Below are 72,089 nucleotides of genomic sequence, written 5' to 3' on the forward strand. Positions count from 1 at the left end.
AATTTCATACCTTGATTAGTGATTCGTGATCGTTTGAGATATCTTTTAATTACACTAAGCTTTTCGTGCTGATAACGTGTTATAATTCAGTAGGCTTATAACTACCTTTAATGGTTATAAGAACAAAGAGAGAAAAAGAGAGAAGAAGGAGAGAAGAAATATTGATATTGATATTTCAAGAGAAATGGTGCACCTTAAATGGTTACCATACATGTCTATTTATAGTATAAAATATTACTATGCAAGAAATATAATAATAATAATAAAATTAACATCCAATCTAGATATTTTATAACACAATCTAGATATTTTATAACATATATATAATTCATTTATTTTATCAACTTATCGCTAGAATTTCAAATCAAATAAAATAAATGTACCCAATTTAACAATTAATAAGAATAAAAATAACATATACCATGTACTCGTAGTACACATACACATCAATAATATGGATGACATAAAAGAGAAAACCCAACCGTAACTACTGAGACTCGAACCCTGACTTACTCGGATACAAACAACACCACAAACCATCAAACTAACATGACTTATATTATTACCATATGTGGTAGGATCAAGGGGGAAATAACTAATCGGGGCGAAGCAAAACATTTTTTTTTTTCATTTTTTGAAAATACTTTGTTCACGAACATTATAGATTGGATGAAAATATGAACATTTAATAAAGACACTTTGTGATAAATGTTTTATTTTGGCAGGAAAATGCTTGAAGAAGTAATATATAACAATTATCGTATTTTTCGAGCGTATGTTGAGGTTTTAGATATTATGGTTTAGATATTATGGTTTATAGGGTTTAAATATTATGATTTAGAAATTTAGGGTTTAGGGTTTACATTTAGGGTTTAGATTTAGGATTTAGATTGAGTTTTTAACACGAATAATTTAGAGTTTAGGGTTTAGGGTATAAGGTTTATGGTTTGGGGTTTTGGGTTTAAGGACTAAACCCAAAATACCAAACCCTGGGGTTTTGGGTTTAAGGACTAAACCCAAAACACTAAACCCTAAACTCTAAATCGGGCTAAATTTTACTTCACAAAACATGAAGAAAAAAACGTTAACATTCTTCACGATCAATATTATCTTGAATGTTATTTTTGTCGATCGTTTTCTCGCATAAATAATAACATTTATCACGAAGTGTCTTGTAAGACCCTAATATTTATTGTACGTAGTGTATTAATGATGTACGTTTAGTGGGCAAAGCATTGTGTAATTAAACAAAGTTCAGAATCTGCCCAGACCAGGGTGCGCGCCGCACACCATAAGGTGAGAGCGCCGCGCACAGTCCCTGCGACAGAATTCTGCTTTTTGCCTTTTTGAGTTAAGCGAAGGGTATTTTGGTCTTTTCACTTGAGGCCGGATGTGTAGCCATATTACCAGTTTTGGATCTAGTTTTGGATCATATTTCAAGTCCACAAACACTCTCATTTCATTCTTAGAGAGAGAGAGATTTCTTGATAGAGATTTGGTGATTCGGGAAAGAAGGAGCTTGGATTGATCAAAAGCTCAAGTGTTAAAGTTGTTCATCTCCTCCTTGGCTACGTTTTGATAGTGTTGGTAAGTTCTAACTCCGAATTTCAATTGTTAGATTTGAATTTCCAAGTTAGGGTTTTGACTTGTGTGTTCTTGAGTAAACCCACTAGTTGATAATTGGGTGTTTGAGCTACTAATGATGTTGATAGCTTTTGTTGGTGGGTTTTGGGTTGGATGATGAAATTGATTAGTTGATAATCATTTTTGGGTATTAATATCACTAGTTAATTTAGGTTAAAAGTGATTAATTGTGGATACTTGCAAATGGGTGTTTTGACTTGAGATTGGGTCAAAATGGGTTTTGTGCAAATTGATGCAAATAAGATGTTTAGATGAGGAAACCTTAAGTAAAATAGGTTGTTGGAACATAATCACTAGTCGATTGTGATTATGGGTGTTTCGGGTGATATTTGACTTAGTCAAATTGGAAGTAAGTACTATTGGGTAAATATTGCACTTATTGGTGTTTTGTGTATAAGCTAGTGTATTTAGCTTATTTGGTTGTAAATTACTTAGGTGATTTGCATCGGACGATTTGAAGCTCAAGTAGGATTGCTTTTCAAGTAATCGAGGTGAGTGGAATATTTATACGCTTATGTATATAATTTGGTTGCTTGTGTGCGATGTGGTAAGTGACATCCGTTAGGAATCACTTTCGTGGGCCACAATTGAGTTGGGAAATATAGTGAGTGATATCCGTGTGGATAGCTCTTCGTTGGCTATATTCTTTTGGTGTATGTGACGAGTGATAAACGTTTGACCTATCGCTCTTTGTCGGCCACGTGTGTATGTGTGTGTTTGGAATGTGGTGAGTGATATCCGAAAGGAATGACTCTTTGTCGACCACGATTGGAGGTGAGCATGTGACGAGGGATTAATGTTTGACCTATCGCTCTTCGTCGGTCACATGTGGGTGTTGGTTATGTGACGAGTGGTTAATGTTTGACCTATCACTCTTCGTCGGTCACATGAGTGTGTTTGGTTATGTGACGAGTGGTTAATGTTTGATCTATCACTCTCGTCGGTCACATGAATGTGTTTGGTTATGTGGCGAGTGATTAACGTTGACCTATCGCTCTTCGTTGGCTATATATATGTGTTGGGTAAGTGGTGAGTGTTATCCGTTTGGGGATCCGCTCTTCGTTGGCCACTTATCGTAGGATGGTAAGCGGTTTCACTTTTCGTCGGCCATCCTTGTGATTAAGGTAAGTGTTAATGTTTCGGTTGCACTTTTTGTTGGCCTCATGGTGCGAAGTGGAGAGTAGTTAATGATTTTGACCTACTACTCTTCGTCAGCCACGTACGCGTGCGATGGGTGGTGAGTAGTTAACGTATTTGACCTACTACACTTCGTCGGCATCCATCGAGTCGAATGTCGACATTGGGTTTATTGGGATGTGTAAGTTTTTAGCATTGTAAGTATTTGTTTTTGGCATATATTATTATTGAGATCTCTATGCTAATGATGTTACATTGTTGTACGTACGATTAATCATTTATTCGTTTGCGGTTTGCTAATGTTATTGTGTTGTTGTGTAGGTGTATGCAAGTAATTGGATTATGTATGTATGCGTATAAGTATTGCATTCACTAAGCATTAGCTTACCCTCTCGTTGTTTACATTTTTAGGTTCGAAGGCGGACGTGGCAAGGGTATGCTCGGGAATTAGATGATTTTCCCTTTTGATTCTTGCTTGGATTACTTTTGGACTCGACTTAGGATTGGGTAGTTTATCCCCAAACATCATGCTCGTAGTCTTGTTTGGAAACTAAACTCATTGGTCGAATTTGTATTTTGTACTTAAAGGGGTAATTTGGGCATATGTGGGCCCGGCGTCGTAAAACTCTTTTTGTTATGGAAATGTGATATTTTTAACTATTATAAGATGTTGTGAAAACCGTTTGATCTAAATGTGTCGGGAAGTTGAAGATCTTTTCGCGTGAAATGGAAAAAGTGGACAGCGGGCTGCTAGGCCCTGTGCGCGCCGCGCACAGGTGGGTGTGCGCACCGCGCACCCCTCCTGGTCAGCCCTGCTTTAAATTTTTTTTTATGCTGCAATATTGGAAGGATAACGGGTGGGTTGTTACAAGTGGTATCAGAGCATTGTCTAAGGGATTTAGGTGACTTGAGATAGGCGCCTAGACTTAGACTTTTTGTGTGTGCTATTATGCGGGACTTGTAGGATTACGGGTCGGTTCGGGTTTTAGCTAGTGCCTTAGATTATAGGTGAACTAGCTATGTATTGATTATGTGTTACTAATCATATTGTTTTGTGTTGAACATCTAGCGAGATGGTTGTTGTATTCATGAGCTCGGCATGGCGTGTGAGCGTAATAATGCTTCGCGACCACTATTACGGTTGCAAGCCAAGTCAAGTAAGTGATGTACAACTAGTATTGAACTAGATGGGATGTGCGAACGGTGGCGTATTTACTTGATTGTGATTATTGTTCGCGACGGTGTATATAATTTATTCGTGTTGCGTTCCTAACCTAGTTCATTTCTTAGAATAAAGACGGGGAACGGACATGATAATGTTGATCAAGGAGAGGACTCCGAGTTCACGACTAAGGTAGAGGCCATCTACGAACGTCAAAAGGCGGAGTTTCTAGAGAACGTTAAAAAGATGTTCTTAGATACGATTGACGAGCAAGTAGTCAATCTAGTCAAGGAACAAGTTAAGGTTGTTCTCCGCGAAGATAATATTGGAAGGCGAGACTTCTACTACAAAAACTTCAAGGATGCTCAACCTCCCATTTTTGATGGAGAACGAGATCCGCTAAAGAGCAATCGTTGGATCTCCGATATGGAGGGGGCCTTTCGTACTAGTGAGTGCCCTCTCGATAAGAAGACGAGGTATGGTAGTAGTATGCTAAGGGGTGACGCCAAGCTGTGGTGGGATGCGAAAATCCAACTTTATGGTGAGGAACAATGTATGGAGTTCACATGGGACGAGTTTAAGACGGAATTTTTCAAGGAGTATCGAACTTCTGCCAATCTTTCTAGGCTTAAGGACGAGTTGCGTGCTTTGAGGCAAGGGTCGATGGATTTAAACACCCTCAAATCCGTTTTCTTATCCAAGACCCAATTTTTCCCGGAGTACGTCGGTAATGACAAAATTTTGGAGGAAGACTTCTACCGAATCTTGAACGATAGTTATCAAGAGAAGATTAGCGTAAACGTGGTGAGAAGTTTTGACGAGTTGTTCGACATGGCGAAGGGTTTTGAGACGCTTGTCCTAAAGAAGAGTGGTTCCGAGGTAAGTAAGCGGAAGTTCGAGATTACGATGCATTCGAACAAGAAAAGTCAGAGTACTTCCGAGGGTGGCGAAAGCGTGAAGAAGAGTGGTGCGGGCGGTTTTGTGCCCACGTGTTATAATTGCGGAGAACGGGGTCATTTGTCGCGTGAATGTACGAATGCGAAGTCTAACAAGGTTATGTGTTTTAATTGTTGAAAGGAGGGACACCGAAAGTCGGCGTGTCCGGATTTAGTTGGTAATGCATGAGAACCTGACGACGATATTCAGGTACTTTTTGACTATCTTATTGAAACGTACTTATGATTGTGTTTAATGCATTTTGTGTTAGTGCATAGTGTGATGAGGGGTAGCGTCCCTTATGGAATTACCCTATGTTGATGGTCCGGTTGATGGGCGAAGGTGTAAGACTCGGTGCTTCCAAGCATTCCTTAGTGTTGGGTGAATGATTTTGACCAAGCCATGAGAATGGGCTTTGGTGTTGTTTTGATAGCACGAAGTCGCTTTAGTGTTGTGATGGGTGACATCGGATGTATGGAACCCTCGAAGTCGAGCTTTTCGGTCTCGGTGAATGTTGATAGTGGATCCGGTGTGACGCGATGTCAGGTGCCTCTTTCATACCTGCAAGTGTAACGTTTCGACTCCGACGGTATTGTGGCTACATTGTATTTAGGGTATCGTAGAGAAACTCTTAGGTACATGAGTGACTAGGTGGAACTTTAACAAGTTCTAGCAATTGAAGGGTTGCAAGAATAAAGTTTGTGTAAATTGTGGTACACTTTTCGTTCGAAGTATTTAAGGATAGGTTAAGGTCCTTAGTATGCTCAAGGTTGGAGCAAGATATGGTGATGGGTCGTGTGAACCCAATTGTTGGAGAAGTCTACCTTTGGTAGCATTGTACAGTTGTACAAAATGCGGTTATGGAGCGTAGTTCCAAGTGGGGGAGTTACACTCCCACGCGAGGAGGTTTTAGCGTGAGATTTCGGATGATGCTCATAGTGGAATCCGAAATTTGTGTCGGAACCTAGGTTTGGTCGATTTGTGGTAGAGTACAATTTCGGTTAAAATTGTACTTGTGATTTTGGATTTAAAATTATCACCGAGGTGGTAGTGTGGTAAATCTCGTTGGGAGATAATGAATGTGTTAGACGAGCAAGGTGAAATCCCTCGGTTAAGGGATGTGCGTGCCGGATTCTCTTTTAGAGGACTATTGTTTTGTACCTATGTGCGATATAGGTGGTTCTTGCTCGATTGTGTTGGCATTGTGTACGCGTGCGTATGATGCGTGTATGTGTATAATGGATTTTCACTTGGGTGGATTAGTCGCGGTGTTTAAGACATCACCCGGGGGATTAGTGTTTACGCGGTGATTAAGTACACTAATGGATTTTTGTGATGAAATGCAATTTCGGTTAAATTATATGTATGTGGTGAGTGCTATCCAATTGCGAGGATACACTTTTCGTTGGCCACGGTTGGGGTGTGATAAGTAGTAAGTGTTATTCGTTAGGATTCACTTTTCGTAGGCTACTTATTGGTGTGTGGAATGCGTTTTTTGTTAGGAATCGCTTTTGTTTGGCCATGTGTGCGGAGAGGTAAGTGTGATCCATAAGGATGCGCTTTTTGTCGGCCTCTTGTTGCGTAGTGGTAAGTGGTTGACATTTGATCTACCACTTTTCGTCGGCCACGTACGCATAAGGATGTGGGATAAGTGGTATCCAATCGTGAGGATTCACTTTTCGTCAGCTCCATTGTATTGTTTGTTGGCCATGTTATCGGTATGTTGTTACTTTAGCGATGTACATGATAAGGGTACGCTAAAGGGATTGTTAACTGGGTACGAGATTTGGAATGTTAGCTTGATTATGTCATGCAGTCGAGGCATGCGTTCGTTCCGATTCGGGGACGAAGCGAGATTTAGTTCTCGGTATGGTAGAATTGGTGAATCACGGATGATGATTTTAATCGGAAAGGTAACTTTGTGTAAAGTTGCCTAAAAGGAATTGTGTGAAATCTTCGGATTCGATGAAATTGTTGTGGACATCGAGTTTGGGCGTATGTCGAGGGACCATGGATCGTGGTTCTTATTAGTTAAGCGGCGAGGATCACGAGGACGTGATCGATTCTAAGTGGGGGAGAGTTGTAAGACCCTAATATTTATTGTACGTAGTGTATTAATGATGTACGTTTAGTGGGCAAAGCATTGTGTAATTAAACAAAGTTCAGAATCTGCCCAGACCAGGGTGCGCGCCGCGTACCATAAGGTGAGAGCGCCGCGCACAGTCCCTGCGACAGAATTCTGCTTTTTTGCCTTTTTGAGTTAAGCGAAGGGTATTTTTGCCTTTTCACTTGAGGCCGGATGTGTAGCCATATTACCAGTTTTGGATCATATTTCAAGTCCACAAACACTCTCATTTCATTCTTAGAGAGAGAGAGAGATTTCTTGATAGAGATTTGGTGATTCGGGGAAGAAGGAGCTTTGATTGATCAAAAGCTCAAGTGTTAAAGTTGTTCACCTCCTCCTTGGCTACGTTTTGATAGTGTTGGTAAGTTCTAACTCCGAATTTCAATTGTTAGATTTGAATTTCCAAGTTAGGGTTTTGACTTGTGTGTTCTTGAGTAAACCCACTAGTTGATAATTGGGTGTTTGAGCTACTAATGATGTTGATAGCTTTTGTTTGTGGGTTTTGGGTTGGATGATGAAATTGATTAGTTGATAGTCATTTTTGGGTATTAATATCACTAGTTAACTTAAGTTAAAAGTGATTAATTGTGGATACTTGCAAATGGGTGTTTTGACTTGAGATTGGGTCAAAATGGGTTTTGTGCAAATTGATGCAAGTAAGATGTTTAGATGAGGAAACCTTGAGTAAAATAGGTTGTTGGAACATAATCACTAGTGGATTGTGATTATGGGTGTTTCGGGTGATATTTGACTTAGTCAAATTGGAAGTAAGTACTATTGGGTAAATATTGCACTTATTGGTGTTTTGTGTATAAGCTAGTGTATTTAGCTTATTTGGTTGTAAATTACTTAGGTGATTTGCATCGGACGATTTGAAGCTCAAGTAGGATTGCTTTTCAAGTAATCGAGGTGAGTGGAATATTTATACATTTATGTATATAATTTGGTTGCTTGTGTGTGATGTGGTAAGTGACATCCGTTAGGAATCACTTTCGTGGACCACAATTGAGTTGGGAAATATAGTGAGTGATATCCGTGTGGATAGCTCTTCGTTGGCTATATTCTTTTGGTGTATGTGACGAGTGATAAACGTTTGACCCATCGCTCTTTGTCGGCCACGTGTGTGTGTGTGTGTGTTTGGAATGTGGTGAGTGATATCCGAAAGGAATGACTCTTTGTCGACCACGATTGGAGGTGAGCATGTGACGAGTGATTAATGTTTGACCTATCGCTCTTCGTCGGTCACATGTGGGTGTTGGTTATGTGACGAGTGGTTAATGTTTGACCTATCACTCTTCGTCGGTCACATGAGTGTGTTTGGTTATGTGACGAGTGGTTAATGTTTGACCTATCACTCTTCGTCGGTCACATGAGTGTGTTTGGTTATGTGGCGAGTGATTAACGTTGACCTATCCTCTTTGCCGGCTATATATATGTGTTGGGTAAGTGGTGAGTGTTATCCGTTTGTGGATTCGCTCTTCGTTGGCCACTTATCGTAGGATGGTAAGCGGTTTCACTTTTCGTCGGCCATCCTTGTGATTGAGGTAAGTGTTAACGTTTCAGTTGCACTTTTTGTTGGCCTCATGGTGCGTAGTGGTGAGTAGTTAAAGATTTTGACCTACTACTCTTCGTCGGCCACGTACGCGTGCGATGGGTGGTGAGTAGTTAACGTATTTGACCTACTACTCTTCGTCGGCCGCCATCGAGTCGAATGTCGACATTGGGTTTATTGGGATGTGTAAGTTTTTAGCATTGTAAGTATTTGTTTTTGGCATATATTATTGTTGAGATCTCTATGCTAATGATGTTACATTGTTGTACGTACGATTAATCATTTATTCGTTTGCGGTTTGCTAATGTTATTGTGTTGTTGTGTAGGTGTATGCAAGTAATTGGATTATGTATGTATGCGTATAAGTATTGCATTCACTAAGCATTAGCTTACCCTCTCGTTGTTTACATTTTTAGGTTCGAAGGCGGACGTGGCAAGGGTATGCTCGGGAATTAGATGATTTTCCCTGTTGATTCTTGCTTGGATTACTTTTGGATTCGACTTAGGATTGGGTAGTTTATCCCCAAACATCATTCTCGTAGTCTTGTTTGGAAACTAAACTCATTGGTCGAATTTGTATTTTGTACTTAAAGGAGTAATTTGGGCATATGTGGGCCCGGCGTCGTAAAACTCTTTTTGTTATGGAAATGTGATATTTTTAACTATTATAAGATGTTGTGAAAACCGTTTGATGTAAATGTGTCGGGAAGTCGAAGATCTTTTCGCGTGAAATGGAAAAAGTGGACAGCGGGCTGCCAGGCCCTGTGCGCGCCGCGCACAGGTGGGTGTGCGCGCCGCGCACTCCTCCTCGTCAGCCCTGCTTTAAATTTTTTTTTATGCTGCAATATTGGAAGGATAACGGGTTGGGTTGTTACATGTCTTTTCTAAATGTTCATATTTTTGTATTATCTTGATGACTAAAAAAAAAATTTCAAAAAAAACGAAAAAAAAAATTTGCTTCCCCCTGATTGGTAACTTTCCCATTCAATGGCGGATCTTAGTGGAGACCAAGGAGGGTCATGGCCATCCTAAATTTTTGAGTTAGTAGTTTAATTATCATAGGCAAAAATGATTTTTGGATGTATAAAACAAAGTTAAAATAGCAAATTTCGGTTTAACTAAGTTACCGGAGATATTTTTAAAATTAGGGTTTGTGTTTGAGGCAGTGATTTTAATCGCAGGTATGATTCAAGAAGAAGATAAATGTTTCCCCATGTTTCATTTATTACCCCTAATTATTATAGTAAAGTTAAGTTAAGATTCTTAAGTTTGTTACTTTGTCATATTAATCCCTAGTCCTAGTCCTGTAGCCTATGCTCCTATAGATAATACTCCACTACCTTAAATTCTTTTTTTTTTCCTTTATTAAATGTTGTTATTTTCTTATGAATTTCTTATATATAAAAGCATGATTTGATAAAATTAGATATTTTAACATTATAATTGTGATAATATGATGTTGTAAACTAATTAATCAATAATGTAAAATTAATATATCGTTAATTTTGAATATAACAAAATTAAAAAAGTTTGAACGCTCCTTTTCGTCCACGTGAAAAAAATTGAATGTTCATTTTTGCCCTCCTAGTAAGAAACTTCAAGTTCCGCCACTGTCCCCCACCGATCCTGTCCCATTACCATATTATATATATAACCACAAAATAAATTGTGTAAAAAAAAATTTATTAATATATATATATATATATATATATATATATATATATATATATATATATATATATATATATATATATATATATATATATATATATATATATATCCATCCACTTTATGTTATAGAATAGATAATAATAATAATAATAATAATATATGCTCTTTTGAGTAACTTGAAGATAAAACTTTATCCGTTAATAGTTTTTCAAAATGTTATATATGGACGGGTTGATGAGTCCACACTTTACTGCGGAGTACATAATGAGATAATTTTTACTTATCAACTATTGTAAGATTTTAAAAGATAACTAAAATAAAAGTTAATAAACTACATGTATTATATTATGGACTATTAAATTTCACACGGATAGATAAATTATTGTTAGGACTAAAATAAATCGATATGATTTGTTGTATGATGTAAATGTCTTATTTTCTTAACTTTGTACAAGGTGTATATGACCCTATATATATACACCTTCATCATCATTCTTAGGTTAGCCATTACACACACTTAAGCTTGTCCCTCACATTTACACCAACACTTACACCTTAACCTACACCTAGTTAACTAAACACCGTCAACCTTGTAATCCTAATTGTGGCTCTTAGGCCACTCCCTATCGTAACTAAACTATTCATCCTCTTAACCTGCCACATCAGCGCTACATCAACATTCAAATTCTATAACTAACTCATAAAATCTTATAACTAAACCATGCCTATCATGACTAAAACACCATTCCTCTTAACTGCCAAATCATTAATTAATTTATATTTATATTTATTATAATTTTTAACTAACACAAAAAATAATACATACATATAATCATATTTTGCCTAAAAAAAAGACAATTGAGAAGTGTGTCGGAGGTACAATTGAATAATACAGGGTAGTTTCTTCATCAATGTACAATGACCCATGCATAATGTACAACTAGTTATAACTATAATGAAAAGTTAAATATAAATGAAAAATATACTCCGTAAATATTTATCTATCATCATTCATCACCTACCATCTTCAATCTTCTACTCATCTTTTTTTTTTTAACCTACCATAATAAAAGTTGTACAAATTGCATATCAACTTGTACAAATAGTGAAAGGAGGTGTTTTAATGTAAAAAGTGATATGTTGGGACCCAAGAAAGTTAAGAAACGTTCGTTAAATCCATGGTGAAGTCCTATGGTGAAGAGGTATGATGAGTTGGTGCCTATGGCACCATGTGGGTAATGAATGATGTGGCAACTAGTAACGAAAGAAGAGGATACCATAGGGGGTGGTCTTACTTGATTCATCATCCTATAATATATTGTAGTTACTCTTTCAGATTCACATCTTCATACAACATACATGAACACATACGAATACATAAAACACACATACACATATCACTGTCATAATATCAATCTCTACAAAACACTTATTGCAATCGAATCTATACTCTATAATTAAGTAGAAAGATTATAAAATTGTTTAAAAAATTAACCATGTTAAAAAAAGATATTAAAAAATAATCATAGAAAACATTTTGAAACTATTTCAAAACTATCTTAAAAAAATCATCTTCAAAAATCATCTTAATATAGTTATAAATATAAATTAGAATTATGTATTCCTTTAGTTAAATGAGAAAAAGAAAAATTTATAAATTTGGGCCAATAAGGTTGCAATTACAATTACGCTAATTAGAACTACAGATAATTTATGACAAACAAAATGATAATTAGACGTCATAAAATTTATTAAGACAATCAAAGAGCTAGAAAATGATTAAAAAGCAAATAAAGAATTTTGCAAGGCACGGGTACATGACATGGTTTGATCGGGAATATTTTAATTTATGTAATTTAATTACATATAAAGAATAATCGCCCTACTCCGTGAACAGTAATATGGGCATTTTTTTTTTCCCATTTCATCACCTATATATTTATACTGACTTCCACCATTTTGTCTCGATGATTTTACACTCCACGCTTCTACATCTGCTCGTGGTTTTTTCCCCCTATACCTTCTGTTTCTTTCATCCATTCTACAAAACCTTAAACCCTAATTTAATTATATACAGTAATACATATCAAATCCAAACTGGTGGACTCTTTTTGACATTCCCCACTAGGAAAGGTCACAACATGACCTTTGTCATGTGATAGTCAGCAGTTCAAAAAGTACACTATATGACTCCATGTCACATTCACCAGAGGTCACGGTTAGAAGTGGCCTAAATGAAAGCTTGAGACGCATCTTCCTGAAACATGTTGCAAGAAGAACAAAGTGAAACTGGAATATCGTGTTGGTTGAATGTTGGTTAATGGACTAACCGACAAGCTATTTCAAAGAGATTTATCATCATTCGTGCTAATCAACGGACCCGTGTATCCTGAACTAATAAGAGAGTTCTATGCTAACTTCAGCTTTAACTCAAAGACAAAGGTTGTGAAGTTCCATCTCAATAAAAAATGGTGGGAATATCCTCTCGAAGCCTTTGGTCAAATCCTAGGTGTACCTACCGGGGGAAGGGAGTTCTATAGCAGAAGACACAAGCTAGAACACCTACCTGAATTCATTCAAGCCACTGATGTATTAACTTGACTCTGCAAACCGAAAGCCAATCACTCTGAAATTCTTTCCAAAGGATTAACAGGAAATGATCTTCGTTCAGATCTTGATATCCTAATCAAAATCATTGATCATAACATCTACTGCAGGCTCGGAAATCACTCTCACATTCACGTTACTCAAATCTATGTTATGTGGGCAATTGAACTCAATGAAGAAATCAATGTGGCTTTTCTAATGGCATCTCAAATGAGAAACTTAATGACTGAATCAACTAAGTCTCTTCCTTATGGCATGCATCTGAACAATTTCTTCACCCATCTCAAACTCTCTCATTCTATCATTCAACAACCTTGGATTGAACCAATTGACAAGTTGACCATCATTCGAAGTGGCCATCTACCAGAAACCTCTCATGGAAGAAGATCAAGTCTTCAAGAAGACCTAGATGAAATTGAAAACTATCAACCAAATGAGGAATCAGATGACGAAGAAATGGAAGATGAGGCAGCAAAGTTGCAGGAGTATCGAGAATTCGTGAACTCAAACTTTGAAACCAAAGTTGACAAAATTCTTAAGCGAGAAGAGGAAATTAGTGAGAATCACTCCAAGATCAAGAAGGCATTGAAGGATTTTGTGAAGACAATCTCATGCAGGAGGATATAATTTGTGTGTTTAGGATGGTGTAATAAAACTTGGTTGAATGCTTATGTTTGAATTGTTTGTGCTTGAATGTTGGTCTAAAACAGTGATGCATTTGTAGAATAATTCAATAACTCAATAATGTATATTTACTATGTGCTCACAACTGATTATTCTTGCATGCACAAGTCAATAACGCATGAAAAGAATGACTCAGCTCCTGTACGGCTGTCATCACGGTCGACCGTGGATCGACTGCAGAGTGTCTGAAAAACTCACTAGAATTAATTATTCTACCTATCTTACCAAACCTGCTAGTGTTTAATAAAGGGCTATAGTACTCATTGAATCCCTATAAAAGACAAACACAATCAACCAAACTCATAACTATCACTACTTATCCAAAAGTCTTCTTCAAACAAAGCTTTATCCCAATATGAGATCCATTGTTGAAGGAAGAGAGGTACTCACACATCATCTTTCCATCTATTCTCTTGAAAATCTCTCGAACATCAAATGTGATGCCTTTCTCAATCTAAGAGGACTGCTTTATCCTCTTCATATCAAAGGATTCTATGAAAACCTTTAATTTTCACAAAATGATGAGAAAATTTTATTTTATCTTCTTGGATAGAATTATTATTTGACTCTTGAAGAGTTTGGAAATATAATAGATGTTCCGAATGAAGGACGAACATTCTTTCTAAACCCAGATTCATTTGATGAATTCCCTGAATGGGTAAAGAGAGATAGTGTTCTTGACATATTGTGCAATGGAACACTTCAACCTGAGTTCATCAACAAAGATGGATTTCTTCACCGTCGTCTTGCTTCAACGTATGATCTTTGGCAACAGATCATCACTGCAAATATTTATGGAAAGGGTGAACTACTTGAACGACTTGATGCGAATGAGATTAAACTTGTATGGTGTCTCTTGAACTCATCAAAAGTAAATGTTGCATACTTCATGGCATCTAGAATGCAACATGCATGTCAAAACTCTCATATGTCTCTTTCGTATGGTCTCCACTTGACCAAACTTTTCGCATATGTTGGGATGACATCTCTTTTTCTCCATTCCACTCAAGTATCTTTATACCCAATATGCAAAGCATCGACCAAACAGGTCCATGAACCTTCTCTTGAAAATACACCCAACTTTTGTTCCCTCTCCACACAGGGACAAAATAGTGTGATTCATGGAAACATTCTAAAAATTGGTCGAAGATTATCCCGCCTTGAAGACAAGGACAAGGGTCACTCCTTTCATCATGATGACTGAACTTATTTGACATTCATGTAAAAATCTCACTTGAGAAATGTACTACATGAATTATTTATGGTGAATTATTGCTATGAATAAAATGTGTGCTTGCTATGTTTTTAATAATTATCTTCCATCGTGCACAATTTAAGGGGGAGCTTTGCTCTAAGGGCGAGCATAATTCTAGGGGGAGCTAACATTTTTGCTTCGACAAAAGGGGGAGAAATATGGATACAAGTGTTGTTAACACTTGCGTATTTATAGCAAAATGTCCCTCATCACTTGTATGTTTGTCATCATCAAAAAGGGAGAGAATGTTGGTTGAATGTTGGTTAATAGACTAACCGACAAAGTTAAGTATGATTCTTAACCAAAGAATATATTTTGATGATGACACATACATATGCATAAGTGATGTTACACCCCATTTTTCAGTTACGTGTTATTTTGGATGTCATTTGAATTACGAGGCATGTAAGCGTATATTTGGATCCCAAATAAATTTGAGTTAATTTTCTAAAACCATACCATTGGATAGTACACCTCATTACGTTTTCAACGATATTTGATTTATCAAAAACGAAGTTACAGTTTAAAAGTTACGACCAAAACAAGTTTCAGTTTCTATCACAGTTCATTGGGACGCCGTCCAGCCATTTTGGACGCCGTCCAAATGGCCTGACGAGCTAGCTGTTGGAATTTTAATGAATTAAAAGGGGTATTTGTGTCTTTTCACTTGAGGACGGATTTATAGCCTCAATATCAGTTTTAGATCCACTTTTGGATCATTTTCACATCCACAACTCTCTCATCTCATCTTAGAGGGAGAGGGAGATTCTAGTGAGAGATTTGAAGTTTTGGTGAAGAAGAAGCTTGAATCGATCAAAGGTACGAGTGATAAAGTTGTTCCTTTCGTTCTCGGCTACGTTTTGATTGTTACGGTAAATTCTAAATTCGAATTTCATTGTTTAAGATTCGTGTTTGAGTTAGGGTTTGTGTTAGTTAGAGTTATAAACCCATTTATTGTGAAATTTGGGGATTTTTGGGTAAGATTCATGTAAGTAAGCCTAAATGTGTGACTTAGGGTTTGATTGATGAAATTGTAAGTTTGAGTCTTGCATGAGTTGGTTAAACCTTAGAACACTTGTGTAATAGTGATTTTGGTGTTGTGTTGACTTGATTTTGGGTGTAAACCCTAATTTGGGTCAAAATGGGTTTTGTGTTGAAATGGGTCAAGTGTTCTTGATTTTTGGTGTCAAATGATGATTTGGAGATACAAACACTAGTTGTTAATGATTGTAGGTGTTTTGGGTGTAATTTGACAAGTCAAAGTGAGTTAAACCTAATTTGGTCAATGGGAAGTCAAACTTTTGTGTTAAGTGTTAAATTGGTGATTTTATGACATAATCACTAGTAATGGTGCTTATGGGTCGAACTTGACTTGTTTTAATGGTTAAGTGCAATTTAGGTCAAATTGCACTTATGGGTTGATTTTGTAAGATCAAGTGCATTAAGTGTTAGATTGTACTTGTTTGAATGGGTCGGAATTACCACCCGTAGTGGTAATTGGTGAAGTCCACTTTAGGTGTCTAAATGGGCGGTTTGTGGAAGTAGGTATAAACCCTTGGTTAAGGGTGTTGGGGTCGAATTCTCTCGTAGAGAAAGTATGTTGATTGTTTGTATATCTATATGCGTATTATAGGTAAAAGGTTTGCTCAATTGCGTTTGGAAGCGATTTACATATATGACTTGTGCGGGCATTTCGAGGTGAGTAGAATATTTATGTATGTATGTATATGATTTATTTGCCCGTATTAATTGTGCACATAGCCGTTTTGTGCACATGGTTGAGAGTAATGGTCGTTATTAAGTGATGACATAGCCGTTTTGGAACACTTTGGGGGAATACCATAGCCGTTTTGGGATACCTCGGGGTTAGCATACCATAGCCGTTTTGGGAGCTAATCGAATAGCCAGTTCTTACTCACACGTGATCAAGTGATGCCATAGCCATTTTGGAACACTTGGGGGTGATACCATAGCCGTTTTGGAACACCTCGGGGTTAGCATACCATAGCCGTTTTGGGCGCTAATGGTTGTTATGAACACCGATGACTTGTTCGCGAGGTCATTCCTTTGCGATATTGGTTAACCATGGTTTATAATTTGTTGACGTTAGCATTTAATTATTATTATGATTATTTATGCTATCGATGTTGCTAGTTGTACGTTTTGATGATACTAGCTTTTGTTTGTAACATCCCGTCTTTTTCCATTTGCTTTCCGTTTATTTATTTTAAAGTCTGTTATTTAATTATAACATCTTTCGTTTACTCTACGTATTCCAGGTAATTCGTTTGGTTAATTCATGCACCTGCTTTTAAACTCGAGGGACTAAACTCGCCAAAGGGCCAAACTAATTGACTAGGTCAACTAGTCAAGTTCCTCCTCCTCCATTCATTCATTCACCTCCATTTGATACTTCCACTTTTTACTCTCAAACACCCAATTCAAAGATTCATCATCTAAATCTGATCTAGCAAGCGTTCTTCAAAACAAATTACATATTTTGAATCCTTGCAACTTCCTCTTCAATTTCATACCAATTTTATCGCGTTTGGGTAACGTTTCAAAAACTCTAGATTTCATATTCTTAGTGTTCTTGACTTAAAAGTGTGTTAATTAGTGTCTATGGCTCATTGTGATGTCGTGTATGTAATTTGTATGCTCGATCTTGTTATTTGATATAACTAGCATGAACTTGAAAATGGGTGTGTTTAATCTTGAGTTTTGGTTGATTAAATGTTGTTGTTATGTTAAAGTTCATGTATTAAATGTGTTACTAGCATCACTAGCTTCATTTAGGTATGTAGGTTGACTTGGAAAAGCCTCATTAACATAATTGTTAAGTTTATGATTTAGAGCTAGGGTTTGATAGAAGTAAAATGAACTTTTGATGCATTGAATACCATGAGGTGGTATTGGTGAGTGTTTAGTTGTATTGTATGCGTAATTACCTACGAAACGACGTATTATTTGTGTGCATTTATTTCCCGAATCATCAAAATGCATTTATGAACTTGAAGCATTTATGATGAACATTTAATGAACATTCAACTTGGATATGATGATTATAAATGATGTTTTTGTTTGATGAAATGTGTTTAGTTGTTTTCTTCATCAAAATACCTTTCCAACGGTATAAGATACATGTTTTAAGTGTTTCCGATTTATGATTTATGATTGATTGAGTTTGGTTCGAGAGTTGTGAAATTTCAGCAATTTCAGCTGCCAAGGAGTTTGGACTCCGTCCCAACCCTTGGACGCCGTCCAGGCCTTCATTGCTAGACGACGTCCAACCATTTTGGACACCATCCAGATAAACTACCAGGGGCTGTCCAAGTTGGTCATTTTTCGTTAAATTCCAACTATGCTACGCACCTCCGATTAACATGTAACTTGTTCTAACAAGCTCATATATGATTATATAACTCAGAAAAATTGTCCGAGACCCGAACCGAATGTGTTGACTTTTTTGTTGACTTTGATTTGACCAAAGTTGACTTTTATTCAAACCAGACCAATACTTTGTTTAATCGTTATAACCTCTCTCTTGTAATTGTATCTTGCATGAAACTTGACAACGTGATTCACATGCTATACAATCGAGTCGTAACGAGCCATAGGACTAATTGAACAACTTTGACCGACCGTGTTTACCGATATTGATACAACCTATTTGTTTAGGTCAAGAGTAGCATTCGTTCTTGCACACGTTTACTTGTGAAGTACATTTATATTCGTGCACTCCAACTGTGATAACCCGTCCAAATCCATTTGGACGAATACATCATTCATTGATTTCATAGTGAGGTTTTGACCTCTATATGATACGTTTTGTAAACATTGCATTCTTTTAAAAAGGCACACCATAAATGAATATATAAATTCAAGGTTTTCGACATCTGATGATTTCTACGTATAGACAATCACTGTATATAATAGTTTTTAACAGTACATCCGTTGACAATACAGTCAAATAAGATAGATGGTGATGATTTTGTGAATGCAAAGTTTTCTCGAATAAAGCATGTATGACTCCATGCACATAGCTTGTATCACGTATAAGCAAACAGCGGAAGACTTCTAGGAACCTGAGAATAAACATGCTTAAAAGTGTTAACACAAAGGTTGGTGAGTTCATAGTTTTAATGTTGCACATAATCTGTATATAAAGGTGGATCATAAGATTTCAGTTGTTTCATCCACAAACGTTTATCAAATTATCCTACAAGATTGAGCACCCTGGTAACTAAACTTTAACGTTATAATAAGTACCCATGTTTTAACATACATGCAACCAACATGTACAATACACACAATCCAACGTGTACTAAACTCAAATAGCATACGTCCGCTTTTAGTTCAGGCTAGGGTCTCTATACCTGGAACAGACTGGGATGTCAAGCCCTATGGATCCATATATAACTACTCGCGCCCACCAGTTCTTATAACCGACAGTTACTAGTTACCAAAGCTAAGGGATTTTCGGTTCAAACTCAGTGTAGAATTTAGTATGTACTTGTATCCATTGCGTTTAAAATAAAGTGCATGTATTCTCAGCCCAAAAATATATATTGCAAAAGCAATTAAAAAGGGAGCAAATGAAACTCACCTTAGCAGCACATAAGGTCATTCACTGAAATGTGACCGAAACTCGGAATGCAAAATAACCGTAGATCTCAACCTAGAGAACATATGTTGGTCAATACATGTCTAACAAGCTAGGTCAGGTCATAGTGTATCACAATTTTAATGCTCAAAAACGTTAACAAAAGTCAACCTGACCCAATATGATCTTTAAATCTATACATGTTTATTAACATAATATAAGTCTTGATAATTGAACGAATTTATAGTTTATCAAACTCAAAATATTATTTATTTCAGGAGCTATATTATATTTGAATTATCATGGCAATCGAACATATTTTATTATTTCACATAGTTTTCCAATACTTGTAAAATCTTATTATAGTGTTTATAAAGCTTTAAAACATGATAAGACAGTCAATTTTGACAATTGATCAACAAAACAAAACGTGCCTTATATAGAAATTCATTTACTTGATTAGTAATATATAAAAATCCCATTTATCAATCTCATAGACACGTTGTTTAAATATTAATTTACAGTTTCAAACACAATTTCAATTAACGTTAACTATAATTCAGTTGACCATATCTTTTAATCCGTTCATCGAAATCACGTGATTTCTAAATGAAAAGTTAATAATTTTTCGCCAGCTTTCCAAAAACATGTATATCATATACTTTATATCAGTAGCATATGTATCAAATTCGTGATTCATCATAAACTATCTAACTACAAAATTAAAGCATACAAGCATGCATAAACAGATACACTCGAGCACTAGATATGGATACACTATTAATATATAAATGATATGATATGAATGCTCACGTATCAATATTGTGATACAATATTGTATGAAAGTACGTAGACGCAACGGAGATGATAAACACTTGGTTTGACTGTAACAAATAGTGTTTTACTGTAGCAAAGTCATTTTTACTATAGTAAATAGTGTTTTACTGTAACAAATAGTGTTTTACTTGTTCATCTTAAACGTTTTAGTTAACTTATCTAAATATCAATCGAATCAATAAACGAATGTTACTATCGTTTACTAAATAACTTGAAATTATATATATGTATATATTTTTATTTAATATACATAAATCAGTTTTTAAATACACATTGCAAGTTATTTATGAATAATTAATATTCCAATTTATATATATATATATATATATATATATATATATATATATATATATATATATATATATATATATATATATATATATATATATATATATATATATTTACAAATAGATGTTTGTAAATCGTCGGTCAATAGTCAAAGGTTAACTGAATATATAACATTAGTTCAAAAAATTTGAGAATCAATATTACAGACTTTGCTTATCGTGTCGAAAATATATAAAGATTAAGTTTAAATTTGGTCAGAAATTTCCGGGTTGTCACAGTACCTACCCGTTAAAGAAATTTCTTCCCGAAATTTGATTGGGATGGTCATGGCTGACAATAAGTATATTTTCATGATGCATACGATCTGAAAATTAGAGTTTTATCATCATTGAGTAATATAGATAAAATAATTCGATTTTGTGAAGAGTACGAGAGAAGTTATCACAAAAGAGTGAAATGAATAAATGTAGATTCGTCATATCTTTTGACGTAGATAGGATTGATTTCTGGAGTTCAAGGGATTTAGAGAAAATCTTCGTAATAAGATTTAATTCTTTGGTAATTAAGGAAATTAGGATCTTCTTTGATTAAATGCGATAACCTGTCACGATTGCTCTGTCAGATTTTTCGCTATAAATCCATTCCCTTCGTTTCTTTATTTCCACAGCTCACCTTCTATTCTTCCTCCCTCAACTCATACTTTAAAGTATTCGTCAATATGCTTCATCCAGTTCTGATTCTTGATATACTCCTAACTTTCATATCTATCATTCTTCTTTTTCATCTGCCGCTGGAGGAATCTATTCAGTTTTACTATACTCTTGGCTTTATAGTGTTTTTAGTTCTCCCGTGTCTTTACGTTGCAATACTTATTGATATACACGGTTTGTAATTTATGTGTTGTCGTCGGGCTTTATATCTTTCCTTATTTTTCAGAGTCCCTGCTTCTGTCTTTCTATGATCATCGACATCCAGAGTTAATGCTCTCTCCTATTTGCTGAGATTTATACCCCCATTTCTATTTCGGAGCTTCATGCTCTATTTTCTCTTCTATCCATTAAGCACCGCATGTAATGGTCCATAATTCGCAGATATGAATTTCGGAATGAACATAGTTAATGTTCTAAGAAGGAAATTGTAATGGCACGGTCTTGATTTGTCAAATTACCATAATACCTCGAAAAAGGCCAAATCATCAAGAAAAATATTTTCTTGATATGTTTAGAATTTAAGTAGAATACAAGAGTCTTGTAACATGGCACATGATGACGTTATGATCTGTGAATCATCACGTTCCATTTAGAAACTCAGCATGACTTACTGTAATATAATCACGTTGATCAAGTGTGTAACACCCTGATTTTTTTTTTTTTTTAAACACAGCGGAAGTCTTAATTCACACAAATACCCTTAGTTAATTACAAACATGATTATCACAAATCAATAGCTAGTTATTTATTACAAACCACCGGTGTTACGTTAAACAACTAGTTACATATTTATAAAATTTAAGACATCAGAGTTCGTCTTGTCAAACATATCGTCAACCCCACTCCCGTCCCTACCAGCACTAAGATCCAAAACCTGCAAGGGAGGAGGTGAGGGGGGTTAGCACAAGGCTAAGTGAATGGAATCATCTAACAGATCTAGCATACAGTACCAACTTGTATAACTACCGCAACTACAACAATTAATGACAGGCAACCGACAACTAACAACTGGCAACTATCAACTGGCAACTATCAACTAGCAACTATGCTCCAACTAGAGACTCGGCGGCTTGTACGAGCACACGACCACTAGCTGATCAGTCTAACGTCTACCGAAAGTCCTTACTACCGAAACCCCAGTATAGTAAATCCACACGCAGGTGATGCGTCATTTAGCACTATACTCAACAAACAGTAGCCAACTGGACCCAACCACAACAAGGTTAACCTCTCTGAGCTGAACCTAACAACAATAGGTTCCAACAGGCAACTATAACTTGTGCACACAACTGTTAAGCAACTACCACTACGAACAACTGTCCCTACGACTAGCATGACAACTCTACAATGATCATTATTACAACATATCTATTAAGCATAACAATTAAAACAGTATAACATAGTAGCACAACTTCCTACTCTATACTACACCCGGAGATAATCCCACTCACCGATTACCAGCAACAGAAGGCACTCAGAATTCGAATCTTACTGAGCCTTCTCTTCGTCCTTATCACCTGAGAATAGACATAACACAGTCAGTAATCATGTCTTGATAACAACCCGACAACAAGACAATAACACAACAATACCAAAACCAACACTTAATCACTTTACAACTGGTCTGTCAACTGTACGAGTAACACCATCACAAGCACGTTTGAGAACACTCAACCGTGCGGTTGACAATTCACTCGTACGTTTGGTCTATGACCAAACATCCAACAATGACTCACCTGATCCGTACGGTTCACTACACGAGTGACCAGTGACTCGTACGAGTCACATCTCAACCGTACGTATCATCACAATCAAATCATAAGTTCCCATCACCACTCACTCACACGGTTCACCACACGGTTGACTACCTCAACCGTACGAGTGAAGGCTAACTCGTGCGAGTGATGAAGAACAGTAGCAACATCTATTTATATGGGTTTCAACCCAAAATCACAACATCGAACAGTAATACATACACTAAATCAACACCTACAACATGTATTCACTATATGATAAGTCTATATTATAATTTCAACCCATAACGACACTCAAATGAGTGCAAAACAAGGCATAAACCCTAAAACCTCTTTTTTTGACCAAAATAAAGTTTGATCCAGTTTCTTAAAAAATTACCATTAGAAAGGATTTTTCATTACAATTCCAACGATACTTGATTCATCAAAAACGGAGCTACGGTTTGAAAGTTATGACCAAAACAAGTTTCCACAAAATCTGACCAGCTGTCACACGTGTGACTGAGGCCTCACTCGTGCGAGTGAGCCCTCACACGCGCGGTTGACCCTCAAAAGTGTGGTCACTAGTACAAGTGACCTGTCACTCGTGTGGGAGCTGAAGAACAGCTCCAGCACGCTGTTTTCCGCGTTTTTGGCCCAAAAACTCGATTTTTGCAAGTTCTAACACCAAAACCACTTCAAATACATCATATAAACTATATAGCAACTATTTCTAACATCAATTAGCACTAACAAACACATTCAAGCAAGAATCAAACCCAAAATCACACTTTTAAACTCATAAACCCAAAACTCAAATTTGACAAGATTAAAGCATGAAATCAAAGCACAAACCTGAGAATAGTGATTACTATGATGTTAGAATTCAATCTCTAAGGCCACACAATCCAATTTCAAGCATAAATCAAATAGGGTTTCAAGGGAGTAAGAGTTTAGGTACGGAGTATAATTTCTAATTTGGGGAAAATGCAAGAAAAGTCTGGAAGCGGGCTTATAAATGGGTTAAAACCCATACCCCATAACACACGGGTATTTATCAGTTATCTGATATCTTTCGTACTCTGTTAGGAGGCCCTAACGGAGTCCAAATTCAACAAACGAACCTGTTCTGTGACCCTTGTCACAAACTGGTCTCAACTAAATAACCAAATAATTATAAACATATAATTATTAAAATCACTAATTACACCATACCCCAAGGGTACAATGGTCATTTCAACTAGCCCCAAAATGCGGGTGTTACAAATCTATCCTCCTTAAAAGAGATTCTGTCCTCGGAATCGGGTCAACTATGCTCAACAAACCCAAAAATTGTTACTCGAACCGCCAAAACACACGCTTAACTTTATTGATCTTATCCCCGATACCGACAATATCCACCATAATTGCATAGGGAAATGAGATTCTTGACGTCAATACACTCCCGATACCAAATAACTTGTCACAATCTTTATCGATCAACGTCCGTTAATCCACTTAAGCCCAAAAATTACATGATCAAGTCAAATAATCAGAGTCAAATTCATGTTTCTTCGCCATTCCGTATCATAAATTTCACGATCTGTCATCCAATTGAACTCTTTATACATTCCACTTTTCCCAATTATCCAAAGCTTAGGCAATAGAATTAGTTATCATACTAAAATCTATACCTATGTCCACGAAATTGTCTCGTAAGTCAACAGAACTTCACAGGTTATTCGTCTCATATCCAGTCACATCACAATCCAATATAGCACATGCCGCCTAATTTTCCTTCAGCTTCCCAGAAATTCCATATGATTTATCACAATATACTTCTGTTGGCCAGACACAAGCATATTATCCTAAATCATACCTTCATTCTGAGTTGCTCGAAACAGAAAAATTCTACTTGTCTCATTCACTAACTTATGTCCAATCAATCTCCTCAATAAGCGCCGGTAATTAATTTAACTACTTTATGACTAATCAATCACAACATCTGTCCAATCACAGTTATTTAAACATTATCCATCGAATGTTCAAATATAGTCTACTAACATCACTACACATCCAACAAGCATAGGAAATACCGTCATAACAATCATACTCATGCCACTATCCAACAACTTCATGTCGTCTAAAAATCCACTACACAAACATACTCAACGCATCTCTATCCAAGTCACGATTCCCAATCCTAAAAAAAATCAACCTAAAGGTCACCCTTACCCCACAAAGCACACAAAGGTCACAACCAAACATACCACAACATAATGCAACAAAATAATTCTTACACTACTATCAAGATCTACTAATCTAACACACATATATATACGCACAATCATATACATGTATATAACTAAACAATACGAGGATTTAGAAGCATACCTGTATTCACATCATATTCAACATCTGCATCTGCAACCATCTGATAAGCTCTTGATGTTGCCGTAGGTGGATTCTTTCTTTTCTGCCCAACTAGAGAAGCAGAAGATCCACCTACCGATCCCGACTGCGCTCCTGGCCCCGCCCCAGAACCTGATCCTCTTACATACGGACACTGAGCTGACCTATGCCCCACTTGATGACATTTCTAACATACATCCTCTTGGAACGAACACATCCGAATCTCGTGCCCCACAATACCACATCTCAAACATCTTTTGGTTAAATCTGAACAAGGACCACTATGAGATGATCTGCAACTATAACACCAAGAATTCTGACTTGATGCTGACCCACTCTGTTCTGACCCACTCTTCTGTTTCAACTTAACAGACTTCTTTGACCTAGAGTCTGAATGACTCATCACCTGATCTTGTTGTGGCATCTCATAACCTACTATTCTATTCCTTGCTGCTCTGACGTCATCCTCTACCATCTTTGCTATAACAAACGCTTGTGATAACGTCGTCGCCATCCTAACCATTGTTCTGTACTCTGGTAAGATTATATTAACAAAGTGCTAAATTCTAGACTACTCATCTGGAACCCACTGTTGCACAAACCTTAATTTATCCATATACTGCTCAATCACCTCATCTATCGTCATCTGAGGTGTCATTTTCATTGCCAGAAATTCCGTCTTAATTCGATTGAGGTCATAAGACGAACAATACTGCTCACAAACTTTACTATAAAATTGTTCCCAAGTAATCATGCTCACTTGCTCTTTTGGTATACTAGAAATAACCGTATCCCACCAAACCATTGCCCTATTCTTCAGCATACGACTAGCATAAATAACCTGCAATTCTGGTTCGCACTGACATGCCTCAAAAACCTTTTCTATCTCTCTTAACCAGTTAAGGGTTACTGTTGGGTTAGAACTTCCTGAATACTCGGGTGGATTACAATTCAGAAACTGTTTGAACGTACATTTCTTTGGTTGTTGAAACATCGGCGTCTGATACGGACCCCACATCTGATTTGGGAACTGTTGATTAAACTGAGGTGGCATCTGATATTGTTGAGGAAACTAATACTGAGGTGGTAACCATTGCGGTTGTTGGAAAGCACTTCCAGTTTTCCGATACATATTTGACTGCAACGGATACCCATTAAACATCTGACTCGGTACACTTCCACTTGGATTCACTATTACCTGACTTTGTTCTAATTCCCTTATTCGATCATGTGCTTCCTTTGACCGACTTTCCAAATCTAGAATCTGTTCCTGCGGATCCTCTTCTGACACATATCCGTCTTCATCTGGGGCTCTGAATGTTCCGGGGGCTGACGGACCAGTTGCATTTCCTGTATTATCTGCCATATCTGCACTACCACAACAACTCACATAAACTCTTAGTGAAAAACAGGTTAGTACCTATCAACTAACGCATGTAATCCCTACATTCACTTAACCCGTCCCCTCAGATATGTTTGACACAACACAAGTTTTGGGAACATGACATTCAACACAATGTACATGCGGCCAAACATATGCTCTGATCCCAAGATGTAACACCCTGATTTTTTTATTTTTTTTTAAAACACAGCGGAAGTCTTAATTCACACAAATACCCTTAGTTAATTACAAACATGATTATCACAAATCAATAGCTAGTTACTTATTACAAACCACCGGTGTTACGTTAAACAACTAGTTACATATTTATTAAAGTTAAGACATCAGAGTTCGTCTTGTCAAACATATCGTCAACCCGACTCCCATCCCTACCAGCACTAAGATCCAAAACCTGCAAGGGAGGAGGTGAGGGGGGTTAGCACAAGGCTAAGTGAATGGAATCATCTAACAGATCTAGCATACAGTACTAACTTGTACAACTACAGCAACTACAACAATCAATGACAGGCAACCGATAACTAACAACTGGCAACTATCAACTGGCAACTATCAACTAGCAACTATGCTCCAACTAGAGACTCGGCGGCTTGTACGAGCACACGACCACTAGCTGATCAGTCTAGCTTCTACCGAAAGTCCTTACTACCGAATCCCCAGTATAGTAAATCCACACGCAGGTGATGCGTCATTCAGCACTATACTCAACAAACAGTAGCCAACTGGACCCAACCACAACAAGGTTGACCTCTCTGAGCTGAACCTAACAACAATAGGTTCCAACAGGCAACTACAACTTGTGCACACAACTGTTAAGCAACTACCACTACGAACAACTGCCCCTACGACTAGCATGGCAACTCTACAATGATCATTATTACAACATATCTACTAAGCATTACAACTAAAACAGTATAACATAGTAGCACAACTTGCTACTCTATACTACACCCGGAGATAATCCCACTCACCGATTACCAGCAACAGAAGGCACTCAGAATTCTAATCTTACTGAGCCTTCTCTTCGCCCTTATTACCTGAGAATAGACATAACACAGTCAGTAATCATGTCTTGATAACAACCCGACAACAAGACAATAACATAACAATACTAAAACTAACATTTAATCACTTTACAACTGGTCTGTCAACTGTACGAGTAACACCATCACACACACGTTTGAGAACACTCAACCGTGCGGTTGACAATTCACTCGTACGTTTGGTCTATGACCAAACATCCAACAATGACTCACCTGATCCGTACGGTTCACTACGCGAGTGACCAGTGAGTCGTACGAGTCACATCTCAACCCTACGTATCATCACAAATCAAAACATAAGTTCCCATCACCACTCACTCGCACGGTTCACCACACGGTTGACTACCTCAACCGTACGAGTGAAGGCTCACTCGTGCGAGTGATGAAGAACAGTAGCAACATCTATTTATATGGAATTCAACCCAAAATCACAACATCAGACAATAATACATACACTAAATCAACACCTACAACATATATTCACTATATGATAAGTCTACATTATAATTTCAGCCCATAACGACACTCAAATGCGTGCAAAACAAGGCATAAACCCTAAAATCCCTTTTTCTGACCAAAATAAATTTGATCCAGTTTCTTAAAAGTTTACCATTGGAAAGGATTTTTCATTACGATTCCAACGATACTTGATTCATCAAAAACGGAGCTACGGTTTGAAAGTTATGACCAAAACAAGTTTCCACAAAATCTGACCAGCTGTCACACGTGTGACTGAGGCCTCACTCGTGCGAGTGAGCCCTCACACGCACGGTTGACCCTCAAAAGTGTGGTCACTTGTACAAGTGACCTGTCACTCATGTGGGAGCTGAAGAACAGCTCCAGCACGCTGTTTTCCGCGTTTTTGGCCCAAAAACTCGATTTTTGCAAGTTCTAACACCAAAACCACTTCAAATACATCATATAAACTATATAGCAACTATTTCTAACATCAGTTAGCACTAACAAACACATTCAAGCAAGAATCAAACCCAAAATCACACTTTTAAACTCATAAACCCAAAACTCAAATTTGACAAGATTAAAGCATGAAATCAAAGCACAAACCTGAGAATAGTGATTACTATGATGTCAGAATTCAATCTCTAAGGCCACACAATCCAATTTCAAGCATAAATCAAATAGGGTTTCAAGGGAGTAAGAGTTTAGGTACGGAGTATAATTTCTAATTTGGGGAAAATGCAAGAAAAGTCTGGAAGCAGGCTTATAAATGGGTTAAAACCAATACCCCATAACACACGGGTATTTATCAGTTATCTGATATCTTTTGTACTCCGTTAGGAGGCCCTAACGGAGTCCAAATTCAACAAACGAACATGTTCTGTGACCCTTGTCACAAACTGGTCTCAACTAAACAACCAAATAATTATAAACATATAATTATTAAAATCACTAATTACACCATACCCCAAGGGTACAATGATCAATTCAACTAGCCCCAAAACGCGGGTGTTACAAAGTGTCATTATATTATACTAACTCAAGCTTCAGTTCCCAACACTACTGCAATAACATTCATAAATTAAGTTCAAACTTTTCATAATTTAGAAACTAAAACAGTTTCCTTTCTGATGTAACACTGATATCGCGAAGAGATAATTGATTTCAGATAAGGATAGTTATGAAAATATCTTCAGAAATATCGAGGATATTTATAATGAAAGATACGATGATATCTTAGAATTTCTAATATCGAATGATGAAGAAGAAGATTTGTCCGTAAAAGTTTAGAGTCAGGAGCAAGGTATTCGTTAATGACTTTAGCAGATACTGAATCATTTGGATTCTTTGAAGGCAGGTTTAGTCTTTGTGATTTGTCCACAGCCTCCTTTATGGTTTGGTCAATCCGTTTTTCAGTTCCAAACCTTCTCTTTTTCCGAGCTTTGCCAACACATTATTCTTTATCATCAAACTTTTGGCTTTTAAGGTCGTTTACGGGTTTTTGCTGCTTCATCAGCTTTTTCAACATTCAGAGTATTGATTCGTAGACTGGTTGCTTTTCAGATTTTCAAAATGAAAGCTCATAATTCTAAGAGATGAATGTTATATGTATACATATAATGTCTTAGTACTGTTTTGAATTCAAAGTATGGCATTTGAAAGATGTAAGAATCTAAGAGTGATGTTTTCTGTTAAATCTTGGCTTGGATTCTGATTTTTCATGATCAGAATATGTAATAAAATTTGGTTGTGAATAGTTGTTTTGATTTCTAGGAAAGAATATATATCATTGTGAAAGTAGTGAGTATAGTTCATGATTTGCTGAATCAGAATCGAAGAATGTAACATATTAATTATGAATTCACATATATATTTCAGGTATTACCTACCCGTTAAAAGTTTCACAAGTAATATTTTGTACCAGAGAATTTTATTACAGTCTTTATGAAAATATATGTATGTATATTTTCTTCTGATGTAATACAGATTTAATGAGTTAATATCATATTAAACTCATTTGATTTTCGGCTGGATTAGAAATGAATAATGTCTAAAACATTAAAGATTTCATAATCTTCACGGAGTATTTCACTAATGTAATCAATACTTCTTTATTCAGTTTTATTGATATTTCCTCAGTGAATCATGTTGGTGCTTATGGAACTCTTGCTAACTTCGCAAGGTACGAATGATGTTTTCGGGAAAGTTTCAAGTACATCGAAAATGAAAGTGTAAAATCAAACATGTATTTGAATAATACACTTGATTTATTATGAAATGGAATCTATTAAGTCGAAGCAGAGATTATAGTTAACGATTGTTAAGTAATTAACGAAGGATGTACATAATAGCATATTAATAACATGAACTAACCGAGTAGTTAAGATTCACACGTAATAGCTTAGTGCGAAAAGATTTATTTTGATCTCAAAATTCATATATATATATATATATATATTTGTATGTATGTATGTATATATATATATATATATATATATATATATATATATATATATATATATATATATATATATATATATATATATATATATATATATATATATATACATACATACAATTTCTTCAGAGGGAATGAGTTAATACTTCATAACTCGTTGATACGATATACGCGTTGTTGATTAGTGATGATGTTTGCGGTGATTATGGATATGGCGGAGCTTGTGATGTTGTAGATGCTGCTGATGCTGACGATGCTGATGGTACTGACGGTGCTGGTGATGATGACGGTACTGTTGATGTTGCTGGTAAAACAAACTAGCTTGTAAATCGTGCACCATTCTGATCAAGGTTTTATTTCATCATTTCTATTCGCTCACTCATCTGGTTTACAATTAGAACTAGAATAAGTAATCTCTAAAACTTTTAGAAACTACATATTCTCTGCAGAATATTTCTTCGATGAAGTTATGAATCAATACTTCATCGTTTGTTGTTGTTGGTATTCCTTGGTATCTATGGTGCGTATGACGTTGATGTTCGAGGTACAGATTGTGATGTTGAGGTGTGGGATGCGGATGTTGTTGTTGGTGGTGGTAATGATTCTATTGGTGTTGTTGATGGTGGTAATGTTGATGCTGGTGATGCTGCTGGTGCTTGTAATCTTTGCACCATATTCTCCAAAGCCACTACCCGAGCGCGAAGCTCGTTGACTTCTTCTACTACACCGGGATGATTGGCGGTTCGGACGAGCGGATGAATAAGATCCATAATTTGAGATAGTATATAATCATGACGAGATACTCTGGAGATGAGAGAGAAAATGGTATTACGAACAGGTTCGCCGGTAAGTGCTTCAGGTTCTTCGCCAAGAGGGGAATGTGGTGGATGGAAAGGATCACCTTTTTCTTGTCTCAAATGACTAAGTAGGCCACGAACCCATCTCCAATTCATCCAGAATAGGTGATGGCTGATTGGTTGATCCATTCCGGTTACACTATCTTCGGAGTTCAGGTGAATATCCATATCGGAATAGCTGTCGGAGTTTAAGGAATTTGAACTAGATACGGGATCCATCTTGTATAATTAGGGAGATGATTTTTGATATGAAATAGATTATAGGACTTAGATTGGTATTATTCAACACATAATTTACATATGTATATATAATACCAAAATCCCATAAATTACGGAGAAATTTTTGAAAGATGTCAGGAAAAGTTTACAGTAACAGATATGTTAAGATATGAATTTGTCTGTATACTATATATGCAATAATTGCAGGAAAACGTGTCTAGACTCAAAAATGATAACAAAACTAAAAACAGATACGGTCATAGTCCAGACTCACTAATGCATCCTAAAAATTACCAGTTAAACACACTAATGCAAATTCTGGTTCCCTATGACCTCACGCTCTGATGCCAACTGTGATGACCCGTCCAAATCCATTTAGACGAATACATTATTCATTGATTTCATAGTGAGGTTTTGACCTCTATATGATACGTTTTGTAAACATTGCATTCTTTTAAAAAGGCACACCATAAATAAATATATAAATCCAAGGTTTTCGACATCTGATGATTTCTACGTATAGACAATCACCGTATATAATAGTTTTTAACAGTACATCCGTTGACAATACAGTCAAATAAGATACATGGTGATGAATTTGTGAATGCAAAGTTTTCTCGAATAAAGCATGTATGACTCCATGCACATAGCTTGTATCACGTATAAGCAAACAGCGGAAGACTTCTAGGAACTTGAGAATAAACATGCTTAAAAGTGTCAACACAAAGGTTGGTGAGTTCATAGTTTTAATGTTGCACATAATCTGTATATAAAGGTGGATCACAAGATTTCAGTTGTTTCATCCAGAAACATTTATCAAATTATTCTACAAGATTGAGCACCCTGGTAACTAAACTTTAACGTTATAATAAGTACCCCTGTTTTAACATACATGCAACCAACATGTACAATACACGTAATCTAATATGTACTAAACTCAAATAGCATACGTCCGCTTTTAGTTCAGGCTAGGGTCTCTATATCTGGAACATAAGGGGATGTCAAGCCCTATGTATCCATATATAACTACTCGCGCACACCTGTTCTTATAACCGACAGTTACTAGTTACCAAAGTTAAGGGATTTTTGGTTCAAACTCGGTTTAGAATTTAGTATGTACTTGTATCCATTGCGTTTAAAATAAAGTGCATGTATTCTCAGCCCAAAAATATATATTGCAAAAGCAATTAAAAAGGGAGCAAATGAAACTCACCTTAGCAGCACATAAGGTCATTCACCAAAATGTGACCGAAACTCGAAACGTAAAATAACCGTAGATCTCAACCTAGAGAACATATGTTGGTCAATACATGTCTAACAAGCTAGGTCAGGTCTTAGTGTATCATAATCCTAATGCTCGAAAACATTAACAAAAGTCATCTCAAAAGTCAACATGACCCAATATGATCTTTAAATCTATACATGTTTATTAACATAATATAAGTCTTGATAATTGAACGAATTTATAGTTTATCAAACTCAAAATATTATTTATTTCAGGAGCTATATTATATTTGAATTATCATGGCAATCGAACATATTTTATTATTACACATAGTTTTTTCCAATACTTGTAAAATCAGATTATAGTATTTATAAAGCTTTAAAACATGATAAGACAGTCAATTTTGACAATTGATCAACAAAACAAAACGTGCCTTATATAGAAATTCATTTACTTGATTAGTAATATATAAAAATCCCATTTATCAATCTCATAAACAAGTTGTTTAAATAATAATTTACAGTTTCAAACACAATTTCAATTAACGTTAACTATAATTCAGTTGACCATATCTTTTAATCCGTTCATCAAAATCACGCGATTTCTAAATGAAAAGTTAATTATTTTTCGTCTGCTTTCTAAAAACATGCATATCATATACTTTATATCAGTAGCATATGTATCAAATTCGTGATTCATCATAAACTATCTAATTACAAAATTAAAGCATACAAGCATGCATAAACAGATATACTCGAGCACTAGATATGGATACACTATTAATATATAAAAGATAAGATATGAATGCTCACGTATCAATATTGTGACTCAATATTGTATGAAAGTACGTAGACGTAACGGAGATGATAAACACTTGGTTTGACTTGCGAACAATACCCATGAACATTACCCATAACCTCCATAGCTATAACCCATAGTTTCCTTAGCTTTGACACATTTGAAAACTTGGTTTGAAATCATTTGAGCAGTACTTCTTCGTAGTATTTTATGTATAATACTAATAATAATAATATTAATAATACTGATAATAATAATAATAAGATTAATAATAATAATAATAATAATAATAATAATAATAATAATAATAATAATAATAATAATAATAATAATATAAATATAAATATATATATTTATATTTCGTGAGAGATGGAGAGTGTGAAAACTGAGCCAGAAGTCGAGCAATTTATAGAACCTTTCCTGTCCCCAGCCCCCATGCGATCGCATGGGTTTCATGGGCAATGGCCATGCGATCGCATGGCTCCATTGTCCAGCTCACACTCGCTTGTCGACATATTATTCACTGTAGTAAATAGTGTGTACTGTAGCAAATAGTGTTCACTGTAGCAAAATAGTGTTACTGTAGCAAATAGTGTTTTATTGTAGCAAAGTCATTTTTACTGTAGCAAATAGCGTTTTACAGTAGCAAAGTCGTTTTTACTGTAGTAAATAGTATTTTACTGTAGCAAAGTCATTTTTACTGTAGCAAATAGTGTTTTACTGTAACAAATAGTGTTTTACTTGTTCATCTTAAACGTTTTAGTTAACTTATCTAAATATTAATCGAATCAATAAACGAATGTTACTATCGTTTACAAAATAACTTGAAATTATATATATGTATATATTTTTATTTAATATACATAAATCAGTTTTTAAATACACATTGCAAGTTATTTATGAATAATTAATATTCCAGTTTATATAAATATCTATTTACAAATATATGTTCGTAAATCGTCGGTCAATAGTCAAAGGTTAACTGAATATATAACATTAGTTCAAAAAATTTGAGAATCAATATTACAGACTTTGCTTATCGTGTCGGAAACATAGAAAGATTAAGTTTAAATTTGGTCAGAAATTTTCGGGTTGTCACACAAAGTGAGATCATAGTCCCACTTTTACTCTTTTATACTTATACTTGGGATGAGAAAACATAAACCTTTCGTTTTACAAAGTGAACACAAGTATGAAAACAAACATTCTACGTACGAGTTAGAACAGAAATCCTCAAGTCCAATTATTATTAGTTACACTTGTAGGGTGTAAGCGAGAACTTATGTTGTGTGGCCATATGGGTTTGACGAACCCTCATTCGGATGAATGAAACGTATTTTCGGGATATAGTGTAGGTTCTAACACTATGATGCAGATGTACTATTCACTTAAGTCTTGATAATTGGGTGCTCGTGATACAAACAACAACTTTTGGAATGTAAACGATTTGGGTAATCACTTTATACTAAATCTTGTGGTTCCATACAATATACTTACTAAACCTATGATTTCACCAACGTTTTCGTTGACAGATTTTCTATGTTTTTCTCAGGTCCTTGAATGCTAAGTGATACATGCTTCCGCACTCTATTTTGATACTTGCTTGGATGTCGAGTATACAAGCATACATGGAGCGTCTTTTGACTTTACTTTGAATTGTGTTGCATGGGTTTCAATTGTACCTTAAAATGTTGTAATTTATTTAGTCGTTGAACTACTTTGTAAACTTTGAAACATCTTTACATTTGAAATGAATGCGACATATTTTGGTCAAACGTCGTTTTAAAGACTTATGACCACGTAACGGGACCTAAGTAGATGGCGCCGTCAATGACGATTTTGTTGGGTCGCTACAAATGGTATCAGAGCATTGGTTGTAGGGATTTAGAGTTCATTGGTGTCAACCCCGAGTCATAGGGTACATTGGTGAGTCTAGACTACAACTGGCATATAGACTTGAAGTAGGACTTGCTTGACTATTTGTGCATATATACTTGAGCTCTTCTATTTGTATCTAACTCCTATCTCAACTTAATCTCACGTTGTTTAATTTGATTGACACGCCATCTTGACCTTATGAGGTAACGTCGAATGCATATATAATTTAGGGTAATCTAATTACCGGGATTATATTACGATGACTCATATGAACGTTCCAACATTACAACATAAGGAATTGAGGGCGGGTCAAGGAAAAATTTCCTCTCTATCTTTATTCTGTATCACGATTAGTATTATTGAGAATACTAATCAATGATATTCTTGTGTCTTGAAGGAACAATTCCTCCTCGCCGAGGTCCACGCAATGAAACTCCCGACCAAGCTCTTCAATGAATGATAGCCACCACCGTAGATGTGGCCATGGCCGGTCACTCCTCCAACAACAATAACAATAACAACAACCACAACAACAACAACCATGAAGCCGGTAATTCAAATGAGGGATGCTCCTACAAAACTTTCATGGGGTGCAAACCTCACACTTTCGATGGAACCGGGGGACCGGTTACTCTCACCCGATGGTTTGAGCAGACGGAAGCCGTTTTTAGCATAAGAGGTTGCCGGGACCAAGATAAGGTCAAATATTCCACCCACACTTTCGCCGGTATCGTTCTCACATGGTGGAATACGTATGTACAATCGGTGGGTACCGATGAAGCCTACGCTCTCTCTTGGGCCGAATTAAAAGAAAAGATGATCACTGAATACTTTCCGTGTGAGGAGATTCGAAGGCTCGAGAACGAGCTAAGAAGTTTGAAAGCGGTCCGAAATGACCTTAAAACTTATAATCAATGGTTTGTCGAGCTAGCCTTAATGTGTCCGGCTCTCGTGACTCCCGAGTCCCTACAAGTCGAACTTTAAATGAATGGCCTCCCTAAGAGCATTAAACACGGGTAATGGCATCCAAACCCGCTAACCTACAAGAAGCTTTAAAGATGGCCTGCCAATTGATAGAAACGTTGGACAAAATTGAAGTGTCGGCACCTAAGGCCGAGGATATTTCGGGTGGCAACAAAAGAAAATGGGAAGCCACTCAACTAAGCAACTACAACAACAACAACAACAACAACAACAACAACAACAACAACAACAACAACAACAACAACTTCACCAAAAAGCCTTTCACTTCCGACGGCAAGAAAGATTATGCCGGAAATTTTCCGTATTGCAACAAGTGCCACAAACATCATTTGGGTGAATATGAAAAACCATTTTGCATCAAGTGTTAAAGAAGTGGTCATGTGGCCTACGATTGTAGAAACACCGCTCCCGTCACTCAAAAGGGGCCCAATGCACCAAAAACAGGCGTTTGTTACGAATGTGGCCAACCGGGTCATTATAAGAAAGCATGCCCAAAGAATAAAGCTAACCCTAATGCACGCGGCCAAGCATTCAACATTAACACTGAGGATGCCTGAGATGACAATGAACTAGTCTCGGGTATGTTTCTTCTCAACAATTCTTATATCTCTTGCTTATTCGATTCGGGTGCCGATAAGAGCTTTGTATCCAAGACCCCGACTCATTATTTTTGCACTCCACCACTCCCACTAGATACTACTTACACCATTGAAGTGGCCAACGGAAAACTATTGGGTGCCGACAAATTTTATCGGGGGTGTACGTTAAACTTAATGGGTAAAGAGTTTGAAATTGACTTGATACCTATAGAACTAGGGAGCTTGGATGTAATAATTGGTATAGATTAGTTAGCCAAAATGAAATCTCACATCCTTTGTAATCTTAAAGCAATTCAAATTCCTATCGAGAATAGTGAACCCTTGATTGTCTATGGTGATAAGAGTTGCACCGGACTCAACCTCGTCTCGTGCCTTAAAGTTGAAAAATATCTTTGTAAAGGTTGTTTCGTGATTCTAGCCCACGTTAAGAAAGTCGAGACCGATGAGAAGCCTATCGATGATGTGCCAATTGTTAGTGACTTTTCTGATGTATTTCCCGACGAATTGTCGGGTCTTCCACCTCATCGACCGGTTGAATTCCAAAACGATCTTATTCTGGGAGCCGCACCCGTAGCACGTATACCGTATAGACTTGCTCCATCCGAAATGCAAGAATTACAAAGTCAAATTCAAGAACTACTTGACCGTGGTTTCATCTAACCTAACCATTCACCATGGGGTGCTCTGATTTTATTCGTCAAGAAGAAAGATGGATCCCTACGAATATGCATCAATTATCGTGAATTAAATAAATTAATGGTTAAGAACCGATATCCTCTTCCTCGCATCAATGACCTCTTTGATCAACTACAAGGATCTCGCGTATATTCAAAAATCGATCTCCGCTCGGGTTATTATCAACTAAGGGTTAAGGGGGAAGATATCTCCAAAACTACTTTTCGGACTCGTTATGGTAGTTATGAGTTTCTTGTAATGCCATTCAGGTTAACAAATGCACCGGGGGTGTTCATGGACCTTATGAACCGCGTGTGCAAACCGTATCTCGACAAATTTGTTATTGTATTCATCGATGATATCTTGGTCTATTCTAAAAGCGAAGAAGAACACGAACAACACCTCCGACTTGTGCTTGAACTCTTGAGACAAGAATGACTCTATGCCAAATTCTCCAAGTGTGAATTTTGGTTGAAGGAAGTACAATTTCTTGGTCATGTTGTAAGCGATCAAGGTATTAAGGTCGACCCCGCAAAAATCAAAGCCATTAGCAAATGGGAAACCCCTACTACTCCAACTCACATTCGTCAATTCTTAGGCCTCGGCGGGTACTATCATAGATTCATCAAAAATTTCTCTTTGGTTGTACGTCCTCTAACCGCGTTAACTCACAAGGGAAGGAAATTCGTTTGGGCAACTGAACAAGAGTCCGCGTTTTAAAACTTGAAGAAAAAGTTAACCACCGCTCCTATCTTATCTCTTCCTGAGGGCAATGATGATTTTGTTGTATATTGCGATGCCTCGAAACATGGTTTTAGGTGTGTATTGATACAACGAAAGAAGGTTATCGCTTATGCCTCCCGACAATTGAAAATCCACGAACGAAACTACACGACACATGATCTCGAACTCGGAGCCGTTGTCTTTGCACTCAAAATGTGGAGACACTATCTTTATGGAACCAAAAGTACTATCTTCACCGATCATAAAAGCCTCCAACACATCTTCGATTAAAAACAACTAAACATGAGACAACGACAGTGGATTGAAACTTTGAACGATTACGATTGTGAGCTTCGTTACCATCCCGGGAAGGCAAATGTAGTAGCCGATGCCTTAAGTCGAAAGGAAAGAATGTTGCCTCTTCGTGTCCGAGCTTTAAACATAACCATCCACACCAATCTCAATAACCAAATTTGTGTAGCCCAAGATAAGGCTCTCAAGGATGAAAACATTTCTCTCGAACGCTTGAACGTCCTCGCCTCTCGATTCGAAGTTAAGGAGACCGGACTCTGATATTTTGCCGGAAGAATTTGGGTGCCTAGTTATGGGGACTTACGAAGCCTTATTCTAGATGAAGCTCATAAGTCAAGGTATTCGATTCACCCCGGTGCCGGTAAGATGTACCATGATCTCAAGGAACGATATTGGTGGCTGAACATTAAAAGGGACGTCGCTACTTATGTTGGAAATTGCCTCACTTGCTCCAAAGTCAAAGTCGAACATCAAAGACCGTCTGGGTTACTTCAACAACCCGAAATCTCGCAATGGAAGTGGGAAAGAATAACGATGGATTTTATCACAAAACTACCAAAAATGGCGGGCAGTTATGACACTATTTGGGTTATTGTTGACCGTCTCACCAAATCCGCCCACTTCCTAGCCATGAAGGAAACCGAAAAAATGGAAAAACTCGCACAACTATACATAAAAGAGATTGTATCCCGTCATGGTGTACCCTTATCGATTATTTCTGACTGAGATGGCCGTTTTGTTTCAAGATTTTGGGGTACCTTACAAGAAGTGTTAGGAACACGTTTAGACATGAGCACCGCATATCATCCACAAACCGACGGGCAAAGGTAATACACGATTCAAACTTTGGAAGATATGTAACGAGCTTGCGTTATCGATTTCGGAAAATCTTGGGAAAAGCATTTGCCTCTAGCCGAGTTCTCGTACAACAATATTTATCATGCGAGTATTAACGCCGCACCTTTCGAAGCTCTATATGGCCGCAAATGTCGTTCTCCTCTTTGTTGGGCCGAAGTAGGCGACAAGCAAATCATTGGACCCGAACTCATTCATGAAACAACCGAGAAGATCGTTCAAATCCGAGATAGGCTCAGGATGGCCCGTAGTCGTCAAAAGAGCTATACCGACATTAGACGTAAGGATCTCGAGTTCCAAGTGGGTGATCGTGTAATGTTAAAAGTTGCACCTTGGAAAGGTGTAATCCGTTTCGGGAAACGTGGAAAACTAAATCCGTGATATATTGGTCCTTTTGAAATCTTAGAGCGTATTGGACCCGTTGCTTACCGTCTAGATCTTCCGGCTCAATTGAGCTCCGTTCATTATACTTTTCATGTATCAAATTTGAAGAAGTGTTTTGCCAAACCCGAACTCGTAATCCCTCTCGAGGAGCTTACTATTGATGACAAACTTCATTTCGTGGAAGAACCGATTGAAATTGTGGACCACTCTGTCAAAACGCTAAAACAAAGCTAAATCCCGAATGTCAAAGTTCGTTGGAATGCCAAAAGAGGACCCGAGTTTACTTGGAAAAGACAAGATCAAATGCAAAGAAAGTATCCTCACTTATTCGCAGAATTGGCAACGCAAGATCCCGAGGGAGAAACAACGACCACTACATCTACTTAAATTTCGGGACGAAATTTCTTTTAAGGAGTAGGTAATGTAATAACCCGTCTTTTTCCGTTTGCTTTCCATTTATTTATTTTAAAGTCCGTTATTTAATTATAACATCTTTCATTTACTCTACATATTCCAGGTAATTCGTTTGGTTAATTCACGTACCCGCTTTTAAACTCGAGGGTCTAAGCTCGCCAAAGGGCCAAACTAGTTGACTAGGTCAACTAGTCAAGCTCCTCCTCCTCCACTCATTCATTCACCTCCATTTGAAACTTCCACTTTTTACTCTCAAACACCTAATTCAAAGATTCATCATCTAAATCTGACATAGCAAGCGTTCTTCAAAACAAATTACATATTTGGAATCCTTGCAACTTCCTCTTCAATTCCATACCAATTTCATCGCGTTTGGATAATTTTTCAGAAACTCTAGATTTCATATTCTTAGTGTTCTTGACTTAAAAGTGTGTTAATTAGTGTATATGGCTCATTGTGATGTCGTGTATGTAATTTGTATGCTCGATCTTGGTATTTGAAATAACTAGCATGAACTTGAAAATGGGTGTGTTTAATATTGAGTTTTGGTTGATTAAATGTTGTTGTTATGTTAAAGTTCATGTATTAAATGTGTTATTAGCATCACTAGCTTCATTTTGGTATGTAAGTTGACTTGAAAAAGCCTCATTAACATAATTGTTAAGTTTATGATTTAGAGCTAGGGTTTGATAGAAGTAAAATGAACTTTTGATGCATTGAATGCCATGAAGTGTTATTGGTGAGTGTTTAGTTGTATTGTATACGTAATTACCTATGAAATGACGTATTATATGTGTGCATTATTTCCCGAATCATCAAAATGCATTTATGAACTTGAAGCATTTATGATGAACATTTAACTTAGATTTGATGATTATAAATGATGTTTTTGATTGACGAAATGCATTTAATTGTTTTCTTCGTCAAAATACCTTTCCAACGATATAAGATACATGTTTTAAGTGTTTCCGGTTTATGATTTATGATTGATTGAGTTTTGGTTCGAGACTTGTGAAATTTCGGCAATTACAGCTGCCCAGGTGTTTGTACGCCATCCCAACCCTTGGATGCCGTCCAGGCCTTCATTGCTGGATATCGTCCAGCCATTTTGGACACCGTCCAGATGAACTACCAGGAGCTGTCCAACTTGGTCATTTTTCGTTAAATTTCAACTATGCTACGCACCTCTGATTAACATGTAACTTGTTCTAACATGTTCATATATGATTATATAACTCAGAAAAATTGTCCGAGACCCGATCTGAACGTGTTGATTTTTTCATTGACTTTGACTTGACCAAAGTTGACTTTTATTTAAACCTAAACAATACTTTGTTTAATCGTTATAACCTCTCTCTTGTACTTGTATCTTGCATGAAACTTGACAACTTAATTCACATGCTATATAATCGAGTCGTAACGAGCCATATGACTAATTGAACAACTTTGACCGAACGTGTTTACCGATATTGATACAACCTATTTGTTTAGGTCAAGACTAGCATTCGTTCTTGTACACGTTTACTTGTGAAGTACATTTATATTCGTGCACTCAAGGTGAGATCATAGTCCCACTTTTACTCTTTTATACTTATACTTGGGATGAGAAAACATAAACGTTTCGTTTTACAAAGTGAACACAAGTACGAAAATAAACATTCTACGTACGAGTTAGAACAGAAATCCTCAAGTCCAATTATCATTAGTTACACTTGTAGGGTGTAAGCAAGAACTTATGATGTGTGGCCATACGGGTTTGACGAACCCTCATTCGGATGAATGAAACGTATTTTCGGGATATAGTGTAGGTTTTAACACTATGATGCAGAGGTACTATTCAGTTAAGTCTTGATAATTGGGTGCTCGTGATACATACAACAATTTTGGAATGTAAACGATTTGGATAATCACTTTATTCTAAATCGTGTGGTTCAATACAATATACTTACTAAACCTATGATTTCACCAACGTTTCCATTGATAGATTTTCTAAGTTTTTCTCAGGTCCTTGAATGCTAAGTGATACATGCTTCCGCACTCTATTTTGATACTTGCTTGGATGTCGAGTATACATGCATACATGGAGCGTCGTTTGACTTTACTTTGAATTGTGTCACATGGGTTTCAATTGTACCTTAAAACGTTGTAACTTATTTAGTCGTTGAACTACTTTGTAAACTTTGAAACATCTTTACATTTGAAATGAATGAGACATATTTTGGTCAAACGTCATTTTAGAGACTTATGACCACGTAACGGAACCTAAGTAGATGGCGCCGTCAATGACGATTTTGTCAGGTCGCTACATTGTTATGAGATGATATGCGAGTATATGCATTATATGATGTCTTGGATGCGAGTAGGTAAGTTGTATATGCATGTATATATTTATTCTACTCACTAAGCTTTAGCTTACCCCTTTCGTTGTTTACCTTTTTTACAGGTATTGTGTTATGAAGCTAGCTAGTTTTTAGACTCGATGGGGTAGCTATTGGATATTTGGACGCGAATTGGGGATTTGGTAGTCCCCGGGATTATGCTCTTGGTATTGGGTTGGGTTATTGAGTCATAACCCATATATTGTGATGTAAACACTTTTGTTTAACGTTTTGTGATGTAAAACTTTATTTGGATGTTACAAAGCGTTTGGGTGTGGATTTGAAGTGTTAAAACATGTTTTGAAATGAAATGGGACTGATCAGGTGTGTTGGACGCCGTCCAAGCTTCTTGGACGCCGTCCAGTATAACTGGGCTGGGTGAGTTTTTATCACAGTGCTTTTAGAACAACTGGACGCCGTCCAATATTTAGGACACCGTCCTGGCCTTTGAAACTAGACGTCGTCCAGATAACTGGACGCCATCCAAATGAACTGAATTATTAATTTTTTTTAAGGCGTGTTTTTGATAAAACGAAGTTGGGTCGTTACAAGTGATGATCGACATCTTAACATAAAACACACAAGTTTACTAATCCATACTTGATCTTGCAAATGACTAAGTCAAACAAAACTTATAAAGATCATTGAAGAACACGGTCAAAGTACAGTCGACCGTATACTTAGCCGTAGAAGCTGTGACGACCCAGAAATTTCGGACCAAATTTAAACCTTATCTTATTATGATATCGACACGATAAGCAAAGTCTATTAAATTGAGTCTCAAAAATTTTGAACTATTTACATAGATTCATTTATACCTTTGACTATTCCCGACGATTCACGATCAATTCAGTTAGAACTAAACCATCCCACTTCATTTTCACTATCATTATCAAATACCAATGGTAATTAATTCAATTTGTTGAATTAAATCCGGAAAAAAAACTGGAACCAGACGTTTCCCTCTGTTCTTGTTCTTTTTGGCCAAGATTCAAAAAGGAAACAATAATCAAAATCTGTTAATGCAGTCTTGTTAGGAATCTTGTACTCGAACTATCTGTAAAGTTACAGCCTCCAATTTTTCCAATCAAATCCAAATTTTGAAGTCAAAGTTCAAATTCAAAAAAGTCAAATTATTTTTCATCGAGAAATTTGAAATCGTGTTGATGTTTCTGTTAAAATTGAGAATTCACAAAGTTTTTAAGAGTAATTTAGAGCATAATTTGTGTTGGGATTATAGTCTAAAACATTCTTAAATTCATGATTGAAGTTTGAGTTTTTATATTTTTTCTTCTTCTTCTTTCCACGATAACAGACCTGCTGTTCTATTTTTTTTATTTTTTTTTATTTTTTTTATTTTCTGATTAATTAAACTCACTTGTTACTTGTTGTTTTTGGTTCGTTTGAAATTCTAAAACAATAAAATCGTGATTACATTGAGATTCTCTGGTCGACTGAATGATTTAAGGAAGAAGATGAGAAAAGGGATACATAATACGGGTTATATTTTAATGGACTGGGTTTTAATCAGGAAATACGAATTGGAGGAGTGGTTTGTGTGTTGGTTATGTGATTGAGAGGTCTCGGGTTCGAGCCCGAATTGAAGCAATTTTAAAAAAAAAAGCCATTTGTTGGAGGTAGTTATTCATTTAATGATTTATTATTATTATTATCATTATTAATATTATTTTTATTACTATTATTATTATTATTATTATTATTATTATTATTATTATTATTATTATTATTATTATTATTATCATTATTGCTAGTATTATTAATTATCCTAACTATCATTAATATGATTATTAGAATAAGTGTTATTATTATTACTATGAATAAGAATATTGTTATGATAATTATTGTTACTACTAACATTAATATTAAGAATACTAGTATCATTAATAAGTAATATTGTTATTATCATTATTATTATGACTAGTATTATCATTAAACATTATTTGTATTATTATTATTTTAAATTTAAGTATGAAGATATAAGAATATTAGGAAGAGTGTTATGAAATAAAAATATTATAATTAAATTATGATTTAAATAAGTTATTAATTATTATTATCATTAACATCAATATTATTACTAACACTACCATTAATAATAATTAGTATTATCATTTTTATTATCATTTTTATTATTACTAATATCATTATTATTATCAAAATAACTATTAGTTAAATAAAACCATATCTAATTCATATAACCTAACCCTATTATTATTTTTTTAGGATATATAAAATGAATATATTTAAGTTATTAGAGGAACGCATAATTCATTAAAATAACAGTTATATCACTAATAATAATATTTGTTCGATTACAAATATGTGTATTAATATATATATATATATATATATATATATATATATATATATATATATATATATATATATATATATATATATATATATATATATACAAATGATATAGGTTCGTGAATCCGAGGCCAACCCTGCATTGTTCAGTATCGTCGTATGAATATTTTTACTACAAAATATTGTATCGTGAGTTTCATTACTCCTTTTTTTGCTTTTGCAATATATATTTTTGGGACTGAGAATACATGCACTGTTTTATACATGTTTGACGAAATAGACACAAGTACTTAAAAACATTCTACGATTGAGTTACGAGTACACCGAATATCACCCCTTTATAGTCTGGTAATCTAATAATTAGTGAACCAGTCCACTAATTGACACGAATCCTAAAGATAGATCTATGGGCCTTGACAAGCCCCAGTCAGAGAATTTGAACTGCTTTAGTACTTCGATTTTAGTATACAACCGCTAGCTTTAAAAGGAATGACCTGTTTGTGAGGTGTACACAATCGTCATTTTTAAAAGAGTAGCCTGTTTGTATGCTGTGAGCATATTTGCGAATTGCGGTATACGGGGGATATTCTAGATGCATTTTGTTAATGTCGATTACCAGGTGTTTAATTCATATGAATGGATTTTCAGTAGTGAACAGACCTGCACTTTATTTATGAATTTGAAATCTTGTGGTCTATAAAAATGATGGAAATAAATATTGATTATGATAAACTAATGAACTCACCAACCTTTTGGTTGACACTTTTAAGCATGTTTATTCTCATGTATGAAAGAAATCTTTCGATGTACATTTGCTCATTTTAGAGATATTACTTAGAGTCATTCGTGACATATTTCAAAAGGCGTTGCATTCGAGCCGTTGAGTTCATCAAGAATATTATTAAGTCATTAATAGTTGGATATATTATGAAATGGTATGCATGCTGTCAACTTTCTATGTGATGAAAGTTTGTCTTTTAAAAACGAATGCAATGTTTGTAAAATATATCATTTAGAGGTCAAATACCTCGTAATGAAATCAATTATTATGTAATGTTTATAATCGATATGAATGGGGCATTTCAGTTGGTATCAAAGCGGTGGTCTTACCGAACCAGGTCTTGCATTAGTGTGTCTAACGGATAGTTATTAAGATGCATTAGTAAGTCTGGACTTCGACCTTAACTGCATGTCAAAAGTTTTGCTTATCATTTTTAGTCGGAAATCATCTGCTTATCATCCGTAGGAAATTACCTGCTTATTATTAGTAGTCTAGATACATCTTACTGCATTAATTGCATAAATAGTGTATAGACAAAATTCATATCTTAGCGTATATGTTACTATAAACTTTGCCTGACATATTCCGTAAATTCCTCCGTAATCTACGAAATCTTTTGTTCTATATATATAGATATTCTATGTAATTAGAATACCATACGATAGCCAAAAATCATTTCATATCAAAAAATCCTTTATTCAATCGTACAAAATGGAACTCACCACTAGTTCAAGTCCCTCGAATTCCGATATGGAGTTTCACTAGAGCTCCGAAAGCAGTGTGATCGGAATGGATCAACCAATTAGCCATCATATATTCTGGATGAATTGGAGATGGGTTCGTAGTCTACTAAATCATTGGAGACAAGAAGAAGGTGATCCCTTTCATCCACCACATTCCCCTCTTGGCAAAGAACCTGAATCACTTACCGGCGAACCTATTCGTAATACCATTTTCTCTCTCATTTCCAGAGTATCTCATCATGATAATATACTATCCCAAATTCTAGATCTTATTCATCCGCTCGTCCGAACCGACAATCAACCCGGTGTAATAGAATAAGTCAACGAGCTTCGCGCTCGAGTAGTGGCTTTGGAGCATATGGTGCAAAGGCTACAAGCACCAGCAGTATCACCGGCATCAGCAGTACGACCATCAGCAACATCAACAGTACCATTACTACCATCAACAACAACATCCACATCACACACCTCAACATCATAATCTGTACCTCGAACATCAATGTCATAAGCACCGTAGATACCAAAGAGTACCAACAACAATAACCGATGAAGTATTGATTCATAACTTCATTGGAGAAACATTATGCGGTGATTATGTAATCTTCAAAGTCTTAGAGATTATCTGTTCTAGCCTTAACCATAAATCAGATGAGTGGATCGAAATGATAAAAGGAAGAGTAGAAACCCTAACAAGAATGGTGCGTGATTTACAAGCTAGACTTGTTATACAAGCACCACCAGTAGTACCACCAGCATCACCGTCAGTATCACCAACACTAGCAACAGCTGTAGCACCACAAGCTACACCAACTCTATAACCATCAACGATATCGACACCACAATCATCAATGGACATATTGTATCAATGAGCTATGAAATATTAAATCACTCCCTCTGAAGAATTTATTTGTATATCTTATATATATAGATTTTGAAACCATAATATATCTTTTCGTACTAAGCTATTATGTATGAATAAGAGTAGATACTACTCGGTTAGTTCATATTACTAATATGCAATGATGTACATCCCTGATTAACGACTTAAGCATCGTTAACTACAATCTCTGTTTCAATTCAATGAATTCCATTTCATAATAAACCAAGTGTATTAATCAATTAAATATTTGATTTTTCATTATCATCTTCGATGTGCTCGAAATTTTCTAGACAATATTATTCGTACCTTACGAAGTTCGCAAGAATTCCTTGAGCATCAACATCCGTCACCAAGGAATATCAATAAAAATGAATAATGAAGTATTGATTCATAATTTCAATTACGCGAAGATTACGTAATTTCTAAAGTTTTAGAGATTATTCATTTCTAGTTCCAGCCGAAAGTCAAATAAGTTAATTCCATCTTAACTCATTAAATCTGTATTACATCCGAAGAAAATATACATATATTTTCATAAAAACTCTCTTGTACAAAATATTAACTTGTGAACCTTTTAATGGGTAGGTAATACCCGAGAGATATATAAATTCACAATTAATATGTTACATTCTTCGAATTTGATTCAGCAATCATCAACTATACTCACTACTTTCACAACAATATACATTTTTTCATAAAAATCAAAACAGCCATACTCACTCAAATCCAATTACATATTCTGATTTTAACATATCAGAATTCAAGTTGAGATATAACCGATACCATCACTTTTAAATTCCAACATCTTTCAAAGTTATACTTTGACTACAAAACTGTGCTAAGAACATCACTTCTATTCACAAAACCCAGAAAAATATTCATGTTGTTCAAAATTCTAGAATATCATATGTATATTAACGATTACAATCTGCGTTCAAACCCTTCATGATTCTTGAAACCCCTCAATTAAGAAACAATCGATAGGATGATCCAACCATACGTTATATATGAAAAGAAGGACTTATGCATATAGGCATGCACCTGGAAAACTCTTGGAAATCAAGTAGAAGTTTAAAATGAATTTATGATCCCTTGGCGTTGTTATTACCGAAAATAACTTTACAAACCCTCTCCAAATTAGCCAATTTTGTCACATCTCCAGCAAATCAACTTCGATTTTTCATTTTGGATTAACCTTATTATAACTTTGATATATAAGTTTGCTTTTCATCATCGTTACCGGGGAACCGTTTATTCCCACCACATTAGTAGTAAACTTACCAGCAACTTCATTACTCATTGGCTTAAGTCTCTCCGAAGAACCATTATATTTGTTCATTAAAACCTATTCATATACTCATCCACATCTTGTAATGAGAATTGCCATACCAATTACCAGAAATCAGCAATCAGTATTTTGAATTTCGTAACGTTTCTACATCAACAGGTATATGTATACATATAACATTTATCTCTTAGAATTATGATCTTCTTTTCTGAAATTCTGAAAAGCACCCAATTTACGAATCAATACTCTAAATTTTGAAAAAGTTGAATGAAGTAACAAAAACTGTAAACGACCTTAACAGTTAAAAGTTTGATGATAAAGAATAGTATGTTGGTAAAGCCCAAAAAAGTTGGAACTGGAAAAAATTAGATTGAGCAAACCATGAAGGAGGCTGTGGACAAATCACAAAGACAAAACCTACCTTCAAATAATCTAAATGATTCAGTGTCTTCTGAAGGCTTTAATGAATACGTTGCTCCTGACTCTAAACCTTTACGGACAAATCTTCATCATCATCCATCGATATTAGAAATTCTAAGATATCATCGTATCGTTCATTATAAATATCATCGATATTTCTGAAGATATTTTCATAACTATTCTTATCTAAAATCATTTATCTCTTCGCGATATCAGTGTTACATCAGAAAGGAAACTATTTTAGTTTCTAAATTCTGAAAAATTCGAATTTAAAATTTGAATGTTTTTGAAGTAATGTTGGGAATTGAAGCATGAGTTAGTATAATATAATGACACTTGATCAACGTAATTATATTATAGTAAGTCATGCTGAGTTTCTAATGGAATGTGATGATTCACAGATCATAACGTCATCATGTGCCATGTTACACGACTCTTACATTCTACCTAATCTCCAAGCATATCAAGAACATATCTTCCTGATAATTCTATCTTTTCTCTTGAATTCTGGTAATTTAACCAATCAAGATCATGCTATTACAATTTCTCTCTTAGAACATTAGTTATATTCATTCCAAATCTCGTACCTACGAATTCTGGACCATTACTTGTGATACTTAATGGCAAAAAGAGAAAACAAAAGAATGAAGTTTCAAAATAGAAATAGGAGTGTGAACATAAGGAAATGAAGGGAATGGATTTATAGTGAAATATCCGACAGAGCAATCGAAACAGATTATCGCATTTAACCAAAGAAGATCCTAATTTCCTTAATTACCGAAGAATCAAATCTTATTACGAAGATTTTCTCTAAATCCCTTGAATTTCGGAAATTAACCCTGTCTACGTCAAAAGATATGACGAAATGTTATTTTCTCATTTCACTCTTTTGTGATAGCTTCATTCGTACTCTTCGAATAATCGAATTGTTTTATCCATATTACTCAATGATGATAAAACTCCAATTTTCAACTCGTATGAGTCACGAAAACATACTTATTGTTAGTCATGACGATTCCAATCAAATTTCGGGACAAAATTTCTTTAACGGGTAGGTACTGTGATGACCCAGAAATTTCCAACCAAATTTAACCTTATCTTATTATGATATCGACACGATAAGCAAAGTCTATTAAATTGAGTCTCAAAAATTTTGAACTGTTTACATAGATTCATTTATACCTTTGACTATTCCCGACGATTCACGAACAATTGTGTGTAAATAAATATGTAAATAAATATATATAGATATATATAAATATAAACATAAGTATATATATAATAATTTAAGTAAATAAAATAAACTTTAATCAATTGGAATTAAAAATATAAAAGTAATCAACAGAATAATCAAGTACTATTAAAAATGAATATATATAAATACATACATGATATTATATATATATATATATATATATATATATATATATATATATATATATTCATACATGATATTTTATATATATATATATATATATATATATATATATATATATATATATATATATATATATATATATGAATTCTATTAATAATTATTATTATATTGTAACATATATGAAACATATAAATATTCAATATTCAATAAATGTTATCATATAATAAAATAAAATTTATATATTATTATTATTATCATAATTATTATAATAATTATTACTATTATTAGAAAATAATACAATTTATTAATATTATAATTATTATCATTTTTATGATTATTAGTAACATTATTATTGATTATTATTATTAATATTATTATTATTTTTATTATTAGTATATATATATATATATATATATATATATATATATATATATATATATATATATATATATATATAATCTAATGAAGAATCATTTCCGTTAGCCATCTCTATCGAATTTTTTCTGTAATTTGTTTTCTGTCTCCTCTTGTTACCAGTCGATATTAGGATCCCATTACAGTCCAAAATCTGTTAGCAATCAGAATCAATCTTTATTTTTATATTTTTTTATTATTTTTTATATTTTGTCTGATTGAGAAATTGAATGCCCACGAATCTTATATATAAATGATGAATTCAGTTAGAACTAAACCATCCCAATTCATTTTCACTATCATTATCAAATACCAATTGTAATTAATTCAATTTGTTGAATTAAAACCGAAAAAATAAAATAAAACTGGAACCAGACGTTTCCCTCTGTTCTTGTTCTTTTTGGCCAAACTTCAAAAGCGAAACAATAATCAAAATCTGTTAATGCAGTCTTGTTAGAAATCTTGTACTCGAACTATCTATAAAGTTACAGCCTCCAATTTTTCCAATCAAATCCAAATTTCGAAGTCAAAGGTCAAATTCAAAAAAAGTCAAATTATTGTTCATCGAGAAATTTGAAATCGTGTCGATGTTTCTGTTAAAATTGAGAATTCACAAAGTTTTTAAGAGTAATTTAGATCATAATTCGTGTTGGGATTATAGTCTAAAACATTCTTAAATTCATGATTGAAGTTTGAGTTTTTATTTTTTTTTCTTCTTCTTCTTTCCACGATAACAGACCTGTTGTTCAATTTTTTTTTTCCTGATTAATTAAACTCACTTGTTACTTGTTGTTTTTGGTTCGTTTGAAATTCTAAAACAATAAAATCATGATTACATTGAGTTTCTCTGGTCGACTGAATGATTTAAGGAAGAAGATGAGAAAAGGGATACATAATATGGGTTATATTTTAATGGACTGGGTTTTAATCAGGAAATATGAATTGGAGGAGTGGTTTGTGTGTTGGTTGTGTGAGCGAGAGGTCTCGGGTTAGAGCCCGGATTGAAGCAATTTTTTTTAAAAAAGCCATTTGTTGGAGGTAGTTATTCATTTAATGATTTATTATTATTATTATCATTATTATTTTAATTTTGTTATTATTATTATTATTATTATTATTATTATTATTATTATTATTATTATTATTATTATTGCTAGTATTATTAATTATCCTAATTATCATTAACATTATTATTAGAGTAAGTGTTATTATTATTACTATGAATAAGAATATTGTTATGATAATTATTGTTACTACTAACATTAATATTAAGAATACTAGTATCATTAATAAGTAATATTGTTATTATCATTATTATTATGACTAGTATTATCATTAAACATTATTTGTATTATTATTATTTTAAATTTAAGTATGAAGATATAAGAATATTAGGAAGAGTGTTATGAAATAAAAATATTATAATTAAATTATGATTTAAATAAGTTATTAATTATTATTATCATTAACATCAATATTATTACTAACACTACCATTAATAATAATTAGTATTATCATTTTTATTATCATTTTTATTATTACTAATATCATTATTATTATCAAAATAACTATTAGTTAAATAAAACCATATCTAATACATATAACCTAACCCTATTATTATTTTTTTAGGATATATAAAATGAATATATTTAAGTTATTAGAGGAACGCATAATTCATTAAAATAACAGTTATATCACTAATAATAATATTTGTTCGATTACAAATATGTGTATTAATATATATACAAATGATATAGGTTCATGAATCCGAGGCCAACCCAGCATTGTTCAGTATCGTCGTATGAATATTTTTACTACAAAATATTGTATCGTGAGTTTCATTACTCCTTTTTTTTTTTTTTTTGCTTTTGCAATATATATTTTTGGGACTGAGAATACATGCACTGTTTTATAAATGTTTGACAAAATAGACACAAGTACTTAAAACATTCTACGATTGAGTTACGAGTACACCGAATATCACCCCTTTATAGTATGGTAATCTAATAATTAGTGAACCAGTCCACTAATTCACGCACCCGCTTTTAAACTCGAGGGTCTGAGCTCGCCAAAGGGCCAAACTAGTTGACTAGGTCAACTAGTCAAGCTCCTCCTATTCCACTCATTCATTCACCTCCATTTGATACTTTCACTTTTTACTCTCAAACACCCATTTCAAAGATTCATCATCTAAATCCGATATAGCAAGCGTTCTTCAAAACAAATTACATATTTGGAATACTTGAAACTTCCTTTTCAATTCCATACCAATTTCATCGCGTTTGGATAACTTTTCAGAAACTCTAGATTTCATATTCTTAGTGTTCTTGACTTAAAAGTGTGTTAATTAGTGTATATGGCACATTGTGATGTCGTGCATGTAATTTGTATGCTCGATCTTGTTATTTGAAATAACTAGCATGAACTTGAAAATGGGTTTGTTTAATCTTGAGTTTTGGTTGATTAAATGTTGTTGTTATGTTAAAGTTCATATATTAAATGTGTTTTTAACATCACTAGCTTCATTTTGGTATGTAGGTTGACTTGAAAAAGCCTCATTAACATAATTGTTAAGTTTATGATTTTGAGCTAGGGTTTGATAGAAGTAAAATGAACTTTTGATGCATTGAATGCCATGAAGTGTTATTGGTGAGTGTCTAGTTGTATTGTATGCATAATTACCTACGAAATGACGTATTATATGTGTGCATTTATTTCCCGAATCATCAAAATGCATTTATGAACTTGAAGCATTTATGATGAACATTTAATGAACATTCAACTTGGATTTGATGATTATAAATGATGTTTTTGTTAGATGAAATGAATTTAGTTGTTTTCTTCGTCAAAATACCTTTCCAACGATATAAGATACATGTTTTAAGTGTTTCCGGTTTATGATTTATGATTGATTGAGTTTTGGTTCGAGACTTGTGAAATTTCAGCAATTGCAGCTGCCCAGGTGTTTGTACTCCATCCCAACCCTTGGATGCCGTCCAGGCCTTCATTGCTGGATGTCGTCCAGCCATTTTGGACGCCGTCCAGATGAACTACCAGGAGCTGTCCAACTTGGTCATTTTTCGTTAAATTTCAACTATGCTACGCACCTCTGATTAACATGTAACTTGTTCTAACATGTTCATATATGATTATATAACTCAGAAAAATTGTCCGAGACCCGATCCGAACGTGTTGACTTTTTCGTTGACTTTGACTTGACCAAAGTTGACTTTTATTCAAACCTAAACAATACTTTGTTTAATCGTTATAACCTCTCTCTTGTACTTGTATCTTGCATGAAACTTGACAACTTAATTCACATGCTATATAATCGAGTCGTAACGAGCCATATGACTAATTGAACAACTTTGACCGACCGTGTTTACCGATATTGATACAACCTATTTGTTTAGGTCAAGACTAGCATTCGTTCTTGTACACGTTTACTTGTGAAGTACATTTATATTCGTGCACTCAAGGTGAGATCATAGTCCCACTTTTACTCTTTTATACTTATACTTGGGATGAGAAAACATAAATGTTTCGTTTTACAAAGTGAACATAAGTACGAAAACAAACATTCTACGTACGAGTTAGAACAGAAATCCTCAAGTCCAATTATCATTAGTTACACTTGTAGGGTGTAAGCAAGAACTTATGTTGTGTGGCCATACGGGTTTGACGAACCCTCATTTGGATGAATGAAACGTATTTTCGGGATATAGTGTAGGTTCTAACACTATGATGCAGAGGTACTATTCAGTTAAATCTTGATAATTGGGTGCTCGTGATACATACAACAATTTTTGGAATGTAAATGATTTGGATAATCACTTTATTCTAAATCGTATGGTTCAATACAATATACTTACTAAACCTATGATTTCACCAACGTTTCCGTTGACAGATTTTCTATGTTTTTCTCAGGTCCTTGAATGCTAAGTGATACATGCTTCCGCACTCTATTTTGATACTTGCTTGGATGTCGAGTATACATGCATACATTGAGCGTCATTTAACTTTACTTTGAATTGTGTCGCATGGGTTTCAATTGTACCTTAAAACGTTGTAACTTATTTAGTCGTTGAACTACTTTGTAAACTTTGAAACATCTTTATATTTGAAATGAATACGACATATTTTGGTCAAACGTCATTTTAGAGACTTATGACCACGTAACGGGACCTAAGTAGATGGCGCCATCAATGACGATTTTGTCAGGTCGCTACATTGTTATGAGATGATATGCGAGTATATGCATTATATGATGTCGTGGATGCGAGTAGGTAAGTTGTATATGCATGTATATATTTATTCTACTCACTAAGCTTTAGCTTACCCCTTTCGTTGTTTACCTTTTTTACAGGTATTGTGTTATGAAGCTAGCTAGTTTTTAGACTAGACGTGTAGGAGCGCTTGGACTCGATGGGGTAGCTATTGGATATTTGGACGCGAATTGGGGATTTGGTAGTCCCCGGGATTATGCTCTTGGTATTGGGTTGGGTTATTGAGTCATAACCCATATATTGTGATGTAAACACTTTTGTTTAACGTTTTGTGATGTAAAAATTTATTTGGATGTTATAAAGCACTTGGGTGTGGATTTGAAGTGTTAAAACATATTTTGAAATGAAATGGGACTGATCAGGTGTGTTGGACGCCGTCCAGTATAACTGGGCTGAGTGAGTTTTTGTCACAGTGCTTTTAGAACAACTGGACGCCGTCCAATATTTAGGACACCGTCCTGGCCTTTGAAACTAGACGCCGTCCAGATAACTGGACGCCATCCAAATGAACTGAACTATTAATTTTTTTTAAGGCGTGCTTTTGGTAAAACGAAGTTGTGTCGTTACAAGTGATGATCGACATCTTAACATAAAACACACAAGTTCACTAATCCATACTTGATCTTGCAAATGACCAAGTCAAACAAAACTTATAAAGATCATTGAAGAACACGGTCAAAGTACGGTCGACCGTATACTTAGCCGTAGAAGCTGTGACGACCCAGAAATTTCCGACCAAATTTAAACCTTATCTTATTATGATATCGACACGATAAGCAAAGTCTATTAAATTGAGTCTCAAAAATTTTGAACTATTTACATAGATTCATTTATACCTTTGTCTATTCCCGACGATTCACGATCAATTCAGTTAGAACTAAACCATCCCAATTCATTTTCACTATCATTATCAAATACCAATTGTAATTAATTCAATTTGTTGAATTAAAACCGGAAGAAAAAAAACTGGAACCAGACGTTTCCCTCTGTTCTTGTTCTTTTTGGCCAAGATTCAAAAAGGAAACAATAATCAAAATCTGTTAATGCAGTCTTGTTAGGAATCTTGTACTCGAACTATCTGTAAAGTTACAGCCTCCAATTTTTCCAATCAAATCCAAATTTCGAAGTCAAAGTTCAAATTCAAAAAAGTCAAATTATTTTTCATCGAGAAATTTGAAATCATGTCGATGTTTCTGTTAAAATTGAGAATTCACAAAGTTTTTAAGAGTAATTTAGAGCATAATTCGTGTTGGGATTATAATCTAAAACATTCTTAAATTCATGATTGAATTTTGCGTTTTTATTTTTTTTCTTCTTCTTCTTTCCACGATAACAGACCTGCTGCTCTATTTTTTTATTTTTTTTATTTTTTTTTATTTTCTGATTAATTAAACTCACTTGTTACTTGTTGTTTTTGGTTCATTTGAAATTCTAAAACAATAAAATCGTGATTACATTGAGTTTCTCTGGTTGACTGAATGATTTAAGGAAGAAGATGAGAAAAGGGATACGTAATACGGGTTATATTTTAATGGACTGGGTTTTAATCAGGAAATACGAATTGTAGGAGTGGTTTATGTGTTGGTTATGTGATCGAGAGGTCTCGGGTTCGAGCCCGGATTGAAGCAATTTTTTAAAAAAAAAGCCATTTGTTGGAGGTAGTTATTCATTTAATGATTTATTATTATTATTATCATTATTATTATTATTATTTTTGTTATTATTATTATTATTATCATTATTGCTAGTATTATTAATTATCCTAACTATCATTAATATTATTATTAGAATAAGTGTTATTATTATTACTATGAATAAGAATATTGTTATGATAATTATTGTTACTACTAACATTAATATTAAGAATACTAGTATCATTAATAAGTAATATTGTTATTATCATTATTATTATGACTAGTATTATCATTAAACATTATTTGTATTATTATCATTTTAAATTTAAGTATGAAGATATAAGAATATTAGGAAGAGTGTTATGGAATAAAAATATTATAATTAAATTATGATTTAAATAAGTTATTATTTATTATTATCATTAACATCAATATTATTACTAACACTACCATTAATAATAATTAGTATTATCATTATTATTATCATTTTTATTATTACTAATATCATTATTATTATCAAAATAACTATTAGTTAAATAAAACCATATCTAATACATATAACCTAACCCTATTATTTTTTTATTTTTTTTAGGATATATAAAATGAATATATTTAAGTTATTAGAGGAACACATAATTCACTAAAATAACAGTTATATCACTAATAATAATATTTGTTCGATTACAAATATGTGTATTAATATATATATATACAAATGATATAGGTTCGTGAATCCGAGGCCAACCCTGCATTGTTCAGTATCGTCGTATGAATATTTTTACTACAAAATATTGTATCGTGAGTTTCATTACTCCTTTTTTTGCTTTTGCAATATATATTTTTGGGACTGAGAATACATGCACTGTTTTATAAATGTTTGACGAAATAGACACAAGTACTTAAAAACATTCTACGATTGAGTTACGAGTACACCGAATATCACCCCTTTATAGTCTGGTAATCTAATAATTAGTGAACCAGTCCACTAATTGACGCAAATCCTAAAGATAGATCTATGGGCCTTGACAAGCCCCAGTCAGAGAATTTGAACTGCTTTAGTACTTCGATTTTAGTATACAATCGCTAGCTTTAAAAGGAATGACCTGTTTGTGAGGTGTACACAACCGTCATTTTTAAAAGAGTAGCCTGTTTGTATGCTGTGAGCATATTTACAAATTGCGGTATACGGGGGATATTCTAGATGCATTTTGTTAATGTCGATTACCAGGTGTTTAATTCGTATGAATGGATTTTCAGCAGTGAACAGACCTGCACCTTATTTATGAATTTGAAATCTTGTGGTCTATAAAAATGATGGAAATAAATATTGATTATGATAAACTAATGAACTCACCAAACTTTTGGTTGACACTTTTAAGCATGTTTATTCTCATGTATGAAAAAAATCTTTCGATGTACATTTGCTCATTTTAGAGATATTACTTGGAGTCATTCATGACATATTTCAAAAGGCGTTGCATTCGAGTCGTTGAGTTCATCAAGAATATTATTAAGTCATTAATAGTTGGATATATTATGAAATGGTATGCATGCTGTCAACTTTCTATGTAATGAAAGTTTGTTTTTTAAAAACGAATGCAATGTTTGTAAAATGTATCATTTAGAGGTCAAATACCTCGTAATGAAATCAATTATTATGTAACGTTTATAATCGATATGAACGGGGCATTTCAGTTGGTATCAGAGCGGTGGTCTTAGCGAACCAGGTCTTGCATTAGTGTGTCTAACGGATAGTTATTAAGATGCATTAGTAAGTCTAGACTTCGACCTTAACTGCATGTCAAAAGTTTTGCTTATCATTTTTAGTCGGAAATCATCTGCTTATCATCCTTAGGAAATTACTTGCTTATTATTCTTAGTCTAGACACATCTTACTGCATTAATTGCATAAATAGTGTATAGACAAAATTCATATCTTAGCGTATCTGTTACTATAAACTTTGCCTGACATATTCCGTAAATTCCTGCGTAATCTACGAAATCTTTTGTTCTATGTATATATAGATATTCTATGTAATTAGAATACCATCTGATAGCCGAAAATCATTTCATATCAAAAAATCCTTTATTCAATCGTACAAAATGGAACTCGCCACTAGTTCAAGTCCCTCGAATTCCGATATGGAGTTTCACTAGAGCTCCGAAAGCAGTGTGACCGAAATTGATCAACCAATTAGCCATCATTTATTCTGGATGAAGTGGAGATGGGTTCATAGTCTACTAAATCATTAGAGACTAGAAGAAGATGATCCCTTCCATCCACCACATTCCGTCTTGGCGAAGAACCTGAATCACTTACCGGCGAACCTGTTCGTAATACCATTTTCTCTCTCATTTCCAGAGTATCTCGTCATGATAATATACTATCCCAAATTCTATATCTTATTCATCCGCTCGTCCGAACCGAAAATCAACCCGGTGTAATAGAAGAAGTTAACTAGCTTCGCGCTCGAGTAGTGGCTTTGGAGCATATGGTGTAAAGGCTACAAGCACCAGCAGCATCACCGACATCAGCAGTACGACCATCAGCAACATCAACAGTACCATTACCACCATCAACAACAACATCCACATCACACACCTCAACATCATAATCTGTACCTCGAACATCAATGTCATAAGCACCGTAGATACCAAAGAGTACCAACAACAATAACCGATGAAGTATTGATTCATAACTTCATTGGAGAAACATTATGCGGTGATTATGTAATCTTCAAAGTCTTAGAGATTATCTGTTCTAGCCTTAACCATAAATCAGATGAGTGGATCGAAATGATAAAAGGAAGAGTAGAAACCCTAACAAGAATGGTGCGTGATTTACAAGCTAGACTTGTTATACAAGCGCCACCAGTAGTACCACCAGCATCACCGTCAGTATCACCAACACTAGCAACACCTGTAGCACCACAAGCTACACCAACTCTATAACCATCAACGATATCGACACCACAATCATCAATGGACATATTGTATCAATGAGCTATGAAATATTAAATCACTCCCTCTGAAGAATTTATTTGTATATCTTATATATATAGATTTTGAAACCATAATATATCTTTTCGTACTAAGCTATTATGTATGAATAAGAGTAGATACTACTCGGTTAGTTCATATTACTAATATGCAATGATGTACATCCCTCATTAACGACTTAAGCATCGTTAACTACAATCTCTGTTTCAATTCAATGAATTCCATTTCATAATAAACCAAGTGTATTAATCAATTAAATATTTGATTTTTCATTATCATCTTCGATGTGCTCGAAATTTTCTAGACAATATTATTCGTACCTTACGAAGTTCGCAAGAATTCCTCGAGCATCAACATCCGTCACCAAGGAATATCAATAAAAATGAATAATGAAGTATTGATTCATAATTTCAATTACGCGAAGATTACGTAATTTTTAAAGTTTTAGAGATTATTCATTTCTAGTTCCAGCCGAAAGTCAAATAAGTTAATTCAATCTTAACTCATTAAATCTGTATTACATCTGAAGAAAATATACATATATTTTCATAAAAACTCTCTTGTTCAAAATATTAACTTGTGAAACTTTTAATGGGTAGGTAATACCCGAGAGATATATAAATTCACAATTAATATGTTACATTCTTCGAATCTGATTCAGCAATCATCAACTATACTCACTACTTTCACAACAATATACATTTTTTCATAAAAATCAAAACAGCCATACTCACTCAAATCCAATTACATATTCTAATTTTAACATATCAGAATTCAAGTTGAGATATAATCGATACCATCACTTTTAAATTCCAACAACTTTCAAAGTTATACTTTGACTTCAAAACTGTGCTAAGAACATCACTTCTATTCACAAAACCTAGAAAAATATTCATGTTGTTCAAAATTCTAGAATATCATATGTATATTAACGATTACAATCTGCGTTCAAACCCCTCAATTAAGAAACAATCGAGAGGATGATCCAACCATACGTTATATACGAAAAGAAGGACTTATGCATATAGGCATGCACCTGGAAAACTCTTGGAACTCAAGTAGAAGTTTAAAATGAATTTATGATCCCTTGGCGTTGTTATTACCGAAAATAACTTTACAAACCCTCTCCAAATTAGCCAATTTTGTCACATCTCCAGCAAATCAACTTCGATTTTTCATTTTGGATTAACCTTATTATAACTTTGATATATAAGTTTGCTTTTCATCATCGTTACCGGGGAACCGTTTATTCCGACCACATTAGTAGTAAACTTACCAGCAACTTCATTACTCATTGGCTTAAGTCTCTCCGAAGAACCATTATATTTGTTCATTAAAACCTATTCATATACTCATCCACATCTTGTAATGAGAATTGCCATACCAATTACCAGAAATCAGCAATCAGTATTTTGAATTTCGTAACGTTTCTACATCAACAGTTATATGTATACATATAACATTTATCTCTTAGAATTATGATCTTCTTTTCTGAAATTCTGAAAAGCACCCAATTTACGAATCAATACTCTAAATTTTGAAAAAGTTGAATGAAGTAACAAAAACTGTAAACGACCTTAACAGTTAAAAGTTTGATGATAAAGAATAGTATGTTGGTAAAGCCCAAAAAAGTTGGAACTGGAAAAAATTAGATTGAGCAAACCATGAAGGAGGCTGTGGACAAATCACAAAGACAAAACCTGCCTTCAAATAATCCAAATGATTCAGTGTCTTCTGAAGGCTTTAATGAATACGTTGCTCCTGACTCTAAACCTTTACGGACAAATCTTCATCATCATCCATCGATATTAGAAATTCTAAGATATCATCGTATCGTTCATTATAAATATCATCGATATTTCTGAAGATATTTTCATAACTATTCTTATCTAAAATCATTTATCTCTTCGCGATATCAGTGTTACATCAGAAAGGAAACTATTTTAGTTTCTAAATTCTGAAAAATTCGAATTTAAAATTTGAATGTTTTTGAAGTAATGTTGGGAATTGAAGCATGAGTTAGTATAATATAATGACACTTGATCAACGTGATTATATTACAGTAAGTCATGCTGAGTTTCTAATGGAATGTGATGATTCACAGATCATAACGTCATCATGTGATATGTTACACGACTCTTACATTCTACCTAATCTCCAAGCATATCAAGAATATATCTTCCTGATAGTTCTATCTTTTCTCTTGAATTCTGGTAATTTAACCAATCAAGATCATGCTATTACAATTTCTCTCTTAGAACATTAGTTATATTCATTCCAAATCTCGTACCTACGAATTCTGGACCATTACTTGTGATACTTAATGGCAAAAAGAGAAAACAAAAGAATGAAGTTTCAAAATAGAAATAGGAGTGTGAAAACAAGGAAATGAAGGGAGTGGATTTATAGTGAAATATCCGACAGAGCAATCGAAACAGATTATCGCATTTAACCAAAGAAGATCCTAATTTCCTTAATTACCGAAGAATCAAATCTTATTACGAAGATTTTCTCAAAATCCCTTGAATTCCGGAAATTAACGCTGTCTACGTCAAAAGATATAACGAAACGTTATTTTCTCATTTCACTCTTTTGTGATAGCTTCATTCGTACTCTTCGAATAATCGAATTGTTTTATCCATATTACTCAATGATGATAAAACTCCAATTTTCAACTCGTATGAGTCATGAAAACATACTTATTGTTAGTCATGACGATTCCAATCAAATTTCGGGACGAAATTTCTTTAACGGGTAGGTACTGTGATGACCCAGAAATTTCCGACCAAATTTAAACCTTATCTTATTATGATATCGACACGATAAGCAAAGTCTATTAAATTGAGTCTCAAAAATTTTGAACTGTTTACATAGATTCATTTATACCTTTGACTATTCCCGACGATTCACGAACAATTGTGTGTAAATAAATATGTAAATAAATATATATATATATATATATATATATATATATATATATATATATATATAAATATAAACATAAGTATATATATAATAATTTAAGTTAATAAAATAAACTTTAATCAATTGGAATTAAAAATATAAAAGTAATCAACAGAATAATCAAGTACTATTAAAAATGAATATATATATATATATATATATATATATATATATATATATATATATATATTATAACATATATGAAACATATAAATATTCAATATTCAATAAATGTTATCATATAATAAAATAAAATTTATAAATTATTTTTATTATCATAATTATTATAATAATTATTACTATTATTAGAAAATGATACAATTTATTAATATTATAATTATTATCATTTTTAGGATTATTAGTAACATTATTATTGATTATTATTATTAATATTATTATTAATATTATTATTAATATATTTATTAATTATTAATATTATATATAATCTAATGAAGAATCATTTCCGTTAGCCATCTCTATCGAATTTTTTTGTAATTTGTTTTCTGTCTCCTCTTGTTACCAATCGATATTAGGATCCCATTACAGTCCAAAATCTGTTAGCAATCAGAATGAATCTTTATATATATATTTTTTTTTATATTTTGTCTGATTGAGAAATTGAATGCCCACGAATCTTATATATAAACTTTCAATTCAGTTAGAACTAAAGCATCCCAATTCATTTTCACTATCATTATCAAATACCAATTGTAATTAATTCAATTTGTTGAATTAAAACTGAAAAAATAAAATAAAACTGGAACCAGACGTTTCCCTCTGTTCTTGTTCTTTTTGGCCAAGATTCAAAAGCAAAACAATAATCAAAATCTGTTAATGCAGTCTTGTTAGAAATCTTGTACTCGAACTATCTATAAAGTTACAGCCTCCAATTTTTCCAATCAAATCCAAATTTCGAAGTCAAAGGTCAAATTCAAAAAAAGTCAAATTATTGTTCTTCGAGAAATTTGAAATCGTGTCGATGTTTCTGTTAAAATTGAGAATTCACAAAGTTTTTAAGAGTAATTTAGAGCATAATTCGTATTGGGATTATAGTCTAAAACATTCTTAAATTCATGATTGAAGTTTGAGTTTTTATTTTTTTTTTCTTCTTCTTCTTTCCACGATAACAGACCTGTTGTTCTATTTTTTTTTTATATATATTTTTTGATTAATTAAACTCACTTGCTACTTGTTGTTTTTGGTTCGTTTGAAATTCTAAAACAATAAAATCGTGATTACATTGAGTTTCTCTGGTCGACTGAATGATTTAAGGAAGAAGATGAGAAAAGGGATACATAATACGGTTTATATTTTAATGGACTGGGTTTTAATCAGGAAATATGAATTGGAGGAGTGGTTTGTGTGTTGGTTGTGTGATCGAGAGGTCTCGGGTTCGAGCCCGGATTGAAGCAATTTTTTTTAAAAAAGCCATTTGTTGGAGGTAGTTATTCATTTAATGATTTATTATTATTATTATCATTATTATTATTATTTTTGTTATTATTATTATTATTATCATCATTATTGCTAGTATTATTAATTATCCTAATTATCATTAACATTATTATTAGAATAAGTGTTATTATTATTACTATGAATAAGAATATTGTTATGATAATTATTGTTACTACTAACATTAATATTAAGAATACTAGTATCATTAATAAGTAATATTGTTATTATCATTATTATTATGACTAGTATTATCATTAAACATTATTTGTATTATTATTATTTTAAATTTAAGTATGAAGATATAAGAATATTAGGAAGAGTGTTATGAAATAAAAATATTATAATTAAATTATGATTTAAATAAGTTATTAATTATTATTATCATTAACATCAATATTATTACTAACACTACCATTAATAATAATTAGTATTATCATTATTATTATCATTTTTATTATTACTAATATCATTATTATTATCAAAATAACTATTAGTTAAATAAAACCATATCTAATACATATAACCTAACCCTATTATTATTTTTTTTAGGATATATAAAATGAATATATTTAAGTTATTAGAGGAACGCATAATTCATTAAAATAACAGTTATATCACTAATAATAATATTTGTTCGATTACAAATATGTGTATTAATATATATACAAATGATATAGGTTCGTGAATCCAAGGCCAACCCTGCATTGTTCAGTATCGTCGTATGAGTATTTTTACTACCAAATATTGTATTGTGAGTTTCATTACTCCTTTTTTTTTTTTTGCTTTTGCAATATATATTTTTGGGACTGAGAATACATGCACTGTTTTATAAATGTTTGACAAAATAGACACAAGTACTTAAAAACATTCTACGATTGAGTTACGAGTACACCAGATATCACCCCTTTATAGTCTGGTAATCTAATAATTAGTGAACCAGTCCACTAATTCACGCACCCGCTTTTAAACTCGAGGGTCTAAGCTCGCCAAAGGGCCAAACTAGTTGACTAGGTCAACTAGTCAAGCTCCTCCTCCTCCACTCATTCATTCACCTCCATTTGATACTTCCACTTTTTACTCTCAAACACCCAATTCAAAGATTCATCATCTAAATCCGATATAGCAAGCGTTCTTCAAAACAAATTACATATTTGGAATCCTTGCAACTTCCTCTTCAATTCCATACCAATTTCATCGCGTTTGGATAACTTTTTAGAAACTCTAGATTTCATATTCTTAGTGTTCTTGACTTAAAAGTGTGTTAATTAGTGTATATGGTTCATTGTGATGTCGTGTATGTAATTTGTATGCTCGATCTTGTTATTTGAAATAGCTAGCAAGAACTTGAAAATGGGTGTGTTTAATCTTGAGTTTTGGTTGATTAAATGTTGTTGTTATGTTAAAGTTCATGTATTAAATGTGTTATTAGCATCACTAGCTTCATTTTGGTATGTAGGTTGACTTGAAAAAGCCTCAATAACATAATTGTTAAGTTTATGATTTTGAGTTAGGGTTTGATTGAAGTAAAATGAACTTTTGATGCATTGAATGCCATGAAGTGTTATTGGTGAGTGTTTAGTTGTATTGTATGCGTAATTACCTATGAAACGACGTATTATATGTGTGCATTTATTTCCCGAATCATCAAAATGCATTTATAAACTTGAAGCATTTATGATGAACATTCAACTTGGATTTGATGATTATAAATGATGTTTTTGTTTGATGAAATGCATTTAGTTGTTTTCTTCGTCAAAATACCTTTCCAACGATATAAGATACATGTTTTAAGTGTTTCCGGTTTATGATTTATGATTGATTGAGTTTTGGTTCGAGACTTCTGAAATTTCAGCAATTGCAGCTGCCCAGGTGTTTGTACACCATCCCAACCCTTGGATGCCATCCAGGCCTTCATTGCTGGATGTCGTCCAGCCATTTTGGACGCCGTCCAGATGAACTACCAGGAGCTGTCCAACTTGGTCATTTTTCGTTAAATTTCAACTATGCTACGCACCTCTGATTAACATGTAACTTATTCTAACATGTTCATATATGATTATATAACTCAAAAAATTGTCCAAGACCTGATCCGAACGTGTTGACTTTTTCGTTGACTTTGACTTGACCAAAGTTGACTTTTATTCAAACCTAAACAATACTTTGTTTAATCGTTATAACCTCTCTCTTGTACTTGTATCTTGCATGAAACTTGACAACTTAATTCATATGCTATATAATCGAGTCGTAACGAGCCATATGACTAATTGAACAACTTTGACCGACCGTGTTTACCGATATTGATACAACCTATTTGTTTAGGTCAAGACTAGCATTCGTTCTTGTACACGTTTACTTGTGAAGTACATTTATATTCGTGCACTCAAGGTGAGATCATAGTCCCACTTTTACTCTTTTATACTTATACTTGGGATGAGAAAACATAAATATTTCGTTTTACAAAGTGAACACAAGTACGAAAACAAACATTCTACGTATGAGTTAGAACAGAAATCCTCAAGTCCAATTATCATTAGTTACACTTGTAGGGTGTAAGCAAGAACTTATGTTGTGTGGCCATACGGGTTTGACGAACCCTCATTCGGATGAATGAAACGTATTTTCGGGATATAGTGTAGGTTCTAACACTATGATGCAGAGGTACTATTCAGTTAAGTCTTGATAATTGGGTGCTCGTGATACATACAACAATTTTTGGAATGTAAACGATTTGGATAATCACTTTATTCTAAATCGTGTGGTTCAATACAATATACTTACTAAACCTATTATTTCACCAACGTTTCCGTTGACAGATTTTCTATGTTTTTCTCAGGTCCTTGAATACTAAGTGATACATGCTTTCGCACTCTATTTTGATACTTGCTTGGATGTCGAGTATACATGCATACATGGAGTGTCGTTTGACTTTACTTTGAATTGTGTCGCATGGGTTTCAATTGTACCTTAAAACGTTGTAACTTATTTAATCGTTGAACTACTTTGTAAACTTTGAAACATCTTTACATTTGAAATGAATGCGACATATTTTGGTCAAACGTCATTTTAGAGACTTATGACCACGTAACGAGACCTAAGTAGATGGCGCCGTCAATGACGATTTTGTCAAGTCGCTACATTGTTATGAGATGATATGCGAGTATATGCATTATATGATGTCGTGGATGCGAGTAGGTAAGTTGTATATGCATGTATATATTTATTCTACTCACTAAGCTTTAGCTTACCCCTTTCGTTGTTTACCTTTTTTACAGGTATTGTGTTATGAAGCTAGCTAGTTTTTAGACTAGACGTGTAGGAGCGCTTGGACTCGATGGGGTAGCTATTGGATATTTGGATGCGAATTGGGGATTTGGTAGTCCACGGGATTATGCTCTTAGTATTGGGTTGGGTTATTGAGTCATAATCCGTATATTGTGATGTAAACACTTTTGTTTAATGTTTTGTGATGTAAAAATTTATTTGGATGTTACAAAGCATTTGGGTGTGGATTTGAAGTGTTAAAACATGTTTTGAAATGAAATGGGACTGATCAGGTGTGTTGGACGCCGTCCAAGCTTCTTGGACGCCGTCCAGTGTAACTGGGCTGGGTGAGTTTTTGTCACAGTGCATTTAGAACAACCGGACGCCTTCCAATATTTAGGACACCGTCCTGGCCTTTGAAACTAGACGCCGTCCAGATAACTGGACGCCATCCAAATGAACTGAACTATTAATTTTTTTTAAGGCGTGTTTTTGGTAAAACGAAGTTGGGTCGTTACAAGTGATGATCGACATCTTAACATAAAACACAAAAGTTCACTAATCCATACTTGATCTTGCAAATGACCAAGTCAAACAAAACTTATAAAGAACATTGAAGAACACGGTCAAAGTACGGTCGATCGTATACTTAGCCGTAGAAGCTGTGACGACCCAGAAATTTCCGACCAAATTTAAACCTTATCTTATTATGATATCGACACGATAAGCAAAGTCTATTAAATTGAATCTCAAAAATTTTGAACTATTTACATAGATTCATTTACACCTTTGACTATTCCCGACGATTCACAATCAATTCAGTTAGAACTAAACCATCCCAATTCATTTTCACTATCATTATCAAATACCAATTGTAATTAATTCAATTTGTTGAATTAAAACCAAAAAAAAAAAACTGGAACCAGACGTTTCCCTCTGTTCCTGTTCTTTTTGGCCAAGATTCAAAAAGGAAACAATAATCAAAATCTGTTAATGCAGTCTTGTTAGAAATCTTGTACTCGAACTATCTATAAAGTTACAGCCTCCAATTTTTCCAATCAAATCCAAATTTCGAAGTCAAAGGTCAAATTCAAAAAAAAAGTCAAATTATTGTTCATCGAGAAATTTGAAATCGTGTCGATGTTTCTGTTAAAATTGAGAATTCACAAAGTTTTTAAGAGTAATTTAAAGCATAATTCGTGTTGGGATTATAGTCTAAAACATTCTTAAATTCATGATTGAAGTTTGAGTTTTTATTTTTTTTTCTTCTTCTTCTTTCCACGATAACAGACCTGTTGTTCTATTTTTTTTTTTATTTTCTGATTAATTAAACTCACTTGTTACTTGTTGTTTTTGGTTCGTTTGAAATTCTAAAACAATAAAATCGTGATTACATTGAGTTTCTCTGGTCGACTGAATGATTTAAGGAAGAAGATGAGAAAAGGGATACATAATACGGGTTATATTTTAATGGACTGGGTTTTAATCAGGAAATACGAATTGGAGGAGTGGTTTGTGTGTTGGTTGTGTGAGCGAGAGGTCTCGGGTTCGAGCCCGGATTGAAGCAATTTTTTTTAAAAAAGCCATTTGTTGGAGGTAGTTATTCATTTAATGATTTATTATTATTATTATCATTATTATTACTATTTTTATTATTATTATTATTATTATTATTATTATCATTATTGCTAGTATTATTAATTATCCTAATTATCATTAACATTATTATTAGAATAAGTGTTATTATTATTACTATGAATAAGAATATTGTTATGATAATTATTGTTACTACTAACATTAATATTAAGAATACTAGTATCATTAATAAGTAATATTGTTATTATCATTATTATTATGACAAGTATTATCATTAAACATTATTTGTATTATTATTATTTTAAATTTAAGTATGAAGATATAAGAATATTAGGAAGAGTGTTATGAAATAAAAATATTATAATTAAATTATGATTTAAATAAGTTATTAATTATTATTATCATTAACATCAATATTATTACTAACACTACCATTAATAATAATTAGTATTATCATTATTATTATCATTTTTATTATTACTAATATCATTATTATTATCAAAATAACTATTAGTTAAATAAAACCATATCTAATACATATAACCTAACCCTATTATTATTATTTTTAGGATATATAAAATGAATATATTTAAGTTATTAGAGGAACGCATAATTCATTAAAATAACAGTTATATCACTAATAATAATATTTGTTCGATTACAAATATGTGTATTAATATATATACAAATGATATAGGTTCGTGAATCCGAGGCCAACCCTGCATTGTTCAGTATCGTCGTATGAATATTTTTACTACAAAATATTGTATCGTGAGTTTCATTACTCCTTTTTTTTTTTTTTTTTTGCTTTTGCAATCTATATTTTTGAGACTGAGAATACATGCACTGTTTTATAAATATTTGACAAAATAGACACAAGTACTTAAAAACATTCTATGATTGAGTTACGAGTACACCGGATATCACCCCTTTATATTCTGGTAATCTAAGAATGTGACGATCGCTCCAAATCCATATGGACGAACACGTCATTCATCGATTTCATTGCGAGGTATTTGACCTCTATATGATACGTTTTGTAAACATTGCATTCTTTTGTAAAGGCACACCATAAATGAATATTTAAATCAAAGGTTTTCGACATCTGATGATTTCTACATATAGACAATCACCATAAATAATAGTTTACAATAGTACTTCCGTTGACAATGCAGTCAAAATAAGATACATGGTGATGATTTGGTGAATGTAACATTTTCTTGAAAAATATATCATGTAAGACTCCATGCACATAGCTTGTCTAACATATAAGCAAACAGCGGAAGACTTCTAGGGAACCTGAGAATAAACATGCTAACAAGTGTCAACACAAAGGTTGGTGAGTTCATAGTTTTAATGTTTTGCATAATCTGTACATAAAGGTGGATCACAAGATTTCAGTTGTTTCATCCAGAAACATTTATCAAAATATTCTACAAGATTGAGCACCCTGGTAACTAAACTTTAACGTTATAATAAGTACCCCTGTTTTAACATACATGCAACCAACATGTACAATACACGCAATTCAACGTGTACTAAACTCAAATAGCATACATCTGTTTTATAGCTCAGGCTAGGGTTTCTATACCTGGAACAGACGGGGATGTCAAGCCCTATGGATCCATATATAACTACCCACGCCCACCAGTTCTTTTAACCGGCAGTTACTAGTTACCAAAGCTAAGGGATTTTCGGTTCAAACTCGGTGTAGAATTTAATATGTACTTGTATCCATTGCGTTTAAAATAAAGTGCATGTATTCTCAGCCCAAAAATATATATTGCAAAAGCAATTAAAAAGAGAGCAAATGAAACTCACCTTAGCAGTACATAAAGTCGTTCACCGAAATGTGATCGAAACTTGGAATACCAAATAACCGTAGATCTCAACCTAGAGAACATATGTTGGTCAATAATTGTCTATCAAGCTAGGTCAGGTCATAGTGTATCACAATCCTAATGCTCGAGATCGACATACAAAAGTTATCCAAAGTCGTTTCAAAAAGTCAATTTTGACAATAGTTCAACAAAACGAGACATACCTTATATAAGGAGTCATTTACTTGGTTGGTAATAATCAAAAATCCATTTTATCAATCTCGTAAACAAGTTGTTTAAATCTTAATTGCATATTCAAAAGCAATTTCAATTAACATCAATCATAATTCAGTTGACCATATCTTTTGATTCGTTCATCGAAATTACGCGATTTCTAAATGAAAAGTTATTGATTTTTTGCCAGATTTCCAAAAACATGCATATCATATACCTTTTACCAGTAACATATGTATTTAATTCGTGATTCATCATAAAGTGTTTAACGATGAAATTTAGCATACAAGCATGTATAAATATATATACTCGAGCACTAGACATGGATACACAATTAATATAGGGCAAATGGCCCGAAAAGGTAACCTATTTTGACAATTTTGCCAATAAAGGTAATATGACTTTTCCATATGCCCGAAAAGAATGTTTGTTTTAATTTAGAAGTCAAAAAGGATTATAATTTGAAAAAGTGTTAAATTGAGGTAATTTTTGCTGTAATATGACTTTTCCATATGCCCGAAAAGAATGTTTGTTTTAATTTGGAAGTCGAAAAGGATTATAATTTGAAAAAGTGTTAAATTGAGGTAATTTTTGCTGAAAAAGTGTATC

This window comes from Rutidosis leptorrhynchoides, chromosome 8 (genome assembly GCF_046630445.1).
Source record: "Rutidosis leptorrhynchoides isolate AG116_Rl617_1_P2 chromosome 8, CSIRO_AGI_Rlap_v1, whole genome shotgun sequence".
NCBI classification, from domain to species: domain Eukaryota; kingdom Viridiplantae; phylum Streptophyta; class Magnoliopsida; order Asterales; family Asteraceae; genus Rutidosis; species Rutidosis leptorrhynchoides.